The sequence below is a fragment of the Siphateles boraxobius genome, unplaced genomic scaffold, assembly GCF_051911475.1.
Source record: "Siphateles boraxobius isolate OS27281-9 unplaced genomic scaffold, OSU_SipBor_1 84, whole genome shotgun sequence".
NCBI lineage: Eukaryota > Metazoa > Chordata > Actinopteri > Cypriniformes > Leuciscidae > Siphateles > Siphateles boraxobius.
The window spans coordinates 88,343-149,290 of NW_027509213.1; the positions used below are offsets into that span (position 1 = coordinate 88,343).

The 60,948-nt window shown below is 38.1% G+C and overlaps 6 protein-coding genes and 1 pseudogene across 7 annotated transcripts in view; 4 read left to right on the top strand and 3 right to left on the bottom strand.

The window, feature by feature from the left end:
• LOC143730906 (uncharacterized) overlaps positions 1-4,733 on the bottom strand; it is an 11,858-nt gene extending 7,125 nt beyond the window's left edge. Inside the window, exons 1-5 of the mRNA XM_077221478.1 lie at positions 4,607-4,733; positions 4,125-4,339; positions 2,457-2,573; positions 2,290-2,346; positions 1,861-2,091 (exon numbers count right to left, since the gene is read on the bottom strand). Coding sequence (XP_077077593.1) covers positions 1,861-2,091; positions 2,290-2,346; positions 2,457-2,573; positions 4,125-4,298 — 579 coding nt within the window. The 5' untranslated portion in view covers positions 4,299-4,339; positions 4,607-4,733. The remainder of the gene's footprint in view (positions 1-1,860; positions 2,092-2,289; positions 2,347-2,456; positions 2,574-4,124; positions 4,340-4,606) is intronic.
• Positions 4,734-7,024: 2,291 nt separating this feature from the next.
• Positions 7,025-11,799, bottom strand: LOC143731034 (1-phosphatidylinositol phosphodiesterase-like). The gene is made up of 2 exons (XM_077221675.1): positions 11,759-11,799; positions 7,025-7,841 (listed from the first exon to the last, which is right to left on the bottom strand). Exons 1-2 carry the CDS (start codon positions 11,797-11,799, stop codon positions 7,025-7,027), a joined length of 858 nt encoding a protein of 285 aa, XP_077077790.1.
• Positions 11,800-20,805: 9,006 nt separating this feature from the next.
• Positions 20,806-22,844, bottom strand: LOC143730937 (1-phosphatidylinositol phosphodiesterase-like; annotated as a pseudogene).
• Positions 22,845-24,644: 1,800 nt separating this feature from the next.
• On the top strand, positions 24,645-32,285 carry LOC143730970 (uncharacterized). Its single transcript, XM_077221576.1, has 6 exons — positions 24,645-24,745; positions 25,679-25,767; positions 28,537-29,558; positions 29,749-29,904; positions 31,358-31,450; positions 31,560-32,285. The coding sequence occupies exons 3-6, from the start codon at positions 28,551-28,553 to the stop codon at positions 31,875-31,877; spliced, it is 1,575 nt and encodes a 524-aa protein (XP_077077691.1). The 5' UTR covers positions 24,645-24,745; positions 25,679-25,767; positions 28,537-28,550; the 3' UTR covers positions 31,878-32,285.
• An 11,210-nt stretch (positions 32,286-43,495) lies between these two features.
• Positions 43,496-50,809, top strand: ubqln4 (ubiquilin 4). 2 transcript variants are annotated; one of them, XM_077221541.1, is made up of 12 exons: positions 43,506-43,680; positions 44,243-44,394; positions 44,519-44,679; positions 47,467-47,729; positions 47,832-47,990; positions 48,119-48,344; positions 48,578-48,717; positions 48,793-48,876; positions 48,979-49,094; positions 49,530-49,549; positions 49,586-49,776; positions 49,853-50,809. In XM_077221541.1, the coding sequence occupies exons 1-12, from the start codon at positions 43,534-43,536 to the stop codon at positions 50,003-50,005; spliced, it is 1,812 nt and encodes a 603-aa protein (XP_077077656.1). In that variant the 5' UTR covers positions 43,506-43,533; the 3' UTR covers positions 50,006-50,809. The 2 variants fall into 2 exon arrangements, with proteins under 2 accessions (XP_077077655.1, XP_077077656.1); XM_077221540.1 differs by having other exon boundaries at positions 43,496-43,680; positions 49,530-49,776.
• A 1,501-nt stretch (positions 50,810-52,310) lies between these two features.
• On the top strand, positions 52,311-54,412 carry lamtor2 (late endosomal/lysosomal adaptor, MAPK and MTOR activator 2). Its single transcript, XM_077221636.1, has 4 exons — positions 52,311-52,523; positions 53,115-53,277; positions 53,533-53,622; positions 53,722-54,412. The coding sequence occupies exons 1-4, from the start codon at positions 52,456-52,458 to the stop codon at positions 53,776-53,778; spliced, it is 378 nt and encodes a 125-aa protein (XP_077077751.1). The 5' UTR covers positions 52,311-52,455; the 3' UTR covers positions 53,779-54,412.
• Positions 54,413-54,847: 435 nt separating this feature from the next.
• On the top strand, positions 54,848-60,677 carry rab25b (RAB25, member RAS oncogene family b). The gene is made up of 5 exons (XM_077221635.1): positions 54,848-55,124; positions 57,905-58,100; positions 58,631-58,824; positions 59,478-59,558; positions 59,724-60,677. Exons 1-5 carry the CDS (start codon positions 55,088-55,090, stop codon positions 59,846-59,848), a joined length of 633 nt encoding a protein of 210 aa, XP_077077750.1. The 5' UTR covers positions 54,848-55,087; the 3' UTR covers positions 59,849-60,677.
• The last annotated feature ends 271 nt before the right edge of the window (positions 60,678-60,948 follow it).

The following is a 60,948-nucleotide window of genomic DNA, read 5'->3' on the forward strand; positions in this document are numbered from 1 at the left end:
GCGGGGTAGCTTTCTTATAACGTAAAGAAAGCTAGCCGCGGTTTTGATGCTGGCCCGTTTCCCTGACGACTCGTGGGCAGAAGGGGGGAGGTCCACAGAGCTCGCCCCATCCTCACTGTCCGACGCCAGGATAGAGCAGCTGGCCTTCTCTACAGATGCAGCTATCTCGTCGTCATAATGGCGGAGGCGGCGGCGCGCGGCGGCCGTTGTCCGTCAGTGAGCGACTCGATTGAAGCTGGTGAAGCTGGCGGGCGAACCGGCGAGCTTTCACGGGCTGGAGAAGGCTCGGGGACCCGCTGAGTACGGCGCTTTACGGCGCGGCACTACAGCGGGCGGGAGTGCAGACTCGGAGAAAAAATGCCAGGCGAGTCCTCAGAGTCACCATGGCAATAGCTCGCTCAGCGAGCGCGAGAGGTGCATGATCCTTACCCAGGTGGGAAACGCAGATGAAATGGCGGTCCCCGTCGCTGAGTGCGGCTCGGCACGAGCCACAGGAATGAAGCATCTTTAAAAAGACGCTGCTCTTTTAGATAAAGAGAGAGAGAGTGTGAGTCACAACGGTGAACACACACTCTCGGCAGAGTAAAAGGATATTGACGCTGGAAAGCGTAGCAGGTACGGCGGCTGAAGGCGGCGAGGTGAAGGCCAGCGACTTCAGACTCGAAGGCATGTCCCGCTGAAGGCTTACTATCAGACGGCGCGGCTTCTCACTCCGGATCCAGCGATGCAGTAGTGCTTCGCTGAAGAGATGAAAATCAGTTTGTATCACCCTGTCGAGCGTATTTATAGGCCAAGGCGACGCCTATTCTGGCGGGACGTGATGAAATGGGTCCCTATTGGGTATCACGTCACGCAGGGCCTCTCTCGATAGGCTGCTGCTGTTGCCGCAGGGCAAACAATAGGCGCGCGAGCCGTCTTGCCTATGTCTGCATGCTTCCGCACAGCGTTTTACATTAATTCAAAATTACGGATAATTTTTGGCTTCAATCTCTCGTGGAAAAGAGGTTTTCCCCCATAGCGTAAGATATTACGCAGTATGAGAGATACTCTCGTAAGAGAACTACATTACCTTTGATGGCCAATCAGAGAGTTGAAACAGACGAAACACTCCAAAATAGCTCTTTAGCTCCGCCTACTCCCATAAAGCACTGCGAATGACTAAACCGAGTCAGTCTCCCTACACTCTAAAAATACTTAAATATTTGTATATATCTGCATATTTTGCAATAAACTTAAAATATATCATTTTTATTTATATAATCTTAAGTGAATAGTTTTATATTTTCTACATCGTTTTTTTTAATCTGATTATACTGTTCACAATGCTTCTAAGAATTGTAATTCTTTTCCTCATTAAAGATGTTAAAAACAGTCTTGTACCTTTGTCTGCCTTTTTTACTTTAAATCAAAGTTTTTATAATGTTATGATTCACCTCGTAGCTGTTTGACTTGGTTCATGGCTTTATAGCTCTTTAACAAAGACTTTTTAAAAATCAATGGGAGAAATTAATGGTAAAAAATACTTCTGGAACCAGTGGCGTTGAAAAAGTGGACAGGCTTTGTTTTTGCACTCTATAGTTGCCTGGAGACATTGCAAAAATGGCTGCCGAGTAAACAGACTTTCCTTGAAAGTGACTTTTTAGTGTCAACTTATTAAAATGAAAATCATCCATAAAGCCTGTAAGAAATTTAAATCCCTATTCAGAAGACCTGGAATATAGTGCATCATTTATGAACCTCTATTATGGTGCATTTTTTTCATTTTGGAGCTTGGCATTACATGGAAAGAAGTGACCAAGAAATTTCTTTTTGTGTTTTTGGAAAACTAGCTTGTCTTACCACCATCTAAAGAATCATTACCTTAATGAGATTCTTGTAGTACAGACAGGCCTCTGTTTTACTTCTCTCTTCAGGGGAAGGCGTTAGGTAACGATCATAACTATCATAGCCTGAATAAGAATTGTAGCGTTCTTGACAAGTATCGTAGTAGTAGTATCCATTATGACCAGTGGCAAGGTCCACTGAATACAGTGCAGCACCTGTGATAGCCAGTGCAGCACAAACTACATTCAGAATCATTCCGATGACCAGCTGTAAAACACAAACAATATATATATATAGATATAGATAGATAGATAGATAGATAGATAGATAGATAGATAGATAGATAGATAGATAGATAGATAGATAGATAGATAGATCGATAGATAGATAGGTAGACAGATAATATAATATAAACTTGCAAAAGTGGAAATGTCAAAAACACAGATTCCTTTGATAGAAACTTACCAGACAAGAAGAGGGAAACTTAGCTGCAAGAATACACACGATTCCAGCTACAAAGAACTAATAGACAAAAGCAAACAAAAACATCAGTGCATTTTCTCTTTCTTTCTAATTTGCTTTAGATTTTGGATAAATCAAAAGAATGATACAATATGAGACCCAAGTCTTACCATACTGCCGAGCCAAAAGGGTCCCATGGCCATTATATACATGCTCCAGTATAAGCCAAGGCATATAAACATGATCCCCACCACAATATTAAGGACACCAACAATGATCTGCACAATCTATGGAACAATATAACAATATTTTTTAAGCCACCAGCTATCAAGAATCTTAAAATAAGAACATAGTTGTCACAATGACATTGTAAGCCAACCAATCAAATTTTTGCTTTCGCTATGGACAGGCGAATTACTTCACGACAATTCCAAAATTTTGTAGGCTATATTGTTTGAATGAATTTAATTAGCTTGCATAAATATATTTGTAGCTAGAATGTAACTTTTCTAAAAGTTGTAGCTTGGCACTAAAAATTTTAAATAATTCAAAAACTGCATGTTTTTAAAATGTTTCTAATACATTGTACTGACAAGACCAACTGACCAAACAAATTGTGAAATGCTGTAAAACATTTTTAAGCATCTTAAATCTTAGGTATCTTTCCTACCCCCGATTTCACAGGCAAGGCTTGAGTCTAGTCCCAGACTACAATGCATGTTTGACCTGTCTTAACTCAAAGCAAACTGCACTGACAAATCTTAAAATATACAGTATTAGTGCCATTGTTTTTTCTCATGATGCACGCCAATGTTTTTTTTCTTCTTCTAAGGGATGTGTTTAAAAGCTACTTAAAGGGATACTCCACCAGTTTTTCTTATTAAACTATGTTATTCCCTTAATTAAGAAGAGTTGATACATACCTCTCTCGTCTCAGTGCATGCACTATATCGCTCTGTATTGCCGCAAAACTATGTTAGCACTTAGCTTAGCCCATGCATTAAATATGGGCCAAGCAGAGAAGCGACCAAACACTTCCACGTTTTCCCTATGTAAACACAGTTACTCGAGTAGTGTAACTTGACCTGGGCTGGTGACACAAAATAAACCGTTGCGCTTTTCTAAGCGTTTAAAATTGATGACTATATTGTATGGCGGAATACCATAACAAGTGCTTTTGAGCACTTCGACTTGGCGCAATAATATCTTCACTCGTGAAAAGTCCTCTTACCGGCTCCCGCTTCCTCTCGTTGTATTGACGGAAATGTCAGAGGGAGAGGAAGCGGGAGCCGGTAAGAGGACTTTTCACGAGTGAAGATATTATTGCGCCAAGTCGAAGTGCTCAAAAGCACTTGTTATGGTATTCCGCCATACAATATAGTCATCAATTTTAAACGCTTAGAAAAGCGCAACGGTTTATTTTGTGTCACCAGCCCAGGTCAAGTTACACTACTCGAGTAACTGTGTTTACATAGGGAAAACGTGGAAGTGTTTGGTCGCTTCTCTGCTTGGCCCATATTTAATGCATGGGCTAAGCTAAGTGCTAACATAGTTTTGCGGCAATACAGAGCGATATAGTGCACGCACTGAGACGAGAGAGGTATGCATCAACTCGTCTTAGTTAAGGGAATAACATAGTTTAATAAGAAAAACTGGTGGAGTATCCCTTTAAATGCCACAATTGAACAAAGGCTTAATCCTGGCTTAATCTAAGCCCTGTCTGTGAAACTGAGCCATAGTGTTTAAATAAATCTATCCACAGTAGCCTAAAATGGCAAGGCCATTGGCCTGAAAATCAAAAAAGGGTATTTTGCAATTACTGTAAGTGTCTGACTCACCCCAAGAGCTGTGTGGATGTTCGTCAGCTTTCCTTTCATATTCTGAGATACGAAACACACTGGACTGCAGCACAGATAAGCCAGAATCTGACACAGTACGGGCCATTTGCTCTTTGGGTTTGAGGAGACGGTGATGACCGTCAAACCCTCACCCTGAGACACTGTCAGAGACATACTTTCCACAGGTAACAATGGCTGATCCTCCTGTTTGTTTACTGCATGAAACAATAAGGACAACAAATAATTACTGGTCATCATTTTAGTATGTAGGCTACATAAATTCAATATATCAGGTTTGGAGGATACAGAGCATAGACATCAAAAATCCAACTGCTTGGTTTTCATAAAGGAAGTTGTGGTGCTGCAGGCTGTTTAACCATTCACAGTTTGTTCATTAATATTGCATGTATTGTCTTTTTGTTTTTAAGTTCATTATATTATTGTTCATTATCTTAAGAAACACACTATTAACTCAAACTCACCTTTTATGGCACGTCTATGTGAGTCTCAGTCAAGAATAAAGATGGTATGACTCTGCTGGGGGTTTTTTTAAGGCGGAGTTTTGTTTTTCCCCGTAAGTGACTTCCTCATAGCGTTCAAACAAGTATAACAGGAATGCTGTTCTTGTCATGATGACTTGGATTAATGTTTAATATGGGAGATGTACGCAATGTTGTTATTGATAAAAGTAACCAATCTTACAATCACTCCACAATGTTGAATCATATAAAATAAAGATTTAATGGGTTTAGGGCGAATTTGAAATGCACTGTAAATAATTGATTATTGTATACATTCAAACAGCGCCATCTATCTGCTGTTTATTGCTTTTACGGTATTGTGAGACTGGGTTTCCCAACAACACGTGACGTTTCCAAGTGGTCAAAATAGCTTAAATTTACAAATTAGTACTACATTGCAAATGATCTATTAACGGGTTAAGATTCTTTTTTTATGTAGGGCTATTTGGAGTTGAATACATCCTGTTTTAAATTTAGCCTATTATATATTATTGCTTTGTTCACACAATGCATTTAGAGTGAATTATTTGTTTTGTGTAAGGTTCATTAATATATGCGTACCAAGTATTCCATATCGTGCATCTTTCGTTCATGTTTTAATATATAAAGTGATTGAAGCTAATACCATGGATTAAAAAAGTAGGCTAATTAATTGCATTGCTTTATTTAGTTCAGAAACAATTATCATATAGCTAATACACCACATCAGACAGTTAAGAATATTAAAACGACACACCAATCAATAATTTACATTTTATACTATTATTTCCCAGCAAATGTGTGTTTTTATTGATGTAGCCTATTACTCCTGAAACATTAGGAAAGAATACTGATGTGATGGCTGTTTTACTATGAATCAAATATGCATATTACAACAGTTCAGCACTTGACTTTACATTATCAACTGAACTTATGTTTCACAGTGATTAGCTATAAACACTAATAGCCTCAAACATTTTCCATATGCAGTATTCACAACTGACAGAGTGACACTCAAAGACGAAACAAAAATTTGAAAAAGAATTTGTATATACATAAACATTTCTTAATTCAATATATCACATTGATAGCTATAGTTTCAAGGGGGGGGGGGGGGGTCTCTTTTTTTGGTTGTTTTGCATTGTTTTTGTGAAGAAATTATGAATAAAAACATTAATCAAATGTAACATGTAATTAAACCACAATTTTAAAATATTCAAATATATTAATATAAAAATAGTAACTTCTGGTAGTTGTTGAGACATACAGTAGATTTTATGCCCAAGTCTATTTATTTATTTTACCCCAAAATTTTACCCATCATTTAATCATGCTAATGTTATCCCAAACCCATAAGACAACAACGAATGTTATTATTGATTGACATAACACACCTGAAATATTGCTTTTATATAATTTGCCAGTTTAATTATCAATTGTCTGATCAAAGCAACCAGAACATTAATGTCTTGATAAACACATGGGACAAAAGTAAAGACTGAAACATATTAGGAAAATATGAGATACGTGCCGTCACATTACATTGCTAAAAATCATTTATAGCCTATAGTATAAAATACATTTCAGATAAAGTTTTCCTAAATTTTTTCCACCGGGCAAATAGTATTTTTAATTGCTTTATATTTTTAATGGAAACAGATATCCTTTTGTGCATTATTGATCATTATTTGCACGAAAACATTTTTCAGACCATGAGTTCTGCTATTATCAGGTGCTTAGCAATCCTCGCTGTAAAACACTAAAAACCAGCATTCTCGGTAATGATTTCATGTAGGCTTGGCTAATTTAAGTGCTTAACTCCATTAATGAGAATTTCATATTTAATCTAAATGTGTAAATAATTATTGTATTCGTTTAAACTGTTATTGTGAACATGCACTGTATTTATGATTAGGACTCGTCAGTCCCCCAGCTCACCATCGGTGTCGCGAAACTGCTCCGTCTCCAAATGGTTTGTAGGCTACTCATGTGTCAGAGTTTGCGTGCAGTTGGCCAAAATTTTCAGTCAAATTTGTTTTTATAAATCACAACTTATGTGTCGGGAGTGAAGTACGCTTCTTAATATTAAAATGATGGAGAGGCAACATGGCTGACCATGGAAATAATGGATAATGTTTTATTTCATATGACTCAAAAAATCAGTTATGAGCAGAAAAGGCTATTTTTCAATTTGATTTAGCTGAGCTTAGTCAAGACATGGTTTAAAAGTTAAAAGAAAAAAGCTCCCCAACCAGAAAAAAAAAGACCAGAAAATATAGTCAGACAATAATGCAGTGATTACAATTCTTTGTCTTTGACAACAGAACACTTCTGTCCCACTATTATGCTATATGCTAAATTTCTAAATGCGCTAAATGTAAAAATGACAGACTTAAATGCCTACTTGTTAAAATTGATAACCTTTTGTATCAAATCAAAGCCTGGGAAGTCCATGGCTATAATCCCAAAACAACCCTTGATATTCTGTTGAAGGAGATAATTATATAGCCACGGGTTGATTTTTTTTGCCACATATTTGGGTGTTTTAACTAAATTGCCTAAGGGCCAGCCTGTGCCGCTTGAATAGATCAAAACAGCAGTTTTATGTTTACATGCTTCTAAAGCCTCATTCAGATGCTCAATAATTTTTTTTTTTTTTTCGTCAGTTCTTCCTACTTTATAGTCACCTTTTTCATCAGTTTCATGTAGAGGAAGACCCAGATGAAAGCTTTTTTTCTGAATGAAAACAATTTTCCCTCTTACTTCTTTAATTTTTGGTATTGTTTTTACATTAACCCAACTATTAGTATTCTGTTCAAGTTCGGATATAACATGATCTGGAAATACATTACTATGCTTAACTCTAACCAGCACTGTCTCAGTTGGGTATATAGATAAAAAATTATTTATTCCGTTTAAAACTTCGTAGAATGTTGTATGTTGGGAAATTGGTCCATGCACAACTTTCAGATCGTCCCCAGACACTCTCAAGTCGAAGTAGCGTATCCCAGCCTTTAGCTGATTCTCTAGTGACCATGCCTGACATTCTGCTGCTGGTCCTCCATGAAGAGCCAAGGAGTCATGGGTACCAGGAATAGTGAGCTCAGTAACTAACTTTTCATCATCCAGAGTTCCCATCCAGCCAATTACATAATTTAGAGGGAGATTGAGTGTTTCCTTATCATTAAACAGTTCTAGTTGACTACTCTTGTGCAGTCTGTGGAAAAGAATCAGAACATCATGTCAACAATACTTGACATAAAAGTCAGCTCATATCATAATACATACAGAACAGTTGTTGGAGATTAAGTTTATTTAGATGGAGATTTATTATTCATTATAGATCCCTTGCATATGTTTTTAAGGTGAATATTATTTCAGAATGTTTACTATGTTCACAGAGACACTTCAATCGTGTAAAGTTTGACTAAAAGGAGGAATAAAAAGTCATCTTTTGGAAAGTGATCTTAATGGCTTAATTACAATTTTTTGGAAAAAATCCAACCTTTAAGGACACCAATTTTCTTTGTGAATGAATAATGTATACTAAATAAATAAATGTTCTTCCTTAAAATAGAGGGGGCATACAGTAAGTTAGGACAGCTATGCTATGTTATGCTATGTTAAATTCCCAAAGAGGCAGGCAGATTAAAAAAAATAAAAAATATATATATATATATATATATATATATATATATATATATATATATATATATATATTAATTACAGGGATAGTCCATCCAAAAATAAAAATTCTGTCATTATTTACTCACCCTCATGTTGTTCCAACCCCGTAAGACTTACATTCATTTTTCATTCATTCAACAGAAATTAAGATTTTTTTTTATTAAATCTGAGAGCTGGATCACTCCTCCATAGGCTTCTAAGGGATCGAAACTTGTCGGCCCAGAAAGGTTATTAAAGACATTGTTAAAATAGTCCAAGTGACTACAGTGTCGTTTATCAAGTGACGAGAATAATTTTTGTACGCAACAAACAAACAAAAATTACGACTTTATTCAACTATTCATGAGTGAGTTCACGTAGTGTAACAGCGCAGTCCGTCTGTGTTGTACGTCACACGCATCACACACCTGACCAGCGTTGGCCAATAGTGAGCCTACATGTGACGTACAACACAGACGCACTGCGCTGTTATACTACGTAAACTCACTCATGAACAGTTGAATAAAGTCGTAATTAGGGCCCGAGCACCGATGGTGAGAAGACCCTATTGTTTTTGCTCCGTTTATTATTATTCCACTTCTTCTTCTTCTTCTTCTCCTAAATGAATTGCTTTTTAGAGGGCCTAAACATGCTCAAAAACTCATGAAACTTTGCACACGCTTCAGAAGTGGTGAAAATTTACGTGTGATATGGTTTTCAAAATTGGGTGGGGCAAATTCTGTAAATTATTGCCCCCACATTTTGCCCCGGCTGTACGTTTCACGTACAGGTATTAAATTTGGTACATACATGTAATGACCCAATATCTACAAAAAAGTCTCTTGGAGCATAGCCCTAAACACAACAGGGAGTCAGCTATTTTGAACTTCCTCCTAGATTTTGTGCATTTTTCGTAATTTCCTGATGTTGTACTTTAACAAACTCCTCCTACAGTTTTGATCTGATCCTCTTCAAATTTGGTGAGTGTAATCTTAAGGCCTTTGCGATGTTAAATTGCGAAGATCTTGAGTTTTCGTTGAAGGGTGTGCTCTCGGCGGCCTGACAAATGTGTGGGGCAAAATGGCTCAATAGCGCCCCCTACATTATTGCCCCGGCTCTACGTTTGACGTGCAGGTGTGAAATTCGGTACATACATGTAATGACACAATACCTACAAAAAAGTCTCTTGGAGCATAGCCCTAAACACAACAGGAAATCAGCTATTTTGAATTTCCTCTCAGATTTTGTGTAGTTTTTGCCATTTCCAGACGTTGTACTTTAACGAACTCCTCCTATAGTTTTGATCTGATCCTCTTCAAAGTTGGTGAGTGTAATCTTAAGGCCTTTGCGACATTAAATTGTGAAGATCTTGAGTTTTCGTCGAAGGGTGTGCTCTCGGCGGCCTGACAAATATACACCCAATTTCAGCCTTTTGGTGATTTGTGCATGAATATGTCATATATTTCAATATTGCTTGCAGTTCCGATGTTGCTAGGCAACCACAGACAGCCTGCAGTAACTCAGGCATACAATGTCCGATCTGCCCCAAACTTCACATGTTTGATAAGAGTCCTGTCCTAAACACATGACCATGCTCATATTTGGTTATAGCAATAGCGCCACCTGCTGGTAGCAGGAACTGTGGCAAATACAAATATTTTGAAATAGTCCTCCTATATTTATTATCATTACATACTGCCCACCGTGCTCTGTTTTCCTAAAACCGCCGGGTGGCGGCGGCACGGGTGCGAGGGCCCTCTTAATCACTGCTTGCAGCTTTAATATGTTTATGTATTTTGTCTTTTAAACATATTTATAATGATTACTTTGCCAGGGCTCGAACTGGGCTGTTACACACTGGTACGCATTACAGGTGTTGTACGGAGTTTTAACTCTCTGACAAATTATTACCTCCCTGCTGGTTGCTTAATCCCAACCCACCTCCACACCTAATCCTAAACCTACCTGTAGAGTGTGACAATATACCGGTATCGGCGATAACCACAATGTTTAAAATGAATAGGACTCTTATGATAACATTTCACGTAAATACTCCAGCGCCAGTAGGCCACCTGGTTGACCTGTCAGGTGGCTGTATTGCACCTGCTGACACCTATCAAATAAGACGATGCCGCAGCGCGTGCCCGCACAGCTACTCTGAGAAGAATGTTGTCTGAGCGAGAGAGTGAAACACTCTGTCCACACCCGAGAAAATTTAGCTCGCCGGTATGGGAGTTCTTCGGCTTCAAAGAAAACATTTCCTTTTTTGGTGCAAAACAACTTAACGCCTGTGACAGCGAAATTTGCTGTTGTAGAGAATAGCCACACATGTGTATCAGTAAATTTGAAGTCACAGAGAGAAATGTTTTAAGAGTTGCAAACTTGTAGACTTTTTTTCTCTTCCACAAACACAACACAACAGTTACACCTTCTCAAATTCTTCATTGCAGGTGCACAAATCCTATTCTACAAATCACAAATAAGAAACTCGTACGCTCACATTTTTGCTACAGTTGCTGCAGTGAATATGGCGCAAAACGCATTTACACACCTGCATCAAAAAATGTGAAGTCACAGAGAAATTTTGCTAATCCGGAAATTAGTATGTGAATTCATCCAATGAGAGTTGCACACCTGTAGAATATTTTCTCACAAATGTCTTGTATATTTTTTTAGCACAATCTGCTGCGACTATTAAACAAACACTGTTTATCGCTTTCAAGTGACCAGTTTCGCACACTCTCCCTTTTGCACCAATATATCTCATGAAATGTGGAGCAAAAGTGAGATGTGCATCTGTATAGGCAATGGGCGGAGCCTACATGAATATTCATGAGTTTCCCGGGCATGCGCGTGGAACTGCTCATTTTAGTTCACACTCCTTCTTTCTCAGGTTTTATTTTTAAAAAACGCGGATTTAAACTACAATTCTGTGTCGTTTCGTAAAGTTCATAATGTTTTTATTAATTTGCATGTTTTGTGCATTTGTTAATGACTAAATGATTGCTGGCTTTCGTGTAGGCCTATATAAAGCACAGCAAACTTCAACTCGTTTATTTAGTTGTGCTTTTCCTTTGTACATTGCAATGCTTTAAAGCTGTCTTTTGTTATCATTTGTTGAATGTCATTGCAATAAAAAAAATTATTAACATTTTTTTACACAATATAAATTTACAAAAAATATCACAAGGTTTTAAGGTTCCACTTTTACCTTAAAACCAAAAATTCCAGAACACCTGAATGATTACAGCAACACTATTTCCAACAGAAGAGCAGATATAGAATATTCCTAAATACATGGGCCATTACCATTTTATTTATGTATTGCTAAGCTCTTCTGATACCTTACCTTATGAAGCTTTAAAACTTTCATCTCTGGCAATAATCTCTGGGAAATAACTCAGAGACTCCACCCTTTTGGCAAATTAAAAAATATATATATATATTAAATTGTGATTTCATACTCACAGCAGCATCAGGATGCACAGAATTTTCCCAGGAACTCCCATCTTCTTCATTGTCTAAGTTTAGAACAGAATAAAACAATCAAAAACTGCATTTATATTTTTTATAAATATTTGTTTTTTTACAGATAAAAATAAAAACCTATTACATTTAAGTTATTTCAATATTTTTTATGTCTTTAAATGTTTTTAACCTATTTTGTTACTGGTTAATGAAAAAAGATAAAATAATACCTCACACTTCCTGATGGACCTCCAGAAACAAGTGCCGATCACAGCAGCGTTTTTAGTTCTAGTACAGGTAGAGTTCTGTCTGTGAGCTTTAAGAACTCATTGATATCATGTGATTGGCTATTGGCTTGATATATGTATTTGCATATAAAACGTCCCCTGAATACATTTGGACATTTAAGCAACACTTTAAATTGTATTGTTGTCTTTGTATCATTTAACAAGAAATAAACAAATAAACGAAGTTTCATTTGTTTCAAAGAGCATAGGCTTCACAAGCAAACTATTATACATAAAAATAAGTTTGCAAGGTTTTATAAACAATAGACATATTAAAATGAAGACAAAAAAATATTGTGATACTTTCTTCCCTATAGTGAAAAAATAGTATACTTAAGCACAATTTATGAAGGCCTGTACTTTATTTAGTTTGACTAAATGTATTTGTGGCATAAATTGGTCTAAAGTCTGTTAAATTGGAACAACTAGTTTTTAAGTAAATGCATTTTAGTTGTCCAACATCATTGCTGAAGTTCAACTATAGTTGTATTTAATATACTTGTTTGTGCTAAAAGGGGAACTATTCCAAGTATACTTAAGTAAACTTTAAATATATACTCTTGTAGTTTTGAAATGCAGAATTTACTCAGCATCAACTTCAAATGTATTTTGGTGACATTACAATGTCAAATCAATTACACTGTCAGAGTGTTGAACATACATTAATATTATACTGACAACAAACTTATAGTGATTTTAAAACACATTGCAATGGCATTTCAAGTACACTTGAAGTGTGCTAATGGCATCATTATCGTGTGCTTCAAATAGGCTATAATAAAGTAATCAATTTTTTCTAAATAATTACACAGCCATTAATAAAAGCACACACCCCGGTATACCAGTAACTTTCTTATCAAGAAAACATCATGAGACAATGGGAACAGATATATGTCCATTGAATGTAGGAACCACCTCAGACTGGATTCGAACCCGGGTCACTGCAACATCAGCGCAATCTATTGATCAGTTGCGCCACCACAGACATTCATCATAAAAAACTGGGGTTACTTTGTGTTCTTCCTTGACTGTTATAAGTCCTGCTATAAGCAAACTGATTTTCCATCAATGACAGCACAAATCATATGGATTTAAAGACTGAATTGAAATAATTTTAATACATTTTACGTTGTTACTTTTCATGCAAATTAACGTTTCTGAATGTATTTGTCATTTTAACTTTTTTTGTATTTTTGAGGAATGGTCAGGATAATTTTAATAATTCGTTTAAAAATTCATAATATTTTGATAGCCCAAAGGGCTGCAGTCCACATTTCATTTCAAAGTGCAACAGGCCATACCATTAATGGGAAAAGTGTACAGTAGGGTGCATTGGAGTGTATTATGTAATACACTAAAGAAATACAACTTTTTTTTCACCATTTCAAACTGACTATATTGTTTCTTTATTTGTCATAATTGCATATCTTTCATTTTGTAACTACGTTCTATGTGTATGATTTGCAACCATGGAAAATTGTGAAAGTGCTATAGAAATTAATTTGAATCGAATCAAGCAGTAGCCTACCTGATATTCAATGTGTGGGTATGGAAAGGTAAAGGTCATAATTATAAAACTTACTTCATGATTTTTTTTTTTGCGACTCAAAACACATTTCCTGTAAACTTTTATATAGCTGGGCTATACTTTTTTTTACTCAACAAGTAGAACTCAAATACAGTTCATTGTATTGTACATTTAATCATAACAGGTCAACAGAGGATTCTATAAAAAAATAAATTGCTGAAGTAATACTTAAATATTTAACAAGTTAAATTATTTCATTTGCAAATTGCTCATTGTTACATATTCGCTGTATAGGCAAAAGTTGTGTTTGGAAATTCTACCCTTACAGCACCAATTAACTTGTTTCAGTTCATACGTCACATTTTCTCTGGTTTGCACAAAAAGAAAGTCTTGCACAAAAAATTACATAGCATCATCTAAAAATAATTTGTATAATTCTAATTTCAAATACATGGTGAGACTTGTGCCTTTAGCTGCAATGGGTTTCTAGACTCAAAAATGTGCCAAATCTGCAATAGTGTGCACTTTAGCGAGTTCGGTCGTTTAGCAAAAGTACAGCAAAAGCGATTGTTGGTTAGTGTGAAGGCATTGACTTTATGTCGTGTTTGAAACATAGATCAAGCACAGCAGTCTGACGTGTCAACTTCTGGTAAGTCGGGGCAGGCCAATAAGGGTCAAGGTTTAGCTTTGGCAGTTATGGTGTTTTCAAGTCATGTCAGAAATAATGTATTTATGAGATAAAATGCACATGATCAGCACAACTCGTAATTATGAGTTTTTGTTGCTTTGGACTTTTTAAGAGTTTCAGTTAGGTGCGTGATGGTGAGAAAACATACCTGCCCTATAGTAAAAAAAAAAACCTATGCCAAAATGTATTTAAAATAGGCCAACATTTATTTCATACTAACTATACTACAAACCCATTAATATATTTACTGACATATTGCTTGAGACTGATATAAATTGTATAATTAAACTTTATTTAAAGTAGGCCTATTTCTTTATTGCACAATGCACATTTCTTAATATTAAGCCTATGGGCCCTATCTTACACCTGGCGCAACGCAGCGCCAAGCGTGAAGTGTTTTTTCTAGTTTCAGCCTGACGCAGTTATCATTTTCACATCCATTAAAAAATAAAAGGATTACAATGTAAAAGATGAATATTGTGTAGGCTACATAAAGATATGGAATCTGGCTTGTCCTGTAGATGGTCTGCTTGCGTACTTTAACTTTGCGCACGAGCAGATCCATTTCCTCTCTTAAGAAGCGTTCAGTCTTTCCACTATCAAATTCCGTCATGTAAATAGCGAATCCGCCATGACAGGAGCGCAACCGACTTTTAAAGGGGATGGGAGATGAGACTCTGGTTGGTTTATTGCATGTTACTTTACGCCCAAAAAAACACCCATTACTTATTAAAGGGGTCATATAATAGTACATGCACTTTGTAGCAATGTTCAGGGAAGAAGGAGGCGGGATCCGGCGAACATTCAAAATATACTTTATTTAAAATAAAACAAACAAACCAAAATACCGCCAGCAGCCCCTCGCGGACGACTGCTGGCTACCGAAAATAAACATAACTGCCAGCAGCCCCTCGCGGACGACTGCTGGCTAAAATAAAATACAAATACAAAAACAAAACACAACTAAAATACAGGCCTGTTCCTCTCTCGATCATCAACGCCGTCGCTCCTCCTTTATGCTTCCGCTCCTCCGTGAGAGATGCGAGACCGGTGTGCTTCACAGGTGCTACTCATTAGCAATCGCACCACCGGCCTCGCGGCGTTCTCTCACGTCCCTCGGCCGTCCTGTTCGCCACACACTTTTACAAAAAGTACTGATTGTACTGAAATGTGTGTTGGCAGTGCCTGTACACAACCATCATATAATGATAAAAATCCATCCAGTGTTTTTGTTTTAATCTCCTTATATGTTTTCCCCTGCCTCAAATTGAGCCGCTCGATATTGTGACGTCACTAAATCGGACGCCCCTCCCACGATTGATAATTGACAGCAGCGTTTCAACACAGACCCGTCCTGAGCGAGCTGTCATCGTAGTCCGCCATTGTTGATATGCTAGAGCAGAATGGCGTCTACGAAATTGTGGTGTTCTGTTCTTGGCTGTAATAAACATAGCAGTAATTTTACTATTGCTAAATTCGAACCGCTGAAGACGCAGTGGTTGAATTTTATTTTTGAAGGGAATATTCCCAACAATCAACATAAATGCTTTTATCTTTGCGCTAATCATTTCTCACCAGATTGCTTTATAAACGAGGGTCAGTGTAAATCTGGTTTTGCTAAGAAGCTGCTCCTGAAAAAAGAATCTGTGCCAACTTTTCGTGTTCCTACTGCACGTCTAGAAGAAGTGAGAGTAACGTTTTATTAACCTTTAAATATTAAGCTTTGAAAATCGCTTGCACACTTCACGAATGCGGCTAATATTTACACTCAGGGTATATTACGGCATGTTTTCAATGTAACGTTACGACATTCTCAATATCATTCATAATCCCACGACAACGCATTATGGTTAATGTGTTATCAAAAAATATGTACCCAGGAGTTAAAGTTAACATGGTAACACTAAGTTACACCTGGGGCCTCATTTATAACCATTGCGTACGCACAAAACAGGCCCTGAAAGAGGAAAAGTGTTCGAAACCATTGCATCCACAACATATATTTCTATTAATAATAGACATTTTCTATTAAATGTCTTTTTGGTCACTTTTAGACAGAAAATCTAAAGAAAATTATACATATACAGAAAGATAATACAAATATAATTTCACTCACCGAGCCTATCACATGAAGCAAACATCATCCCTTCTTAAATGTCCGCGCCAGCGAGCGCGTTTGGCTGTTTAGTGAAACTGACGCATATCTAAAACCGTAAATCTTCATTATAAGTCCTAATCATAAATATAGTTCATGTTCACAATAACAGTTTAAATAAATAAAACAATGATTTAAACTTTGTTTTACTTCTGTTGTAAAGATTTAGATTAAATATGCCATTCTGATTAATGTAGTTAAACACTTAAATTAGCCTACATGAAATCCTTACTGAGAAGTTACAACATTTTTTATATTCAATTAATAGAAATATATGTTGTGGATGCAATGCTTTCAAACACTTTTCCTCTGGCATGCTGTGTTTTAATGTTTTAACTAAAGAGATAATTGCTTATGATAATAGCAGATTGCCTGAGAAAATGGTTTCGTGCAAATAGCCTTATGCACAACAAGGTCTATCTGTTTCCATTAAAAACATAAATCAATTAAAAATACTCTTTGGCCAGTATTTTCCTAATGTCTTGTACCGTTAAACATGTTATCACGTGGATGAATAATCATATGCAAATGATATGCAGATGAGGATATGTATAGTAAAACTAGGCGTTGTAAGCTCCATATATGGTTGTTTCGGGGAGGAGACGCATGTGTGCACAATCTTCCGCTAACTGGGATTTATAAAGTGAATTCTGCGCAGATTCTGGCGTACGCACGGTTTTATAAGTCTGAATATTTTTTTGCGTATGCCATTTTTGTCTTTCTGGCGCACGTACACTTTTAGTAAGGATCCTACGCACAGTTTTATAAATGAGGCCCCTGGTGTACTTGTCTGTTACTGATTAAGAAGTTATGTCAAAAAAACAGTTATAACTGCATGAAGATGAATTGTAACACCGGCAAAATTCTGTTTACATCCTGCAAATGTTTGCATATGATTCAAGACTATTAATGCTCTATTTGATGTTTTTCAATATTACGCCGGAGTTATGTTACCGCTGCCATTCTTTCTCCAAAATATACCCTCAACTGTTGTCAAGGCAACACTCCACGTGCGTTGTCAAAACGCCCCCAAGAACAGAGGGGCGGAGTCGGCAAAGCTCATTATCATTTAAAGGCATATGCACTGAAACGGCGTGCTGAAAACAGAGCTGTTTTTGACCAGGTAAAATGAGTGTTTTCTTACAATACTAATGAGAATTTTTAATAAAAGTATCATACAAAGTTTTCATTTGCACCCTAAAGATTCATATTAACATACAAAAATGGCATTTTATGACCCCTTTAAGAGAATATTGACAACCCTTTTAGACCATGCGCCTGGCTCGCTGACCATTCTTCCAGTCGTTAAACTAGCAAAAGTGGATTCGGACACGCCCTAAGTGAACTTGCACCTTTGTGCGCTTTAGACCATGCGCTTAGATCGTTAAAATAGGGCCCTTTGCGTTAAATATCAATATTAGTAAGGATAGTATAATAACTGTATAATTTAAATGTAGGATATACTATTACAAGTATACTACTTGTAATAGTATACTTTAGGTATACTATTACAAGTATACCTAAAGTATATTTGTAATAGTTCCATTTTAGCACAATCAAATATAGGCTACTTCAGTATATCAAGTCAAGTCAAGTCACCTTTATTTATATAGCGCTTTTTACAATATAAATTATTTCAAAGCAGCTTTACAGAGATAACAGGAAAATAATGTTGTAATAGTATTGTCAAAATTAAATGTCCCCTTTAGTTTGACCTCAGCACTATTTGATAACTAAAGTGAATTAAGCACAAAATTACTTGTTCCAATTTTGCAGACTTTAAGTATACCAATTTAGTATACCAACAGTACAATTCCAGGGTAATTATATTAAGTAAATCAATATTTACTACATAAATATGTAATGTATTTGTAGGATACTCACCATAAAATAAATGTATTTCAAATACATTTTAGTATATTTATTTCCCTTTCAAGGGAACTCGAGCTGCGTCAAACGCTGTGGGAACGCCCCTGCGTTGTGCGTCATGAAGCACGTATGGAATCAGCCCTATTTTTCACTAGGGTTGTCATCTCATAAATTACACACGTGGCTATACTCTAGTACTATAAAAACTGATTGTATTTCCATATTTCATATTGTTAATTATTAATGACAATTAAGTATATCTCATGGTTTGGCATGATGTTGTTTTGATGTTTTTATTTGTGAAAGTGCAATTGAGATTTGACATCTATGGCAGATGAGATGTTTTTCAGCAAATAATTATTTGGGCTGCACATCACAAAAAGCTATCATTGTAAATGATTCTGAAAATCTGAAAATTGTGAGTTGGTGATAAAAACAATATTCCAACTGTATTGCAGAGACAGACTTTTGACAATAACTGTTTTCTTCAAGGCAAAACTTAGCTGACCAGACGTAACTGACTGACGAAATTGCTCTCCAAGCTATGCAAAAATGAAGACAGTCAAACATACATGAAGCCTTTTATCACACCACTAGACAGAAATGTTGTTGAACATGTTCAGATAACATTCACAAATGTTCTTTTATCAGCATTTCACGAGTTCACACTTACATATGGGAGTAAAGTTAAATGGAGATGTGTGGAGGAGAGATGCTGCTAAACTGTCAATGGATTGAGGTGAAACGGCCTCTTATCGTTGATTGCTGAGTGCTCTTATCTGAAATTATCTGAACGTGCACCTCCCGAACTTTGTTAATAAAAGGTTAGCTGGAAAAGGAGAACTATAAAACTCAACTGTGGTTCTATTGGATGAAATGGATTAAATTTAAAGAGTTTTTAAAGTTTTGTAAATGTAATATTCATGAATTTGAATTGCATATAAAATTTCCAATTGGATTACAGGTTTAACATAAACAAACAAATTAACTTAATGTGATGCATGTGTCAGTCACGTCCCTTTTTGTACTTTTGATTAACAAAAACAAACAAGTGAACCAATTGGTCTACACAAGAACCTGAAGCTTATTTACAAAATGATTACTTGTAGGCCTAATCCGCAGCCTACAAACGGTCCTGAGCATGTTGATGACAGTCTGGAGCGCAAACTTCCTGGCACATTATGACGTATGCATGGGTGAAACCTCACAAGTGAGCTGTTTACAAAAGAGAGGGAGGACATGTGTTGTATTGTTCTTAAAAATACTTACTTGTGCTTATTTATGATTTTCATTACTTGTCAGTTTTAATCATCACAATTAAATGAAATAAACATTTGAAATATATCAGTCTGTGTGTAATGAATGAATATACAGTAATATCCAAGTTTCACTTTTTGAATGGAATTACTGAAATAAATCAACTTTTTGATGATATTCTAATTGTATGACCAGCACCTGTATAGTAGTCGATGGCAGCTTTCCCGCGAGTGGGTGTGGGTTCAGCGCAGCCAGCGGACACGCCACCTGCGTTTGAGAGCAGAGACTGCTCATTTTTTTAAAGATTTTGATAGCTTATTTTATGTACTTTTTTTATCATTCAAATTTGGCAGGGTGGCTAATAACACATTTTTCTGTGGTGTGACAAATTCGAACACATACTTAATTTGGACTTTACAGGGACTTTAAGGTCTTTTGAAAATAATATTCCTGTCTTTATTTATAAGTCAACTAAATTAAGCATTTACTGACAAGACTGATTTTGTTTTATTTTAGCTTTTGTTCATGGTAAAAGTTAAAATAGGGTGTAATAGAGGGGGGTAACGGAATTCGGTGACCTTTAAAATAGCCTTATCTGATTTAGTGACCCTATACTGTATGACTGTTACTGTTCATGTCAGCCCAAAATTATTTCTACTGTATGAAGCTGAGGAGATCAGACATCTAGAGAGTGAATTTGGAGAACATAGAGGGGTGTAACCGAATTCGGTAACCTTTAAATCATGAAATGCTATCACTGAGATGACCCCTCATGATTTTATCAAGGTCAAACCTCACATAATTTGAATCATTCTAACATGAGTTACTTCATGTTGAGTTCAAATGGAAATTAATATTATTGTTATTATCATTATTAAAAATACAAATTACTTAGGGTATATTTTGAAAAATACATTTGAAACTTGTGTTAAATTAAAACATTCAAAAAACTATATTTATCTTTGCTAGCACTATTTTACATTTTATTACAGTAATTAAATCAAAACATTTGTTAAAAATAATATGCATGACATCATACACATGAAACCAACAAAAAACACAAATTACAATACATACTCATACTAATGTTGTTCCGAAACCCATAAGACAACAACGGATTGTTATTGTTGAAATAACATAACACACCTGAATTATTTATTTTATTTCATTTGCCAGTTTAAAAATTCTCAATTTTCTGATGAAAGCAATGAGAACATAAATTTCTTGATGAACCCATGTGGAAAAAGTAAAGTCTGAAAAATCTTAGGTATACCTATTGAATTCGATGAGCTTTTGAAATCAAGTCAAAACCTGGAAAGTCCATGGCTATGATCCCAAAACAAGGCTTGGGGTTCTTTTTAAATTCCTTTGCAAGATCAACATACAACCAGGGATTGATTTCCCTTGCCAATTCTTTTGGCAATAACCAAAAAAACATAAATGTACCTAAGCTTGTGCCACTCGAGTAGTTCAGACTCAGAGCAGAACCCTTTCTACATTTATGAGCAGCTTCTTTCAGATGATGTTCAATCATTCTCTCTTCGGCTTTAACATTAGTTACTTTATAGTCTCCTTTTTTGTCAGTTTCAGACAAAATAATACCCAGTTTAAAGCCGTTTTTCTGAACAAAAACAATCTTTCCTCTTACTTCACCAATCTTTGGAATTGACGGCTTAACCCAGATATCTTTAGCATTTTTAATCATGTTTTCAACTAAATTCTGAACTTTTCCCTTCTTAGGAAAACTGGGCTTAACTCTGAGAAGCACTACCTCAGTACTGAAGTTACTTAAAAATGTCCTGACTGTGCTGAGAACTTTTGACAATGATATACGTTGGTTAATCACCCAATGCTTAATTTGTAATTTATGTCCAGACACTCTGAGGTCGAAGTAGCGTATCCCAGCCTTTAGCTGGTCCTGTAGTGACCACGCCTGACATTCTGCTGTTGCTCCTCCATAAAGAGCCAAGGCTTCATGAGTACCAGGAATATTGAGGGTAGAAATTAACGTTTCATTATCCAGAGTTTCCATCCAGCCAATTTTATAATTTTCAGTGTTTGAGTGTTTTCTCATCATTAAACACTTTTTGTTGACTACTCTTGTGCAGTCTGTGGAAAAAAATCAGAATACCATGTCAACAATGTCCTTGTCACAAGTTCTTCATCACCAATAAAATGTATAGCTTGAATGTGCTGTAATTTTCTTTGGATAAGTGTCTGCCAAGGGCCAAATTAATAAATGCAAAGGGAAATACAGTAACAGACTTCAGCTTAGAGTCAAAAACTAGAGGAATCCAAAAAGAAATCAAATTTAGTCTGGCAGGAAGGCAGGCTCTTAATCAGGCTACTTTTGAATGGAATTCAGTGGAGATTCTGACATCAGTGGTGCAAAATGAAATTTGATGTGAAATCCTATTCCTTTTTTACAACATCCGAATGAACCTCACATGGGCAGGTAAGGACATCATTACATCATCAACCTGCCCACAGGAATTCACAATGAACATAATAATGTAAGAAACTGAAAGCATGAGGACACAGATAAGAGCTGTAAAAATAACTTTATATTAAATTCCTTACTGAGCACTTGTGGTGATCAGTATTTAATATAAGTATAAATTAACATTCCCTTTTTGTATTAACCAAACCCCAACAACCTACCCTATTTTGGAATATAAAAAATACATTAATTAATGTTTTTATACTCACAGCAGCATCAGGAAACACAGGATTTTCCCATGAACCCCTATCTTCTAAATTGTCTGAGGTTAGCACAGAATAAAAAAATACATTAGTACAAAACTGCATTTACAAAGAGGTTTTACAGAGGTAATATCAATGTATTTACGCCGAAATTATAGTTGGAGGAAATTGGTCATTTTTTATTATTATTACTTTTCTTTCTTTTTTTTACTGAAAAATTAAATTTCATGACTACATTAAATTTAGCTGACCTTTTAAAACAATTGTTACTGTTACTACAACAACAAAAAGATAAAATAACCTTGATGGACTTAACACTTAAAATGGTGTTGATTGCTGCCTTGTTTTAGTTCTGGTACAAGTAGAGGGAGCAATGAGAACTCGTTGATATCATGTGATTGGTCATTGGCCTGATGTATATTTGCATACAATGGCCGCTAAATAGTTGTACATTTAAGCCTCACTTAAAGTTTATGAATGTCCTTGCATGGGTACTCTGTACGTGTGTTGGCTTAATGTTTTACAGTTTTACTCAGTCGTTTTGGTGCTTTTCTCAGATCACAATTTGAAATTCTCAAAACTTCTTGTTCAACCTCCATATCATCTAGTGACTATGTACATGAAAATCAATTTCTCATTCTTTTGAACAACTAACAAATAGGGATGCACCGATACCACTTTTTAAGGGTCGAGTACGAGTACCGATATTTTTTTCCTGGTACTCGCCGATACCGATACCGATGCCTGTTGTACTGGTGGGTTTTCTCGTTTTATGTGGCAATTTTCTAAGAACAACACAATGAGACTAATGAACAAATCAGCATCTTTATTTTCAACAACTTAAATAAACTTAAAAAAATAAATCATTCTTATTGTGCTTATCACAAATTTTCAAAGCCCAAATTTCACAGTGTCCAATAACCTCCAAAGGGCAAAACCAAAGACATAATGAATGTAATTTTTACCTGCCTGTCACAAAGTTGTCAAAGTTCTAAAGAAATCACAGACAACAAGACAATCAAATTTGTCATAAAGTGCCAAAGAAATCACAGAACAAATGTTTAACATAACACTGAGTAACAATGTAATCACAGCCGAAAGTGTAAAGTGAAATATTAGAGTGTACTATTAAATCTAGCAACACTATAACTGCAGGAAGAGTGCTCATAAGAATTAAGAAATATAAGCTAAGGATATACGTGAGGTATCGGTCTTTGGTATCGGGGTATTTTTACGAGTACGAGTACAAGTACATGAGCTTGGTATCGGGCCCGATACCGATACTGGTATCGGTATCGGTGCATCCCTACTAACAAATACTTTAGTACATTCATGAAACTATGTACAGTTGTCTGCTGTTTCCTACATTATCAATTGCTTTTGTCAAGTTGATCAAAATATATTATTCTGGTTCTCTTACGAGAGTATCTCTCGTACTGCGTAATATCTTACGCTATGGGGAAAACCTCTTTTCCACGAGATATTGAAGCTAAAAATTATCCTTAATTTTGAATTAATGTAAAACGCTGTGCAGCAGTATGCAGATATAGGCAGGATGGCTCGCTTGCCTATTGGCTGCCCTGCGGCAACAGCAGCAGCCTATCGAGAGAGGCGCTGCGTGACACCATCCTATGGGGCATTTCGCGCCCATTTCGTCACGTCCCGCCAGAAAAGGCGAAATCTCGCCCTATAAATACAGGTCCTTCTCAAAAAATTAGCATATTGTGATAAAGTTCATTATTTTCCATAATGTAATGATAAAAATCAAACTTTCATATATTTTAGATTCATTGCACACCAACTGAAATATTTCAGGTCTTTTATTGTTTTAATACTGATGATTTTGGCATACAGCGCATGAAAACACAAAATTCCTATCTCAAAAAATTAGCATATTTCATAGCACATTCAGTTATGCACTCAATACTTGGTCGGGAATCCTTTTGCAGAAATGACTGCTTCAATGCGGCGTGGCATGGAGGCAATCAGCCTGTGGCACTGCTGAGGTGTTATGGAGGCCCAGGATGCTTCGATAGCGGCCTTAAGCTCATCCAGAGTGTTGGGTCTTGCGTCTCTCAACTTTCTCTTCACAATATCCCACAGATTCTCTATGGGGTTCAGGTCAGGAGAGTTGGCAGGCCAATTGAGCACAGTACACTCAAAAAAATGAAAATTGGTAGTTGTTGGTCCTAAGAATCTAATTATGTTTAAATTAAATAATGCTCTTACGTTTGTGCATTAAAATTAAAACAGTTGTGTTGACAAAATTAGAAAAAGGGATATTTCCCATTTACACAGCTCACTTGTGTTAAATGAATGAAATGCAGTTGTGTTGCTTCTGCAGTACCGCACTTTGGTCAGCAGGTGGAGCTGTATTTGCACATGCGCAGATGGAAAGCACATCCAACGATCCTTCAGCTCACTCAAATTCCCTCATCGCCATTTTGTGCAGTCAAATGCAACATTTCACAATCAACGTTTTGTCTTTGTGGACACAGAGGTGAGGTATTTTACTTTTATGCATTTATATAAGCTAGAAGCTGTCAGTAGATTATCGCGAATATCGTGTTTTGTATGTTAGGCTATTTTAATGAAGTTGCCGCGTTCCTCGTCTGGTTTTCGCATTTAGGCATAACGTTACATTCGTGTGTTTCGATCTTTTATAATATGCATACTTGTTAACTTTGATGTGAATTTCCTCACACAAAGACACAAATAACTTATTAAATTGTTAGTTAATAAGAGTTTCTCCATTTATGTGTTAACAGAGATTGTTGTGTGTACGTTACTGTATAAAGCAAAGCACTTTCACATTTTAGTAATGTTATCAGTTTTAATAACTGTCTCAAATAATGGTGTTGAGCATTTTTATTTAATGTCAAATGTTAACTCTCAAACTTTGGAAGACCCAAATAACAGCTATAAACACATTTGACATGTGAATAAGATGGCATCTGATGTTAGCTAACGTTAAGTAATACAAGCTTGGTGGTTAGGCCTAATCTAAAGTGTAAACTATTTATCATGGATATACAGATTTTTACTGTATAGCATACCACTTATTAATAATTTATAAACCTGTATTAACTAATAATTTATAAATTACTTATATCTGAATTAACAAAACAATAAAAAAAAATTGCATACCACTTATTAGTCATTTATGAATGTAGTCATGTTTTGTAAATGATTAGTTCATCATTAACTAATAACCTTATAAGTGACTTATAACTAATTTAACAAAACATTCATAAAATGTTAGCACAGCACTTATTAATCATATGTGAATATAGACATGTTTTGTAAATTATTAGTTTATCATTAACTAATAACTTTTAAGTCACTTATAACTGAACGTTATTATAAAGTGTCACAGTGTTGTTTATATCATTATTATTCTTCGGTGACTTACATCTTGTTTTTTTTCTCACAGAGTTTTGGAGTTCTAGAGTCCTACATGTGGCTGTGCAGAGATTGTGGCTCGTCTCACACATCAAGATCAAAGCTTTTAAAACACTTCAGGTTGGTACATGGACACTATGGCCGCAGACAAGCATATCCATGCGCATATTCTTACTGTCCATGCACTTTTAAAACCTGGAATGCACTGCGGTCCCATTTATGCAGATCACATGGTAGTGAGCAGCAACCTCAAAAGCAAAATTCTAGCGAAAGTACAAAGATAAATTGTCATGTTTGTGGTGTTACTGACATTCCTTCAGTAAATGATTACTTTCTCCACATAAATAAGCATTTGCGCAGTCATGAGACAGTAAGTTGTATGTTTAAGGACTGCTTGTTTAAATCAAATGTGTATAGCACATTTAATTCACATAAGAGGCGAAAACATTGTCAGTGTTCGTTGACTGATTTTAAGGAAGGAATAGTGAAAACACAAGAAGTAAGAGGAATATCTGATGACACTCTTTCAAACGAAGAAATCAATACATCTACGTTAGAGGAGGATTCCGATTGTATTGATACAGGAGAGGTTCCAGAGAACTTGCCAAAGTTGGTAGAGCTAAAATTTGCTTCCTTGCTGTTGAAGCTTGAGAATCACTATCATGTCCCAGGCACAGCTGTCGATGAGTTGTTGGAGGACTTGCATTATTTACTGAGTGATGCTTCTTTCCCTTTGTCATACAGAATTATTGTAGACACCTTACAAAAGCACAGGATTGACAATGATGAGTTTCTAGTCAAAGACCTTGTTACATCTTTAAGTACAACAAATCCTTTACTCACAGCAATAAAGCATGGTGGTCCACTAGCCTCTGCATTTAAGCGTAAAGAATATTACAGGGAAAATTTTAAAGTTGTAGACTCCGTGGAGTATGTTCTTGAGGCCAAGAGAAACAGAACTTTTCAATATGTTCCAATACTTGAGTCTTTACAGAATCTACTTGGTCAGAATGACCTACTCGACAAAGTGGTTGAAAGTCACAGTTCTCAACAGTTAAGAAGAGATGTCCATCAGTACAGGTCAATTCAGGATGGTCAGTTTTTTAAAGCAAATGATTTCTTCTCAGATGAGTTGAGGATATCTGTGTGCTTATATGTCGATGACTTTGAAATTTGCAACCCTCTCGGGACGTCAAGAAAGAAGCACAAGATATGTGCAATCTACTGGATTTTGGGTAATGTGCCATCCATGTTTCAGTCAACTTTGTCTTCAATTTATCTTGCCGTTTTGTGCAAAACAGAAGACGTGAAGACATACGGATTTGAGAAAATCTTGCGACCTCTTTTGCAAGATCTCCAAACTTTGGAACAGCAAGGTGTGTATGTCCACCAGCTGGGAACATTCCTTAAAGGAACAGTACAATGTGTTGTAGCCGATAATCTTGCTGCACATTCAATGGCTGGCTTCATTGAGAACTTTTCAGGAGAGTACTGTTGTCGATTTTGTACAGCTTCTCATGCAGATTCTCAGACCAATGAAGTGAAGGCAGGTGAATTTACACTAAGGACTGCAGAAGAACACCAAGGACATGTGAAACTTGCAAAGGAGAAAGGTGTGAATGTCATGGCTGTGAAAAAAGCATGTGTTTTCAGTGACAGCCTTAGCTACTTTAATGTTACAACAGGGTATCCTCCTGATTTGGCTCATGATCTTTTTGAAGGCATAGTACCAGTTGAGCTGGCAGAGTGCTTTTCTGTACTTATTTCAAAGAAGATCTTGTCTCTTGATCTGCTCAATGAACTTATCCATAATTTTCCGTACAAGTGGGGTGATAAAACAAATCGACCTCAATTGGTTCCACAGACATTTGCAAGGAGAAAATCTGTTGGTGGCAATGCGCATGAAAATTGGTGTCTGTTAAGACTGCTGCCATTGATTATTGGGCATTTGGTGCCTGCAGATGAACCTGTGTGGCTTATGATTTTAGACTTGAAGGATATTGTGGAACTGGTTGTGTCTTCAGTTCATACAGATGAGACCATTGCATATTTGGAATGCAAGATCTCTGAACACCGTCAGAAGTATCAGGAGCTTTTCCCACTTAAACGACTGCTTCCAAAGCATCACTTTTTGGAGCACTATCCAGAAATGATTCGCTGCTTTGGTCCTTTAGTTTTTCTTTGGACATTACGTTTTGAAGCTAAGCATAGCTACTTCAAACAAGTAGTTCGACACACAAATTGCTTCAAGAACATAACACTAACTTTGGCAAGAAAACACCAATTGATGGTTGGATATAACCTCCACATACCCAGCCCTGAAAAGACCACCTTGCAGGTCAGACGTGTCTCTACCATCACAGTTGAGGTCATGAAAGAGGATGTCGTACAATGCCTTAATTCTAGATATCCTGGCATCACCACTGTCAATGTTGCTCAGAATGTTTCTTATGATGGCATTATGTATCGAAATGGCATGATAATTGCCCATGGGTCTCTTGGTGGACTTCCAGAATTTGCAGAAATTGCTCAAATTTGTATAATCGAAGACAACCTTGCTTTCATTGCCAAAAAAATGTGTTCATGGTATCGAGATCACTTCAGGGCGTTTGAATTGGTACCAACTCTTGAAATTTGCTTAATTACCCACAATGAGTTGAAAGACCCGTACCCTCTTGCAGACTATAAGGTTGGCGGTGTCCGAATGATTACCCTAAAACGACACATACTAATAGATGAGGTGTAATAACCAGCCACTGAAGTCCTGTGTGGACTTGTCTATTTGATGTCTATTTCATTTTATAGTAAACATCTATTTAATGTCAATAGTTTGGATTGGTCTTCTGGTATTGTATTCATATATTCATCCCCTCTCTCTCTCTCTTTCAGATAAGTTTGACAGGATGGGTACCCCAGCCAAACTTCTAGTAATCTTGGGAGAAAATAATTGTGAAAGGTTAAACCTCCCAACTGGTATACCAAACTCGTTGAATGACCTTAAAAGAGAGATCCAGACACAACTGAGAGTACTTGAAGATTTTCGACTTCAATTCAAAGATCCAGACTTTAATGATTTTGTCAACCTCACTTCTACTTCAGACATACAGGATAGAGCTACACTTAAGGTCATTCAGTTGCCTACATCTACAAGTTTTCCAACTACTTCATCTGTGCCAGAAATAAATGAGACCTCTTCAGTATCATCTTGTGACACAGACATAATCTCTTCCTCACAGTCATCTTTACTTTCAACTCCAGAATCTGTGTCCTCAGTTAGAAGTCAGGCATGGCCTGAACGTTTCCCAGTACCACAGTTTAGTTTTGATGCTGAGATTCAACTTCAAAAAGCTCAACTTGCTTATCAGACTGATGGTACTGTCCTGAGCCCCAATGCCAAGCTGAAGTCTGATATTTTGGATGCTTTAGCTTCAGAAATAATAAAGTACAAGGCATACCCTACAAGTGCAGATCTTGATGATGTTGCTGCTGCTTTGGTACAGAAGCACCCGTGCCTCAAAGAAAAAGGCTCTGTGAGCGGCTACTATGGCTGGAAAATAAGTTTGAAATATAAGATGGCAAACTACAGAACTAAATTGAGGAACATAGGATGTTCTGAGTTAAACATCAACTCCCACAAGCGAAAAGGATCCATGGGAAGTCCCAACCAAGTGAAAAAACCTAGAAAAGCCGAGGTTAATTACTGTCCAGATTACCCATACGGTGAAACAAAAGATACCCTTGAAAAGCAAAGGATGACACTACTGTCTGAGGTGACTAAAAGAAACAATGAGCAGGTTATCAAGGTCCTGATGGAGAGAACATTTGCGCTCCGGAGGCATGAGGTGGTAGAAGATATGCCGTTCATCGCTGAATTTAGGAACAGATGGCCAGCACTCTTTACTGAGAGAGAGGTAAGTCTTTATATGTAATGTCAGTTATGATTAGATACTTGAATGGTTTTTATAATTCTAAAATATGAAAATGTTAATTTGTAATTTTTTATGTCATCTTTTAGTGAAGGTAAAAAAAAAAATTTGTTCAATGTTTTTTAAACATGTTTATCAGCAGCCAACATGATTTGTTCTTTCAAAATTGTATTAGGTATCTGCAGAATTCAGTAGGATTACAACTATCCCTTTGGTGTCCAAATTTATGGGTCAGCTGGATCATTTCTCAGCCCAGCTCCTTAGAATCTTCAGGAAGAAAGGAGGAACAGCAACACAGAAGATGACAAACATCCTGTCAGTTATGGATCAGGTATGTTCTCTAAATTCATCATAATTTTAAATCGGACAATAATTAATAATAGATCCAAGATGTCCATGTCTTTCTTTCTTCAGTCGAAAAGAAATTAAGGTTTTTGATGAAAACATTCCAGGATTTTTCTCCATATAATGGACTTCATTGGGTACCAAACGGTCCAAGGTCCAAATGACAGTTTCAGTGCAGCTTTAAATGGCTTTAAACAATACCAGACGATGAATAAGGGTCTTATCTAGCGAAACGAGCAGTCATTTCAAAAATAAATAAAAAAGTTTAAGTTTTATAAGCACAAATGCTCTCCTTGCTCTGTTTTGTGATGCGCGTTTGTGACGTAACGTGATACGCAATTACATTGAAAAGGTCACGAACAAACGTCACGAACACGCATTACAGAACAGAGCAAGGTGAGCATTTGTGCTTATAAAACTTAAACTTTTTTATTTATTTTTTAAATGGCCGATGGTTTCGCTAGATAAGACCCTTATTCATCGTCTGGTATCGTTTAAAGCCCTTTGAAGCTGCACTGAAACTGTCATTTGGACCTTGAACCGTTTGGGTCCCATTGAAGTCCATTATATGGAGAAAAATCCTAGAATGTTTTCATCAAAAACCTTAATTTCTTTTCAACTGAAGAAAGAAAGACATGGACATCTTGGATGACATGGGGGTGAGTAAATTATCAGCAAAAGTTTTTTTTAAAGTGAACTAATCCTTTAAGTATCCCTTTAAAGTCTGGTATATACAGTACTGTGCAAAAGTCTTAGGCATGTTAATATTTTCACCCCAAAAAAATGGTTTTAAGCCAGGTATTTAAATCTTTTACTGCAGTGTGTCAGTACAAAATGTCGGTTTACATTTCCAAACATTCTTTTTGCCATTAATTGTAATAATCCAGTGACATCTTTATATGCACAAGGAGTCTGACAATAGCCAATATGATCCACACAGAGATTGGATCTCATCATCATCAAGTCTGTCTATGATTACATGAAGAAACAGAAACACTGAGAAAGATTCAATCCAGAAGATCTGCGTCAACATCTCTAAGACACCTGAAGAAACCTTCCTGCGAAGCTACAGTAATTTTTGTACTGTTTTAAAACATAATGCCATAAATAGATTTTATTTACTTAACTTCTATTAACTACATAAAACCAATACTTGGTGTGACCAGCCTTTGCTTTTGTCCAGGTACACTTGCTCATAGTTTTTCAGTTAGCTTTGCAGGAAGGTTTCTTCAGGTGTCTTGGAGATGTTGACGCAGCTCTTCTGGATTTAATCTTTCTCAGTTTTTCTCTTTCTTCATGTAATCACAAGAATGACAAACTTGACTTGAATGAAAACATCACAGTGGAATAATCTGTATAATGCTACTTAAAATGTTACAGGTACAGTAACAAGTCTAAAAAGCAAAGTGCTAACTAATGCTCATTTCAAATTTTTTCAGAATGACACCATCGAAAAAAAACGGGAATGCATCTTGAAAGCCCTTACGGTTTACATGAACGAAGACCCCACAAACCTTGTGAAGGAGTACTTGGTAAGTTATTTACTTTAAAAAAAAACTATTGTATGTTTCTTTACAACCAACTCCCACTTTCACCCCAGATCTGTTATTAATTATTTCTATTTGTGTTTTACTTTTTTAGGATGTTGAACATGATGAAGCCCAAACTTCAGTGCGCAACACCACCCTAGGCATTTATGTCATCGTACATGAAGGGGCAGATGCTACAGACGCTTATGAAGATGTCGGCATTATAATTGAAGGCGTCCAAATACTCGAAAACCTGAACAATGTGGCTAATGCTTGTTCTGTGATGCTTGGTCTAATTTACACTTTAAACTTGGCTTACCCACAGGACCTGAGGTACACTTTTGAAGTATTTCAAAAGATTTTTATGGAGCTAGATGCACACAAGCTTTCAAACAAGGTCCAGGTCCTGAAAAATAAACTCCTTTCGTAAACGCTGTAACTTGATGTCAGGAGTAACTTGATGTCAGGACCAAGAGCCAGGAAGGCGTAATGGAGTTTGTTTTCTCCATAATGTTGCATACTGTTGCATACAGTACATACATAATACTGTTGTTTTTTTTTTTGTTTTTTTTTTATGCAATTAAAAGGAGGCAAAAGAAGACTGCTATTATTTTTCAAGTATAACACATGTATGTGAATATTTTATAAATCCTTTAATTTAAAGACAACATGCTTTTATTTATTTTTATTTTCTTGTAATAAGCAGATTCTTTACATTTTGAAAAGTAAAGTTAGTCTTTTGATATTACATATTTTGTACAAGTTATTCTTGTTGGAATTTTGGTTGAAAGTTTTCAGAATTGTTATTGAATGGATTCAATAAAAAACTGGAACAGAATGAAAATGGATTATTTATTTTGGATGAATTTAAAAAAATTAATTTTAGGATAATTGTAGTTAATTAACTTTATTGTTTAAAACAAAACCAAGACTGGTAAGTTGATTCAACTAAACAACATTGCATTTACCTTAAGTAATTCACTTACGTTTACCGAAATAAATAATGTTACTTAAATCCAACATAACCCAGTTATGTGCATTCTGTTGACATAAAAAAGTTAAGTTAGTCCAACATATCATTTTTTTGAGTGTAATACCATGGTCAGTAAACCATTTACCAGTGGTTTTGGGACTGTGAGCAGGTGCCAGGTCGTGCTGAAAAATGAAATCTTCATCTCCATAAAGCTTTTCAGCAGATGGAAGCATGAAGTGCTCCAAAATCTCCTGATAGCTAGCTGCATTGACCATGCCCTTGATAAAACACAGTGAACCAACACCAGCAGCTGACATGGCACCCCAGACCATCACTGACTGTGGGTACTTGACACTGGACTTCAGGCATTTTGGCATTTCCTTCTCCCCAGTCTTCCTCCAGACTCTGGCACCTTGATTTCCGAATTTCATGCAAAATTAGCTTTCATCCGAAAAAAGTACTTGGGACTACTGAGCAACAGTCCATTGCTGCTTCTCTGTAGCCCAGGTCAGGCGCTTCTGCCGCTGTTTCTGGTTCAAAAGTGGCTTGACCTGGGGAATGCGGCACCAGTAGCCCATTTCCTGCACACGCCTGTGCACGGTGGCTCTGGATGTTTCTACTCCAGACTCAGTCCACTGCTTCCGCAGGTCCCCCAAGGTCTGGAATCGGTCCTTCTCCACAATCTTCCTCAGGGTCCGGTCACCTCTTCTCGTTGTGCAGCGTTTTTTGACACACTTTTTCCTTCCCACAGACTTCCCACTGAGGTGCCTTGATACAGCACTCTGGGAACAGCCTATTTGTTCAGAAATTTCTTTCTGTGTCTTACCCTCTTGCTTGAGGGTTTCAATGATGGCCTTCTGGACAGCAGTCACGTCGGCAGTCTTACCCATGATTGCGGTTTTGAGTAATGAAACAGGCTGGGAGTTTTTAAAAGCCTCAGGAATCTTTTGCAGGTGTTTAGAGTTAATTAATTGATTCAGATGATTAGGTTAATAGCTCGTTTAGAGACCCTTTTCATGATATGCTAATTTTTTGAGATAGGAATTTTGGGTTTTCAGGAGCTGTATGCCAAAATCATCAGTATTAAAACAATAAAAGACCTGAAATATTTCAGTTGGTGTGCAATGAATCTAAAATATATGAAAGTTTAATTTTTATCATTACATTATGGAAAATAATGAACTTTATCACAATATGCTACATTTTTGAGAAGGACCTGTATATATATATATATATATATATATATATATATATATATATATATATATGTATATATAACAAATACAATTTTACACTATGCTAGTACCATGTTGTCACCTTTGTCTAAAGAACTGCCTTAATTTATTTGTATCTTAGATTCAACAAAGTGCTCGAAACATTCCTCAGAGATTTTGGTTCAATAGCATCAAACAGTTGCTGCAGATTTGTTAGCTGCACATCAATGATTAGAATCTCCTGTTGCTCCACATCCCAAACGTGCTCTACTGGATTGAGATCTGTGAATTTGGAGGCAATTTGAGTATAGAGAACTATGTTCAAGAAACCAGTTTGAGATGATCTGAGATTTGGGTTATCCTGCTGGAAGTAGCCATCAGAAGATGGCCATAAAGGGATGGACATGGTCAAAAACATAATGTCAGCTGTGGTGTTTTAATGATGCTCAGTTTGCACTTAGGGGCTCAAAGTGTGGCAAGAAAATATCCTCCACACCATTACACCACCAACAGTCTGAACCGCTGAAACAAGGCAGGATGGATCCATGCTTTTATGTTGTTTACGGTAAATTCTGACACTACCATCCGAATGTCGCAGCAAATCGAGACTCTTGAGATCAGGCAATGTTTTTGTGTTTTGTGTGTTCAGAGATGCTCTTCTGCAGACCTCAGTTGTATCGATTGGTTATTTGAGTTACTGTTGCCTTTCTATCAGGACAAATCAGTCTAGTCATTTTCCTCTGATCTCTGGCATCAACAAGGAATTTTCGCCCACAACTGCCACTCACTGGATATTTTGTCTAGTTTTCGGATCATTCTCTGTAAACCCTAGAGATGGTTGTGAGGGAAAATCCCAGTAGATCAGCAGTTTCTTAAATACCAGCCCATCTGGCACCAAAAACCATGCCACTTTCAAAGTCACTTAAATCACCTTTCTTCTCCATTCTGATTCTCAGTTTGAACTTCAGCAGATCATCTTGACCACATCAACATGCCTAAATGCACTGAGTTGCTGCCATGTGATTGATTGATTGATTGATTGATTGATATTTGCATTAACAAGCAGTTGAACAGGTCTACTTTAAGTGGTTAGTGAGTGAGTATACATCACTACTGATGATCATGTGAAGATATACAAAATGTTAATGCAATGCAACGCAATGCAATGCAATGCAATGCATGCAAACTGGTATTTTCTGGTATGTCTGAGTTTTGGGGTATACCATTTTGGTGAAATGTAGAGCCTGTGGTAGTTGAGGACTGGCCTAATCTGATTGTTTGTTGCTTTATCTATAAACAATGGCTGTGCATAAATTAATGAACAAGTGAGAAATTACGTATTGCTGACATTTTCACAGTTATTGCTCAGTGAGAAAAGGTTTAATGTTAATTTGAACATTAGTTAAGGCACTGTGAAGTAACATGAACTAACAATGAACAGCTGTATTTTTTATTAACTAACATTAACAAAGATTAACAAATACTGTAGCAAATGTATTGCTCATTGTTAGTTCATGTTATTTAATATACATTAACTAATTTTAACTAATGAACCTTATTTTAAAGATTTACCATATTTTGTTTGTGGTGTGTCATGTGTTTGGGACATGGTGTCTGAATCCTGGCACTCCTGCCAGGTTCAGTGATGAGATCCAGATACTCGTGCTCTATTTTTTTGGTCTTTTGTTGTGAGCACATGGTGGGGAATCACTTTGTTGATCTTGTTTCATTTGCCATATGCTTTTATCTTGTCTTGTCCATTATGAGCACATGGTCTGGGCATTTGTTGCCTCACCATGTGCTCTTGTCTAGTCTTATGTGAAGTTTTTATTGCTTTTTTTTTTTTGTTTTAATTCTGAGCTCATTAAAGTCCCAATGCTCTCTGCATTTGAGTTATTGTCTCATCCATCAACCCACACCTGACACTGATGTTATATCCTGTGTGAACTTATAGATGTATAAGTTATATATCAGCTTATAGGTTGTGTACGTGTATATGTGCCACGACCACTAGTCCTGCTAGTTTCCCCGATAACCCACGATGGTCGATCTCCCCCAGCACTGACTGGTTCCCGAACTACAAATCCCACCATGCTTACTCATGCACTGATTCCATCCCCACCTGTGGGTAATGATCATACACACAGCTGTATCTCATCCCCAGCCCTATTTAACTCACGCTCACAGCTCGCTCAGTGCGAAGTCTTGTTTCACCATTGTGTACAATTCCGAGCGTTTTCCTGATTGTTATCCTGCCTGTGTGTTCGACCCTGCCGAATCTCGTCTTTGATTGTCTGCCGCCTGCCCATTGACCTTCTGCCTTTTTTCTGGATCTCGTCTTGACTGCTGCCTGCCCATTGGCCTCCTGCCCGTTCCCTGGATCTCGTCTTGTCTACTGCCTGCCCCTGATCTCCTATCTGGTTCCCTTTACGCTATTGTCTGCCCTGCTCCACTGTTCTCGCTGGTACTGGACCCTTGCCTGTCTACCTTGTTATATCTGAATAAACTGTTGCAAATGGATCTGACTGAGTCTGATGAATCACAACAGAAGACTTCGCCAGAAGAAGATCCAGCACCGGTATCTGCTTGGTCAGCTGCTTTCTCCACTCAAGTCAATCAGCTCGCTGCTCACAATCTCCAGCTAAACCGCTTAACCTAACTAACCGAGGATTTGATTCAAGCGATCCGAGCTCTACAAACCTCGTCCACCGATTCATCTCCGGTGCCCGTGCATCCTTCCGCTGCACATGCTCCCGAGCCCCAACCCTCAGCGAGCACAAATCCCCGCCTTGCTCTTCCCGAGAAAAATGACAGAAACCCAAGTAAATGCAAGGGCTTTATCCTCCAGTGGTCGATGTATCTAGCCCAACAACCCATGTCTCATTCCACTGATGACAGCAAAATCGCCTTGGTATTCTCGCTGCTCACCGGTCGCGCTCTAGACTGGTTCACAGCAGTATGGAGACCGGATGGTTCCTCTTTTCCCACGTTCGCAGACTTTCTTCAGAGGTTTCGGGGAGTCATCGAACACTCCAAGGAGGGTAAGGGAGCGGAGGACCGTCTCCTGGAAATCGTGCAGGGCCGGTCTACAGCCACTGAGTATGTGCACGAATTCCGCACCCTTGTGGCTCAGACGGACTGGACCGACAATGCATTGAAGGTGGTCTTCCGGCGAGGCTTAACCCATGAGCTGCAAGCCGAGCTGGCATCTCGTGAGGAGGGAGAGGACCTCGATCAATTCATTCACCTGTCAATCCAAATAGACCATCTCATGGGATCACGTCATCCCAGCCAGCGCCTTGTGTCTTCCACTCGCAACTTTTTCACTCCTCGAGCTTCTGATTCAACATAAATGGAGATCAGTCAACCCATGCAGATAAACACCTCCCGACTGACTCCGGAGGAGAAGGAGAGAAGAAGATCTCAGAACCTATGCCTGTACTGCGGCAGGGCTGGTCACTTCTGTCTCCACTGTCCCTCAGACCACCTCTGAGAGATGTAGCACCGGTGAGTTTAACTATTGATTCTCTCAATCCCAACTCCTGTGTGTCTGTACCCCTTGAGTTCACCATTAATGGCCAAACAGTACTCACGTCCACCTTAATTGATTCTGGAGCCACTGGTAATTTCATGTCCCGAGATTATGCCAAGCACCACAAGATTTATTCTGATTACCTGTTCCTCTCCCCTCACAGTCGAAGCAGTCGATGGGCGGCCGCTAGGTTCCGGCATGGTCACCCACATCACTCAAGAGGTTCCCATGCAGACTTGCATGGAGTTCTTCACCGTGAGACCATCCAATTCTTTGTATTTCATGCTCCACACACACCTGTCATCCTGGGCCTGCCCTGGCTCCGCAAGCACGACCCACATATCCAATGGGCAACTGGTCAAATCATCTGCTTGGGGAAGAACTGTCACGCTACCTGTCTCACCACTGTCACACCCTTACCACTCCTAAGTATCACCGAACCCCAGGAGGACGTTGTTAGGAACCGTCTCCCATCCATGTATCACAATCTGTCAGAGGCCTTCAGCAAGACAAAGGCCTCAAGGCTTCCTCCTCACTGTACCAACGACTGTGCCATCGATCTGGAGCCAGGTACCGCCCCTCCAAAGGGACACATCTTCCCGCTCTCTCAACCTGAAACCGAGGCCATGCGAAGATATATTGAGGAGGAACTGGCGAAAGGCTTTATTCGACCTTCAACGTCCCCTGCATCGGCCGGATTTTTCTTTGTGCAGAAGAAAGACGGCGGCCTCCGACCCTGCATTGATTATAGAGCTATCAATGACTGCACGATCAAGTTCCGCTACCCACTGCCCCTAGTGCCCGCTGCCTTGGAGCTCCTTCGCACGGCCAAATTCTACACCAAACTGGAACTGCGGTGTGCCTATAACCTGATCCGCATTCACGGGGGGGACGAGTGGAAAACCACTTTTTCCACCTGCACGGGGCACTATGAATATCTTGTTATGCCGTTCGGCCTGGCAAACAGTCCAGCAGTCTTCCAGTCCTTCATCAACGATGTGTTCCGAGATATGCTCCATCGAACTGTCATCGTTTACGTTGATGGCATCTTAGTTTATTCAGACAACTTAAAAGACCACATCCAGAACGTCCGGGCAGTCCTCCAGAAACTTATCCAGCATCAACTCTACGCCAAGATTGAGAAATCTGATTTCCACCAGACCTCTACCACCTTCCTGGGCTATGTCATCAGTCCAGAAGGCGTGGCAATGGATGAGAGTAAGGTCAAGGCAGTTGTGGACTGGCCGAAACCCACCTCCCTGAAGGTGTTACAACGCTTCCTTGGGTTTGCGAACTTTTACCGCCGTTTTTACAGAGACTTCAGCACGGTGGCTGGGCCTTTGACCTCTCTGTTGCGAAAGAAAACGGTGCGTCTCCCTTGGAGTAAGGACGCAACCCACGCCTTCAATCAACTCAAGCAACGATTCACTGGGGCTCCCATCCTGCACCATCCCAATCCTGAGTTACCGTTTGTAGTTGAGGTGGACGCCTCTAACACAGGCTTGTGCGCCATCTTGTCCCAATGGCAAGGATCTCCCTCCAAGTTATACCCCTGCGCCTACTATTCCAGGAAGCTCAATGCAGCAGAGCGGAACTACGATGTGGGTTATCGTGAACTACTGGCTATGAAAGCCGCGTTCGAGGAGTGGCGGCACTGGCTGGAGGGAGCCTCACACCCCTTCACGGTACTCACGGATCACAAAAATCTAGAGTACCTCCGTACAGCCAAGAGATTGAATCCCAGACTTCAGTCGGTTCCAGTTTACAGTCACTTACTGTACCGGGTCTAAGAATACCAAGGCGGATGCTATTTCTCGCCAACACGACCCGGACCTGACCTTCCAGACCCCTGAAACAGTCCTGAACCCCGACTTTGTCCTCGGCCCTATCCAGTGGGATATTGAAATCGAGCTCAGTCAGGCCAATGTCCAGATAGAAGTTCCCCCAGAATGTCCTCCCAATAAGGTTCATGTCCCCGATTCTTCCGCCACCATCATCCTCACTGTGGTAGACCGGTTCTCCAAGTCCTGTCGCCTCATTCCACTCGCCAAACTCCCCACTGCCCTACAGACGGCAGAGCACCTCTGCAATTTAGTGTTCCGGTTCTACGGGCTGCCCGACGATATCGTGTCCAATAGGGGACCCCAATTCACCTCTCGAGTCTGGGCAGCCATCTTCCAGATGCTCCAGGTCAACGTAAGCCTCAGGTCCGGGTACCATCCTCAGGCCAACGGACAAGTCGAGCGCCTCAACCAGGAGATCATCTGGTTCCTTCGGTCCTACTGCCACCTTCATCAAGAGGACTGGAGTCGGTACTTAATGTGGGCTGAGTACGCCCAGAACTCCCTTCGAAAACCTTCCACGGGTCTGACTCCATTCCAATGTGTCCTCGGGTTTCAGCCACCCTTGTTCCCATGGTCCGGCGAACCCACGAACGTTCCCTTCGTGGAGGATTGGCTAAGGCGCAGTGAGGAAACATGGAACCATGCACACACTCACCTCCAAAGGGCGATCAACCGCTGCAAGAGACAGGCCGATCGACACTGCCAACCCAACCCTGAGTACCAACCCAGTCAATGGGTGTGGCTCTCCACTCGAGAGATGTACATACCCCGAGGTATGTGGGTCTATTTAAAATCCTTCGGCAGATCACCCCAGTGTCCTATCGTCTGCCCTGCCTGACCACCTTCGCATTGCTCCTACCTTCTATGTCTCGCTGCTTAAGCCGGCCACAGCCCCCACCGAGGAGAGAGAGGAGAGGCCCGCGGAATCCACTCCTCAACCCCTCAACCCCTCTTAGTGGAGGGCGAGGAAACCTTTTTAGTGCACCAACTACTAGACTCCAGGCGCCGGAGTGGCTGTCTCCAGTATCTCGTCGACTGGGAGGGGTTTGGCCCAGAGGAACGTTCATGGGTCAACGCCAAAGATATTCTGGATCCCACGCTTACCCAGGAATTCCAATTAAACCACCCAACAAAAACCGGCTCCACGACTACATGGTAGACCCCGCCGCCGCCAGCATTCTAGCGCCGGTAGTCGCTCGCAGGGAGGGGCCTCTGTCACGACCACTAGTCCTGCTAGTTTCCCCGATAACCCACGACGGTCGATCTCCCCCGAATACTGACTGGTTCCCGAACTACAAATCCCACCATGCTTCACTCGTGCGCTGATTCCATCCCCACCTGTGGGTAATGATCATACACACAGCTGTATCTCATCCCCAGCCCTATTTAACTCACGCTCACAGCTCGCCCAGTGCGAAGTCTTGTTTCACCGTTGTGTACAATTCCGAGCGTTTTCCTGATTGTTATCCTGCCTGTGTGTTCGACCCTGCTGAATCTCGTCTTCGATTGTCTGCCGCCTGCCCATTGACCTTCTGCCCTTTTTCTGGATCTTGTCTTGACTGCTGCCTGCCCATTGACCTCCTGCCCGTTCCCTGGATCTCGTCTTGTCTACTGCCTGCCCCTGACCTCCTGCCCGTTCCCTGGATCTTGTCTTGTCTACTGCCTGCCCCTGATCTCCTGCCTGGTTCCCTTTACGCTATTGTCTGCCCTGCTCCACTGTTCTCTCTGGTACTGGACCCTTGCCTGTCGACCTTGTTATATCTGAATAAACTGTTGCAAATGGATCTGACTGAGTCTGATGAATCACAACAATATGTGTGTGTTTGGTTCAGGTAAACCCAACATTATGAGGCAATTTATTTAAATCTTTGTCTTTGTGGGGACATTTTTTTGGTCCCCATGAGGAAAACCGCTTATAAATCATATACTAAGTGATGTTTTTGGAACATTTGGGTTAGGAGAGTTATGTGTCATCCATGGCCCCCAAAGGTTTTCCTAATTCATTCATTCTTTTATTTCTGTAATTTTAAAACCTAACTGGTGACCACACAGTATTAGCATACATGTATCTTTCTACCACTCTGAATCACTTAAAAGTAGTGACATAGTGAATGACAAAGCAAGTGGTTCCTTCCCTATTGTTAAAGGCAGAATAAAGGCTTGAATTACAATGATTTTAAAGTAAAGAGTCAATAAAAGAATGAAATTAAAATATAGTAAATATAGAATATAGAAAATGAATACCTTACAAATCCTGATGGACATCCAGAAACTACTTTTAATCGTTTAAGTACAGACCTGTTTCTAGTTGTGATACTACGAAAGAAAGAAAGAAAGAAAGAAAGAAAGAAAGAAAGAAAGAAAGAAAGAAAGAAAGAAAAAACACTTAAAGGTGTTGGGACTATTTGGGACCACCAGACTTGGAGGTGCTGCACCATCTAACTAGAACAAGAACATGACAAGAACACGACAGAAAGCAACCTAAAAGTCCATATAACAAAAACACAAAGCACACAAAACCAGGAACACGTAACATAGGGCCATTCTGTGATGATAAAAAAGGTAAGAACTACTACCATACTGTTGCAATGATATATGTCTGTAGGAATCCATAACAGCAATTAGCACACTTAAAAATTTTGGGTTATTTTTTTTAGCCCAAATGCTGGGTTTAGCCTGTTGGGCCATTTTCCCTTGGCACTGTCTGTGTGCTCTGTTGGCTCACATTTTCTACAGCGGCTGACTTGTATGCGACACAAGCCACCTGGTGGTGATACATGCAAACCTCTTTTTATATAAGTTCAAGACAGATGAAGTTCCATGTCCCTGAAAAAGCAAAACGAGACTCGTCAACTAAAACTAAAAACACTAAAAACATTTTTGTGAACTAAAATAAAGCTGAAATAAAATATAAATATTAGATTAAAAACATAAAACAAAATTAGAAATATTGCCTGGCAACGAATTGAAATAAGCTGAAGCACTAAAATAAAAACTGAAATAAAATATAAATCAATATACATAGTAGTATATATATATTTACACACTTTATTCTACAGTGTGTCTAAAAAAGTTTGTATGCTGAAAAAAAATCATGAAAGCCTGTGCAAGATGAAGTCACTTATTTAAAAAGAAGCCTAAAAGTGCCCTTTTTACTGTGTTCAAAATTAACAAAGTTCATTTTGTTTTAAAAGGAAAGGTTAGAATAAAGACGTAGCTTGATGATTTGGTATTGCAGATGGTGATGTCATTTTACTATTAAAATGAGAGACAAAATGCCATTCCGTTACAAGCAAAAAGATTAACTTTGATTATTTTGTGTGTTCATCTTGTCTTGTGAAGTTCTGGATCCTCCGACTGCAAAACCACAAACAAACATGAACACACAGATCAGCTCTCAGAATCGTCATGATCACAGTGGATTTGACTGATAGTGTTGATGATGATGATACAGTACCTTTGCATCTTCATCCTTCTTGCACAAAGCTTTCCCAGTTAAAACACAGAAACTGATGTTCACACAGAGCTGAAGGACCGACAACACTATCATCATGATATCTAGTCCTCTCATGATACAAGTGGGTAAAGAGTCAACTATAAAAATTACATCATGTTAATTTTTTTTTTGAGTTAACTATCAAAGTATTAGTTGTAAAATTTTGACAATATTTGTTTGGTGCGTTACACCATCTAAACACATTTCCATCCTCTGTTTCTCTGTAATGGAAAGAGATTCATCATACAGTGAATAATATATAGTGAATAATTGTAGTTGCAGTATGGAGTATTTTCCATTGCCAGGTCCACTGAATACAGTACAACAGTGATAGCCAGTGCACCACTGAATAATCATTATAATAATGACCAGCTGTAAAACACAATCAATATAAAAAAAATAACAGAACCAGAAATAACATAAACACAGATATAATGTAATATATGGTTTTAATAGACACCAGACAAGGACTAGGAAACTGTAGGGTGAATAACACTATTTCCAACTATTAACTAATAGGCAAAGCAAACAAAGAAATATATCAATGCTTTCAAAATTTATGAATAAATCGAATGAAATGTCAATAGTTTACTTTTTGAAAAGACATGGTGTAACATGAACTGATTTAGAAACATAAAAATGATCAAAATGAGACCCAAGTCTTACCACACTACAGAGCCTAAAAGGTCCCTGGGATATTGTATCCAGGCTATAGTAAAGGCAAACTCAAAGTAAAACTCAAAGCATGTCACCTTCAACAAGACGCAAATTGATCCACTTGCTATCCTTGTGTGGTGGCCTGGCTGTCACACATTCATTAACTGGTTTCTTTTCATGGTCTTCTTCGCCTTCTTTAGCATCCTCTACACAAGGTGCAAATTACAGCGAACTTTGAGTGATTTCATACAGCGAGTCTGTCGATGACACGCCACACCACCAGAGGCCGCTGTGGAACAGTAGGCGTTTGCAGCACTTTTCCCCGATGCTTGTTGGTGCGATGATGTAATGAAGTAAAAGAAGAGTAAAGATGGCGGAGAATAGCGGCACGGATCCTGCCGTGGAGACGAACACTGAAGAAAATGCCGCCGCTAGTGCAACTATCATTAAGGTCACCGTCAAAACACCGAAGGATAAAGAAGAAATAGCCATCGCCGAAGATTCATCTGTGGCACAGGTGATTTCTTTCGCGATTTCGTGTTGTTTGTGGCACCCGGGCGTTCGTTACACCAGCGGCTAACAGCTTTAGCCGATGAGCTAACGATTGACGACGAACAGCCAGAGACGAAAATATTCGCAGTGGATATTTAGAATGACTTTCACTTTTGTTATTACTTAAATGCGGTTATTCTGAGCATATCATTCATTGTTTTTTGTTTTTAATAACGCATGTAAAGTGGGGTTTTCTAACTCGCGGTTGTCGTTAAATAAATGGCCTGCTCATGTAATGTTAGAAGGTTCTAGTCTGTCATCTTTAGTCGCGCTCTTTCTGTTTTACTTAGTATTTTTGACTTCAGAATTTTATGGATAGACTAAACAGCATGTTATATGACTTCTCATTGAAAACATTGTGCTATACTGAAATGTTTGTGTCAGTTTATTCGAATAATTGCTGTTTTATGCTGATGTTTACGAGCTTAGTCTTAATAAAAGAGACCGTGGTGTTATTCAGAAGTGAGGTTGAATTGATTTGATTTAATGTATAACATTATAACCCGCATGTTTCGACCTCCTAACAGTTTAAAGAAGAAATCTCAAAAAGATTCAAGGCGAAGCAAGACCAGTTGGTTTTGATTTTTGCTGGTAAGATACTGAAGGATGGAGACACTCTCGGTCAGCATGGCATTAAAGACGGACTCACGGTTCACCTGGTCATCAAAACCGCACAAAAGTAAGAGGACCTGGTTTTAGGGTCAAAACAGAACCGTTTTTTTCATATGCAAAGCCATTTTGTGTTGTAAGATAATCCCTATGCAGTTTGAGTGGCTCACTTTTAGGGCGTTTTGTGCTTGTAGGACATCGGGTGGTGGTAGTTCGCAGACCTCTGCTTCTTCTGGCCCTGGACCATCAGAGGGCAACAACGGTGGAACTGCTACCCCGAGCCCCACGGGCAACCTGGGCACAACCCAGGGCGTTGGGACGTCCCCAAACCCGTCACAGCCAGCCAATATACTAGGTTAATTATGTTTTTAATTTAATTCCATAATATTGTTGTAGTGTTTTGTGTTGTGACTTTTTGTTATTGTTAAAGGGATAGTTCACCCAAAAATGAAAATTCTGTCAGTGTTTACTCACCCTCATGTCGTTCCAACCCCGTAAGACCTTCGTTCATCTTCAGAACACGAATTAAGATATTTTTGATGAAATCTGAGAGCTGGATCACTCCTCCATAGGCTTTTTGAGGGATTGAACTTGCAGGCCCCGAAAAGTTATTACAGACATTGTTAAAATAGTCCAAGTGACTACAGTGGCTCAATATTAAGTTTATCAAATGACGAGAATACTTTTTGTGCGCTAAAAAACAAAAATAACAACTTTATTTCAACTATTCATTTCCTTCTCGGTGGTCCTCGAGTCAGTTCACTGGTGTAAAAGTGTATAGCTTCTGTTGTTGTACGTCACACGCATAACACACATGACCAGTGTTGGCCAATAGTGAGCCTACGTGTGACGTAGCTCTACGCTATCACACTAAGTTAACTGACTCAAGGCCAACAGAGAAGGAAATGAATAGTTGAAATAAAGTCTTTATTTTTGTTTGTTTTTGCGCACAAAAAGTATTCTCGTCGTTTGATAAATTTAAGATTGAGCCACTGTAGTCACTTGTAGTCAATCTGAGAGTGATCCAGCTCTCAGATTTCATCAAAAATATCTTAATTCGTGTTCCGAAGATGAACGAAGGTCTTACGGAGTTGGAACAACATATGGGTGAGTAAATACTGACAGAATTTTCATTTTTGGGTGAACTATCCCTTTAAGTAATCTGTTAAAATAGTTTTTGTTAATTTAAATTATTCTGAAATAAAATGAAATGTGTAACATTTAAACTTAAATTAAAATTAGAAATCTTTCCTTGGCGGCTGACTGAAAAAAGTACTAAAATTACTATAACTGAAATATAAATTGAAGCTAAATAAAAATATTTAAAATGGCTAAAGCACATAAAACAATTCTAAAAACTTAGACTTGAATTTAAAACCTTAAATGGAAATTTAAATAAGAAATCTTTATTAATACTTTATTAATAGCATATAAATAATTCAAAGTACCACTGGTTGCAACATACAAGAGAGAATATTTGTTCTGTATTAGCGCTGCACGATTAATCGCAATGAAACCTCACGCGATTTGGCAAAGGCTGCGATTATTTTATGCGCAGCTTGTCAGTGCAGTGCTGCTGATCGATAGTAAATGCTGTTCCATCTGAATGTCAGATGGAGCTATCACACGCAGACACGTCAAATATGCCCCTCCGCTTAAGTACGACAACGCACATCATTCCATGAAATCCCTATTGGGCATCATACTGTTATCAAACTATCTGTAGCTGAATAAACAGAAGATTGAAACGCTTTGATTAAACATGACTTATAAACACACAACTTATTCTGTGTTAGAAGCCACATCATCTCACAGAAGGTTGCTCTACTGTAGTTATGAAGTGAGTTTGGAGTAAAAGCATGTTATTAGATATTGTTAGGGCTGGGGTAAACAATTATTAACTAAATGATTAGTTGGGCGATTATTTTATCGATTAGTCGATTAATCTAACCACTAATTTTCTGCTGCTCGATTAATAAAGAAATATAATGTATCTCAATTAAATACTAACTAGTGTCCTGAATCATGTTACTATAAGCTGGCTAACGTTAGTCTAATGTTATGTATTTGAACACCATCATTAGAACTCTATAACCGCCAAAAACGTGTTATTAAAATATTTTTTACAAAAAAAAATTATCATAGAGAATGTTTAAATACTAATATCAGCTTACAAGGGAAACGTAGGCGGAGTTAGTGGTGCTTCGGAGGCTGCTGCAGGAGATGATTCGGTAGAGGTCTGTGCCCCTTTACCGATCAGAGTGTGCGCTGACACGGAGTAAAGCCTTGTTAAAACTCGACGCGTCCGCAGGAGCGCAAAGGTGCGCGCGGCAAAAATGACGCGTTGGGTGGCGCCGCAACCGACGTTGAACGTCTTCAAGCCGAATCTGCCCGAGCATGTACGTCTCACCGCACCGGCACCCAGTTTGCGCGTCTAAATTGCAACGTTTTTTTTTTTGTTAAGGCTTTGTTTACTGTGTGTGATTCATTTAATGGAAAGCACATTCACTTCTAGTTGTCTTCGTCCTCCATTCTGCAATGTTTCGGTCTCCCACGTGTGGTGGCGAGCTGTACCGCCGGAAACGGTGCAAAAAATAAATAGTGTTGACGCAAAAATATGGCATCGACGCACCACTACAGCACTAGATATTGTCTTTTGTTGGTCGAGGTTCATAAATGCTTTTAATGTTTGGAAATAGGTATGACGCATGTTGCTTTTCCAAATGCACGTTATAGGTGACTCAGATGGAGCAGCGTTTACAGAGCCGTAGCTAAATGACAAGCTGCGCATAAAAGATATTTGCAGCCTTTGCAGTTTCAAAATCGATAAGCGATAAGCCTACTAGATTTAAGTGCGATTTCATGAAAATGTACATGCATAAATACTAGGTGAATGCCGTTTTTAAATGTTCTCATTGTCTCTGTTGTCATTGTAGTTCCACAATCTTTTCTTGCAATGTACATGAGAAGAATTTGTTCAATTTATTAACTGACACATTTTTTAACCCCCTAATCTAGTTCCTTTCATAAAAATAATAATTTGAAAGACAAATGCCGTGAATCCTAATACAGTTCATTGTAAGAACATTCTGCACTTTTATTTTGCTTTTGTTATATCCTGGCTGTCTTTGTGTGTTTTCAGCTGGGTTTGGTGACTTGTCAGGCCTGTCTAACCTCGGTATGGGATCTGCCAACTTCATGGAGCTTCAGCAGCAGATGCAGCGACAGCTCATGTCTAACCCTGAGATGCTGTCTCAGATCATGGAGAACCCGCTTGTGCAGAGCATGATGTCCAACCCTGACCTGATGAGGCAGATGATCGTAGCCAATCCACAGATGCAGCAACTAATGGAGCGTAACCCAGAGATTTCACACATGCTTAATAACCCAGAGCTCATGAGACAGGTATGTAATTGGTCATCTACTACAGCATGGAAATGGACACGTTAATTTAATTTTAGTTTGATTTTACAACACTTAGTGTTTTTTTTTTTCTTGCTCCTTAAGACAATGGAGTTGGCACGGAACCCAGCCATGATGCAAGAGATGATGCGTAACCAGGACCGGGCGCTTAGTAACCTAGAGAGTATTCCTGGGGGTTATAATGCTCTTCGGAGGATGTACACAGACATTCAAGAGCCAATGTTTAGTGCTGCACGTGAACAGGTCAGATTTAATTATTTTAAAATTATATATATATTTATTTAAAATAACAAATTTAGGTTGTCACCTAAAATTTAAACTCTAATTTTAATATTAACAGTAAATGTTATATTGCATCATCATTTGAATAGTTTGGAAATAACCCCTTCTCGGCATTGGGTGGAAATGCTGAAAATTCTGGAGTACAGCCCTCCAGGACAGAAAACCGAGAGCCCCTACCAAATCCCTGGGGCCCCCCTGACACCAACTCCACCACCACCACCTCTGGGACGGCTACCACCGCCAGCTCCACCACTAGCTCAACCACACCCAGTGTGTCCAACCCTCTGGGCATCAGCTCCTCTAGCCTAGGAAACGGTAATAGCATTTCATGTAAACATTCGTCTTTACTGTAAAGCAAGCTGCATGATTTGTTGTGGAGAATTTGCAAGCAGATAATTTATGTACACCGATTATTTTGTCAAATTATTTATTCTAGTCGAATACTGCATAAAAGGGTGAAATTTACATTTCTGTCTAGAATTACAAAGCATCTCAAATGAATTGATTTCATGTTAAACTTTGTGTGTGTGTGTGTGGTTCACTGTTAGGCATGTTCAACAGTCCTGGCATGCAAAGCCTAATGCAACAGATCTCTGAGAACCCTCAGCTTATGCAGAACATGCTTTCTGCTCCTTATATGCGCACCATGATGCAGTCCCTGGCTCAGAATCCTGACGTTGCCTCACAGGTAGCAAGACCATCATTTGGTAGTTCTCAAAGTTTTGCTATGATGTTCTAGTACTAATAAAAATGCATTTTTCAGGTATTGATGAACAACCCTCTCTTTGCGGGAAATCCACAGCTGCAGGATCAAATGAGACAGCAGCTACCTGTATTTCTGCAGCAGGTTTGTCCAGTTGGGATTGTTGTAGATTGTGTTTTTGGGATATGTGACTGGATTTGGGTTTTATTTACTTTCTACCTGACTTGTTTTCTGACACACTTACAGATGCAGAACCCAGAAGCCCTTTCTGTCATGACAAATCCTCGAGCCATGCGAGCCCTAATGCAGATCCAGGAAGGACTGCAAACCCTTCAAACCGAAGCCCCTGGTCTCATGCCCAGGTGCAGTTTTGATTTGTCAACCACCATTAAAAACAACATGTAACATGCAGGGCAAATGTAGAATACTATTTTGATATGATAATCCAAATGAATACCTGAATTGTATTTTAAATTCAAATATTTAATTTGATAGTTTGAAATATTTTATATTTTTCCAGCAAAATCTTTTTTTAAATTATATCGCTTAACACTAGTATTACATTCTCTACAGAGTGAGATACCTTAGAGAACACATCCTCTTTCTACTAGTTATTTCCCTCTTGGCTTTGTCACCAAGTAAATGCAGCTTCCTCTAGATTACAGCACACATGTTTGCCTATTAAGCAAGTTTGTGTTATTCCATTTATGTAAACAATTAGATGTCAGATCCAACAATTAAACAAGCAGTATGTCCATATCTGCTCTTTCCCAATTAAATGTCTTGTCTCTTTGTAGTCTGGTGCCTGGTGGGATGCCTGGTGGGATGCCTGGTGGGATGACTGCGGGGATGCCTGCGGGGATGCCCACTGGGATTCCTACTGGGATTCCTGCTTCCCCACTGCCCACAGGTGTGAATGTGACTCCTGAGAATCCTCCGCCCTCAGGCCAGGGCCCCGCCCCCACCCCGGCTGCTGGAGCTAATCCCGCCCAGCAGCAGCTCATGCAACAGATGTTACAGATGTTTGCTGGAGGGAGTGCATCGGTACTCTTGTTTCTTTGTTACTGTTAATCACACTTAAGAGTATGGTTGGTTGTACTCACTTTGTTTTGCTTTGCAGACTCCGACTCCAGAAGTGCGTTTCCAGCAACAGCTGGAGCAGCTGAGTGCCATGGGCTTCATCAACAGGGAAGCCAACTTGCAGGCCCTCATCGCCACCGGGGGGGACATCAATGCCGCCATCGAAAGACTGCTTGGCTCCCAGCCTTCTTAATTCCATCAGCTGAGAGCGTGCGAAGGGAGACAAGAAGTCCTTCATAGTCCTTCATCACATAAAATCTGACAAGCCCTACATAGACAGAATTCCAATTACTCCAATCTTGTTTTTGTTTTTTGTTTTTTTTTGTGCTTCAATCAGTTGATCTCTGAATCAAAGCAAAGAGGTTTCAAATTTGTTTCCTTGAACAAAAAAACAAAACCAGAATCGCTGTGGAATGACGTCACACTAACCCCTCATCACTAGTAAGATGGGACAAAGCTTGCATTTGCTGAACCAAGTTTAAGTTACCATTCCTTACAATTAGAACATGCTCACCTGAGGCACTACTCGGTGGTTAGGAGAATAAAATCCATCCGCTTGAATTCTGAGGCCAGAGAGATTCTTGTCTTCTGTGAGAATGCTTGGTTTCCTTAATTTCTCTATTTCTTCTAATTCATGCCTGATCAAACCAGTATTTATTGCAGAAATGTAGAGCTTACCCTTTACTCCCTTTCCACCTTCCTTGGTTGACGTTGATTTGAGCGTTCCTTGACATTTGATGTGTTAATCAAAATCTAATAGACATGAACATGTTGGAGCACTATAACACCTTGACTCTGATTGCTTACACTTCAGCTATTTTAGAAAAAAGGAATACATTTTGAAGATGACATTTGGAAAAGATGTTCAGTCATCTCTTTAGTCGTTTGCCTTTGTGAGGAGTGTACCTCAATTGACCGTAAAGGCTTGTCATATGGGTAAGGCTGTAACAAAGCATCAATAAAATATTTCTCAGCTTAACAAGCAGTAACGCAGAAACCATTTGTTTTGATCATATCTTTATGCTTTGACATAGGAGCATTCTAGTGCCTGGAACAGACTTGTATACTGGAAACATCATCCTCAAGTTCCTCTGGCAAATCAAAAACTGGTTACAGCATGATAGTGATGCTAGCTTCTCTCAGTGCTAACCAACAGCTATATACTAACAGAGATTTGATGTGAATTAAAATGTTCAACTTTTTTTGCTGCACATCCATAATCCACTTTTTATTATACTTGAATTACAATACAGAAACATACATTAATTGAGGTTTGTTTTTCCTTTAAGCCACATCTGATTTTGTCTTGTCACTCTTTGCAATGCTTTTTAAAATGGTTTACAAATAATGGTTTAAGGATTGCATGATCATGTTCTCTTATAACCACAATGTTTTTAATTCACCTGAGGGTTGCAGGTATTGTCAAATTAGGGGTGGTCTCACTAAAGTCATTTGTTCATCTTGATGCATTGTACATGCATTTATTTCTGCTATCATAAAGCATTAAGATTGCTTCCTTAAATAACATTGGCAATGTACTTTGGCACACAATATGAGAAGTTGGCCTTTGAAAACCTGGAATTTTAAGTATAAGTTAAGATTTACCATATAAAAGTTATGGTAAATCTTATAGTGAATTCAGATTCTGTTATGCTCATCTGTACAAATTGTTTTTTTGTGGGTGCAGTTACTATAAAAATGATTTTAAAAAGATTATTTAAGAATAATGGAAGTTCATTGGTCAAAGTCTCGAAACCATGTACTCTTAAAAATAAAGGTGTGAGTAACATTTTAATAATCTAACATACCCTTTCATCCATAATATATAACATTTAGTGCATTGGAAAGGTTCTATGGATGTTAAAGGTTCTCTATAGAAGCCAAATAAATCATCTTTATATTTAAGAATGTACATGTAAATTATAAACAGGTTGTGACTTATTGGGGCGAGCTAGTTGCAACAAACCTTTGAAGTTAAGAAATCCGTTTGTGATATTACCCTCACAGTTTTAATCAAGGGCTGTACTTGCTCCTGTGCCCTAGAGGCCCTCACTCCCAAAATGAAGTAAAGACAAAAGGTTGGGAGGTCTCTTAAATATATATTGTATTTGCATGCAAGTATAACATCGATAAAAAGCACATTATACAAGAAAGCGCATTTGCTTGGAAGCCAAAGTAGCACTATACCTTAGTGAATCCTTGTCGGACCGATAAACAGTACTGACATTATTTGTGATTTTATAACACGTTTATGCATCGCCAATATACAAGAAAACGTTTTAATAAAAGTTTTAAAGTATTAATTTATGTGCGCCCAGAATGACTATAAATCCCCTCAAAATAACCTTAAAAAAAGAACACTGAATTTGTGGTTTCCTTTATTTTAATAATGCTCCGAAAACGTAAATAAATCATCCGTGTTTTGTTCAGTTTTCTGGGTGGGTTGATCTCTCTTCAAGCGATCTTTAGTCTAGGCCACGGTTTTGTAGTTCCTAGGCACACAATGACACTACATTTCCCATGAAGCATCCGCGCGGAAGGAAGAAGTCAGCTGATGTTCTTGTTGTGCTCCTGGAAGTTATTGCTATAATCTCGCGTACATATTAAACGTTTATTAGTATCTTTCCTCTTTTCATTTAAATTATGTTGCGTCCTAAAGCATTAACACAAGTACTCAGTCAAGCAAACACCAGTGGAGTTCAGAGCACCCTGTAAGTATATGAAATTCAATCTGTTCATATCAGTAGCTTTAGCTGGCAGATACACTTGTATGAAACAATGATGTACATTTATTTTATTCAAAGCATGTTCAATTAAGGTATTTTGTGTCCTAGGGTTTTGTTGGGTTAATGTTGTCTTGCATGTTAAATCATTAACAAATGTCATATTCGTGCAGTAGCTCCGAACGTTATTGGAGACTTGAGTAGCCTATACTTAGAAATATCGGAATGTCTTTGCAATAGATTATTAAATATCACTTGAAATTCCATTTATTTACAATATCGTGTATATATATATATATATATATATATATAGAGAGAGAGAGAGAGAGAGAGAGAGAGAGAGAGAGAGCGAGCACACACTTAAGTAAATCATGTCTAAAAAAACATGTTTTTTGTTTAACCGTGTGAACTCAATGAGAACTTAAGTTATTTAAAAAGACACTTGGCAAAAATGATGAATAAAACTGAAGTTCTGAAAAATTTTGGTTGCTGATGTCATTTGGTGTTCAAATAACTTTTGCATCTTTACGAGTCATAGTCATATAATATGAAGTGTTTTTGTGGTGTGTTTTATTTTAGGTTATTGAACAACGAAGGCTCCCTGTTGGCGTATTCTGGATATGGAGACACCGATGCAAGAGTCACTGCAGCTATTGCCAGCAACATCTGGGCGGCTTACGACAAAAACGGACACCAGGCCTTTAATGAGGACAAACTGAAATTCATTCTGATGGATTGTATGGTAGGAATGAAGTTGTACAGTTGGGTTATAGGAAATGATTGTGAATGCTGGACTTCGAGATGTGCAATAACATATGCATTATACAAGATATGCACAAATTTAGCACAGCTCTGCTTTAGGCCATTGCTAAACACGGGTTATAATCTGTTTTTAGAAATTAAACTATACCAGAAATAATACTATCATGATGAACTACTGTAGTTGCAGGATAATAATTTTTCTTTAAAATGCACTGTATTTTCTATGTCATTTCAGGAGGGAAGGGTGGCCATTACACGTGTTGCAAACTTGTTGCTTTGCATGTATGCCAAGGAGACAGTCGGATTTGGGATGCTTAAAGCCAAGGTGATATGTGGTGTACATGAACTCTAAATTACTACGGCTCGAGTTTACATTTTATGTTTTTTCTTGAACAATCATAAATGTTTTTTTTTATGTTCACAGGCTGAGGCTTTAGTGCTGTACCTTGAGGAACCACTAACACAAGTGGCAGCGTCGTAGGATGTACTTTTGATGTGTGGATTTGAGTACAAGATCTTGTCCTTTATACAATAATATCTATGGCTTTATTTATTTGCATACTCAAGTTGATTGTTGTATCAAATTATGTGGCGGTTAAACCCAAAATAAGTATTTCCATAAACATTAATACATTTGAACTGCATTTCTCTTTTTGGTTTTTTTATTTAAGTCTCAGGACTTTTACAGTCAGTGATCAGGCTGTGTCTTATGGAAACTTGCTTCTGCCACAGAATAAAAACATAAATAAGGTAATTGCGATTTAAAAAAAAAAAGTTCAAATCAAACATTTCTGACTTTTTTTCCTCAGATTTGCAGATTTATATCTCGCAATTGCGTTTTAAGAAGAAAGTAAATTTTAAGAAGAAAGTCAGAATTGTGAGAGAAAAACTCACAATTGCGAGGGGAAAAAAGCAAAGCCATTTCCTTCTGAATTTCTCTAAATAAATCTCAACTGTGAGTTATAAAGTCTGAATTGTAAGATATAAACTTGCAATTGGAAGGGGGAAAAAATCTGAATTGTGAGATAAAAAGTCGCAATTACCTTATTTATTCTGTGGCTAAAACAAGCTTCCAAAGTGTTGTCAACAATATGAAATAAATAAAATATTTGATACATGTTGTTTTTTGCCTTTATTTAAAGCACTTTTTAAGTTATGTCTGAAATAATATTAATTGAAACAAAAACTTACAGAATCAGGAATGTTTTATATGTATGTAATTACCCTGAACAGTGTATATGTTGCAATGTTTCTAAAAGATCAAATTTCACTGTTATATCAGTTATATTATTTGTGTTTCAAGCAATGATGTTTCAACCGTGTAAATCAAAATATGCACCATGGGAGGGGCTCTTCCATGGCAAATGTCTTGGTGATCTTGGGAGAGACTGCTTAAAAGAAATTGATTGGTTGTGGATGGTGTGTATGTCGTCTTTTGATTGGCTGAGCAGGTGCACGTTTGCACCCAGTTTCATGTGACTGCACCTGTTCTCGCCTTACCTGTTTGACCGGACTTGAGCGCAACTAAAGTCACGCCCACTTCCCCAGGTACGGCACATCTCATAGCGGAACTGCCAGGCTAGATAACAGCTAGTTCCTTGTACAAACAAGTGAACTGGCCTCCAAAAACTGGGATTTCATTTATATTTAGTACTGTTTTTCTGCTCTTTTAGGTCTGCCTCTGTATCATAGAGTGGGGAAACTATCATTCTTGATTCTCCTTGGGATTTTTGACTCATGCAGCATTAATCTAGATTAGTGAAGATAGATCTGCTTACAAGAGTGCCAATATGGGGTCTGATGAGGCCTACAACTTTGTTTTCAAAGGTAAGATTTGACACTTCTGTATAGTTACGGTGGTAATGCGTGATAAACAGAAACTAATGTAAACTTAAATTCTCTTTCAGATAGTTTCATTATCAGTGCATTCATCCCACTGTTTTTGCAGTACTTGTAGAGAATATCACTTACTTTGCACATTGTTATATTATACAAAAAAAAGTTGTATCATTGTTAGAAATACCTGCAATTGCATTTGTCCTTTAAGTAAAGCTCTGAGGGTTGGTTTACCACAAAACAAATGCTGTCCTATAGGTTGGTTGAAATCTGATTTCCATGACAACAAGGGTTTGTTTTCACAAGATTACTGAGGTCTGTTACTCAATATAGGAGGGGAAATAGTTGTACCTGTTGAAGAAGCCCATTGTGAAACTGTGATCTGCACAAATGACACCAAACCACAGCGACTACTTAAAATGACCTGCATTGTGTGTTGGTTTCATTTCGGGTTAAATTGAAACCGCAAGAACACAATGTACTTAAAGGAAACTATTTAAAATAAGCAAGATCGTGATCATTTAAAGGGCCAGCTTTAGTACGTTTATCACCTGTCCTGGTGGTTTAATAAAAAAAGACATGAAAATATCAAACATGTTCAATATACACAGATAGTTGTGCATGAGTTAACTCATACATACTTCTTATAGGCTACTATAATATACTTAAACCTTGTGTATTTCTCGTTTTCTAACACTTTTTCATTTTTATGTCAATAATTGTCCCATTTCCTGTCATAATATGATAAATTAATGTCACAATTGTCCTACATGGGTGGAGTGTTGACTTTACTTCTGACTCGTTTGAGTCATTCTTGTTTGCACCTACAATTACCTGGGTTTTCATAGACTGTCTGGGACTGACACACTGTTCATCCAGTGTGGGTTTGTTCTGGCAAAATAATACAAGGATTAGATCTACTTCTGTCGCAAGTTTTAATGAACAACAAGCCTGGACAATTTCCTCATCAGGATGCCGATGTGTGATTGCATAAGACATTAAAGGCAGGCTAGGCGATTTGCTCCAGAAGCATTTATTGTAATGCTGAATGAAAGTCTCTTCACACCCTGAAAGCGATTCCTAAGTTAAGTGGTCTAAATATATGTATATGTATAAAAATCTCATCTGTGGAAGACGTAGGAGACGTTCGTCCAATCATTGAATTCGGTCTGAATGCAATGAAACGATATCTTACCTGCCTGTCAACGTATGTATTTTCATACCTCCGCACACCTGCTCGCGCAGACATCATATGTCATCAGAGCGTTTCATGCTATGAGTTAGACAGACGTCAGTCAACGAGCACCGCACCCGAAACAGCAGCCACTTTTAACAGTTCATCCTAAACCAAAACAACAAGCTGATGAGCTGAATGGAGAAGTTGTGATGAAGTGTTGGGTTGGCCGAGACCACAAGTAGCTCTGTCTTCGCAAGGTTTATTTGAAGGTGGTGGTCCTTCATCCAGCCAGAAATGTCTGTCAGGCAGGCTGAGATACGAGCAGCTACCGTCGGATCGTCAGGCTGTAATGAGAGGTAGAGTTGCGTGTCATCAGCGTAGCAATGATAGGAAAAGTCATGTTTCTGAATCACAGATCCTAGTGATGTCATGTAGATGGAGAAGAGGAGTGGTCCAAGCACTGAGGTCTGAGGCACCCCAGTAGCTAGATGTTGGGTCTTAGATGCCACACCTCTCCACGACACCCTAAAGGACCTACCTTTAGACTCGAACCATTGGAGTGCAGTTCCCGAGATGCCCTTCATCTCGGGAACTGCACTCCAATGGTTCGAGTCTTACCTCTCAGGTAGGTCCTTTAGGGTGTCGTGGAGAAGCGTGGCATCTAAGACCCAACATCTAGCTACTGGGGTGCCTCAGGGCTCAGTGCTTGGAGAGGTTTGATTCCAAGACAATACATTAAATAATAATCTTGAATTCAATGCAAGTCACTTTGTGTAAAAGTGTCTGCCAAATATATTAATTATAAATGTTTTGAATGTGGCTTATCTTATCAGAATTTAAAGTCATCTCCTTTTAATCAAATTATTTCCCAATTTCTTAAATTCAAAAAAAGTCCAAGACAACACATATTACACTTTGGACAATTGCATCACGAGTCTGTAAATGTCTGGTCCTTAATCCGCAACTAACCATCGATTTTACACAAACAGTGTTTCTAAAGAATGTAGAAATGCTAGCAACCAAGAATATAGTGTCCTCTTGCCAGAAGGCACTCATTGAACCACCCATTAAAAATTAGAGATTAACACCATGATTGTTTTGCAGTGTTTACTGAGTTCACCAAGCGGTGTTTGTGTTTAGTGCAATGAGTGCCCTGTGCCAAAAGGACACTATATAGCCATGACACCAAGTCTTGGTTGGTAGCATTTCTATACATTCTTAGAAGAAAAGGTTCTATATAGAATCTTTAAGGCTTCTGTCAAGCACTCTCAAGAATCTTTTAGGGGGCCCCATCATGGGGTAATTTAATGGATTTAGTTTTAATTCATTCATTTTGTTTTAAATCATCTTATATTTTGGTTAAATGTCATGAATTAAACAACTTGCAAACATGCTTTATCACTAGAAAAAAATAAAAATAACCAGTGAAACATGAAAGTATTTTGCAATCATTTAAGACATTTCACCTTAGCCTATATAGAACCGTTTTTGGCTTAAAAAGTTCTTTAAAAGTAAATAAATAGAACCCTACTGAATCTTTTTTTTTAAGAGTGTAGACTCTGTGAATCATATGCGCCTCCATGTTTTGTTGCAGTGGTTCTTATTGGAGAATCTGGTGTTGGCAAGAGCAACTTGCTGTCACGTTTCACCAAGAATGAATTTAGTCATGACAGCCGGACGACCATCGGAGTGGAGTTCAGCACAAGAACTGTGAAGCTAAATGGTCTCACCATCAAAGCTCAGATCTGGGACACTGCCGGACTGGAGCGGTACCGGGCCATCACTTCTGCGTGAGTTTTGCATGCAACATTTAAGGACCTTATGGTGCTGCTAAACAAGCAAATACGCCCCTAATACACCAAAAATGGCAATTCTGACATAATATACTCAACATCATGCCATGGTTTTCTTTCTTCTGTGGAACATTACATGTCTAAAAATAATAATAATTTATACATAAAACATTTCTGATTATTATCAATGTTGAAAACAGTTGTACTGTTTAATATTTTTGTAGGAACCGTAATGCATTTTTTTCAGGATTTTGTTTGAGGAAAAGAAAGGAGATAGAAATCTTTTGTAACATATCAAAAGTCTTATAATGAATAAAACTAGAAGAAACTTTTGAAAGGTAGTGTATTTATTTGTAACAGCATATTTCACCACCTGTTGCTATTCAATTAATTTCTCACCGGTCATTCTAAATCAAGTTCTGTCATTTTGCTATATGACGTAATGTTTTATGACAGTGTTCTATTCACTCACAAAGGAAGTAAATCCAGTCACCTGACCTGATATGATCTGGCTTCCCATGCTTCAGATATTATCGAGGAGCAGTTGGAGCCCTACTAATCTACGACATTTCAAAGCACTTGACGTATGAAAGTGCCGAGCGCTGGTTGAAGGAACTCTACGATCACGCAGATGCTCATATCGTAGTGATGCTTGTGGGCAACAAATCGGACCTGGCAGACGTACGGTCGGTTCCAACAGAGGACGCGAAGAACTTTGCAGGTCATTTTTGAAGACTGCTTTATTTTATTTATATTATATACAGTATGTATACTATATATATATATATATATGTATATATATATATATATATACAATTTAATACATACTGTATATATGAATTGGAACCTCTGAATCCAGATCTTAAATTCACTGACAGTATTTGGGATGTGCTGGAGGAGACTTTAAAAGTGCATCAGTTTTTGGTCAAGATCTTGTATTGACAATGCAAGAGTCCTGCACTCTGTAAAGTCTTCTCCAGCACATCCCAAAGACTTTCAATTAATTAAAGATCTGGACTCAGAGGAGCCAATTCGTGCGTGAAAATGAATCTTCATGCTCCTCCCAACGATTCTTTCACAATTTTAGCCTGATGAATCATGACATTGTCATCCTGGAATATTGCCATGATGTGTCTTCCTACATGGTTGTTAAAGAAATGAAAAGCTACACACTTAATCAATCAGGGTTATAAGAACTGTTGCCAAACATAATAATCACTGCAGTGACGATCCAATCATAGACTCTTAAGCATTATTTAAATCCAAACCGCAACCTTTTTTTTTTAACTGGGCAGTGTATGTATGTAATCCAGCAACCACTAGTTGATTTTTATTAATATATTATCATCTTTTTTTTCCTCTCTCTCATTTTAGAAAAGAATGGTCTTCTGTTTATGGAAACCTCAGCTTTGGGGTCAGTAAATGTTGAGGCAGCATTCAACGTTGTGCTTGCAGGTATATCTACTGTGTATTCTGAACACATCAGACCTTATTTACATGTACTTTACTTTACATGTACCCTCTGGATTTCTCCTCTTCTGTCAGGCTTGAAATAGGCCTGGTGTACACAATCACTTGGCTTCATTACCATAATCATGTTGTCATTACTGTTTTTCTCAGAAATCCATAAAAAGGTGAGTAGCAAAGAAGTGACCCGAGGCTCTATCAATGCCGTGACGTTGTCCCAACCTAATGCTCCAGCAGACGACACACAGGAGAAGAAGGCCTGCTGCAAGAACATGTGAAAGAACCACATTCTGGGTGTTCAGAAAGACTTCACAAGGATCCTAATGGAGTTGTGAATTCAGCTTTCACTGCATTAGAGCTATTATTAAGAAAGAACCAGTATGGTAAAAAGCAAAATGAAATCCATTTCATTGACTGACATACCCATATTTGTATTAGGCATTTCAATATTTGCAAAGTTTTACAAGGATTAATGTAAATTTTACATCATATTAAAATGTTTTAATTAAAAAATAATTTCCCTATATGTATCCTCTTAGTATAGGATATTTTTGTTTTTATTATTTTAGAAATGTCAAGCCAAACTTAATTTTCTATTTTTACTTGCATTAAAAAGACGCTTTTATCCATGGTGACTTACAAATGAGATATACAACAAGTAATTCATCTTATTCAACTTGCTGATATCAATACATGCTGGAGAAATAACTTTATCACTGTAATTAGTTGATAAGATTGAGGAAAGTACATATTTTTCCATTTACACATTTGTTTTCACATTAGTTTTTAATTTGATTAATTTAACACACTTTATGATAGTTTAAAAAACATAACTTATTTTCATTATTTAAGACTAATCAGCACTAAATCAATATTTTGTGCTATTAAAAAATATATAAAATATGTATATAAGCAAGGTGCTGATTTTTATCTTCATTATTTGTAACGAATGCTTGACATTTTGGCATGTTATATTGTCATTATCATTATGATGATATGATCACTGATGCTGGAGGTGTTATCAATTGCTGTTGTTGAAGCTAAAAAGAAAATATATCCAGTATGTAATTTTCCAATAATAATTAAAACAGGACTATGAAAGAAAAAGAAGTCTGAATTGTTTTTCCACAATGAATTTCGAAAAAGAAATGGTGAAATTTTGAAAATGAAAAGTACAACAGAAGGAAAAAATCAAAACTATATATATATATATATATATATATATATATATATATATATATATACAGTATATAGGGTATGTCGGTGAAAGATGCCCCACCTTCATTTTTCTCTCGTGAATATAGATGAGATCTCAGATGTCAACATTGGTGAGATTAAGTCAAGCGAAAGTGTTTTAAGGTTAATTGATCTAATTTTG

Excerpts from the sequence above, each read along its gene's own strand:
- LOC143731034 (XM_077221675.1), bottom strand. The coding sequence starts at position 11,799 with ATGGGAGTTCCTGGGAAAATTCTGTGCATCCTGATGCTGCT. Across the intron at positions 7,842-11,758 it reads CTGTGCATCCTGATGCTGCT|ACTGCACAAGAGTAGTCAAC; the intron begins GTGAGTATGAAA and ends TCTTTTCCACAG.
- LOC143730970 (XM_077221576.1), top strand. The coding sequence starts at position 28,551 with ATGGGTACCCCAGCCAAACTTCTAGTAATCTTGGGAGAAAATAATTGT. Across the intron at positions 29,905-31,357 it reads TCCTGTCAGTTATGGATCAG|AATGACACCATCGAAAAAAA; the intron begins GTATGTTCTCTA and ends AAATTTTTTCAG. Across the intron at positions 31,451-31,559 it reads ACCTTGTGAAGGAGTACTTG|GATGTTGAACATGATGAAGC; the intron begins GTAAGTTATTTA and ends TTACTTTTTTAG.
- ubqln4 (XM_077221540.1), top strand. The coding sequence starts at position 43,534 with ATGGCGGAGAATAGCGGCACGGATCCTGCCGTGGAGACGAACACTGAA. Across the intron at positions 48,718-48,792 it reads ATCCTGACGTTGCCTCACAG|GTATTGATGAACAACCCTCT; the intron begins GTAGCAAGACCA and ends TGCATTTTTCAG. Across the intron at positions 49,777-49,852 it reads TTGCTGGAGGGAGTGCATCG|ACTCCGACTCCAGAAGTGCG; the intron begins GTACTCTTGTTT and ends TTTGCTTTGCAG.
- lamtor2 (XM_077221636.1), top strand. The coding sequence starts at position 52,456 with ATGTTGCGTCCTAAAGCATTAACACAAGTACTCAGTCAAGCAAACACC. Across the intron at positions 52,524-53,114 it reads AGTGGAGTTCAGAGCACCCT|GTTATTGAACAACGAAGGCT; the intron begins GTAAGTATATGA and ends GTTTTATTTTAG. Across the intron at positions 53,278-53,532 it reads TCATTCTGATGGATTGTATG|GAGGGAAGGGTGGCCATTAC; the intron begins GTAGGAATGAAG and ends ATGTCATTTCAG.
- rab25b (XM_077221635.1), top strand. The coding sequence starts at position 55,088 with ATGGGGTCTGATGAGGCCTACAACTTTGTTTTCAAAG. Across the intron at positions 55,125-57,904 it reads CTACAACTTTGTTTTCAAAG|TGGTTCTTATTGGAGAATCT; the intron begins GTAAGATTTGAC and ends GTTTTGTTGCAG. Across the intron at positions 58,101-58,630 it reads TACCGGGCCATCACTTCTGC|ATATTATCGAGGAGCAGTTG; the intron begins GTGAGTTTTGCA and ends CCCATGCTTCAG.